Raw genomic sequence first — 60,948 nt, forward strand, 5'->3', positions numbered from 1 at the left:
ACTTCTCTTATAGTCATGCTGGGTTTTCTGTATTGCATTTAATTGTTAAATGCGTTTGTGGATGAAGTTGATGAATGTTTACAAGTTAATTGCCTCTGTTTAAAGCTTTCTTTAATTACAAAGTGTTAATTTGTAAGGGCCTCTGTATTTTTTAGCATAATTAACATGCTATCGAGTCTGTAGTTCAAAGTGTTTGAGTTAGTCGAGTCGTTCGTGATGAAGTTTCGAAGCATGAAAATGTGGTTCTCAGCGAAGAAGAAGACCAAGAGTTGGTCATGTCATGTAGCCTCAGGTAAACGATTGTTGGGATTTAACTAAACGATCGTGTAGATTTTTCTATACGATTGTTTAGTATTTACTAAATGATTGTTTATCTAATGCTAAACGATGGGGTAAATCGTTTACTCTATTGCGTAGCATTGGTTGTCCGATCGCGGAGACGCTGGAGGTAGAAAATCGTAGTGGGAGCATTTGATGCTCATCGTTTAGAAGAAGGCGCGCGCTAGACGATCGTGTAGTTAGCATGCCTCATCGCATAGTTACTACCTACACGATCACACGATATACGATACGAAGGCACTCGCTTAGCGATCGTTTAGATGATAGTGCTTCACTATTGTCATTTAGACGATTGTATAAGGCTTACGTTGTGCGCGGCACGCTAGACGATCGCGTACCTCGTGCTTCATCGCATAGTAAAAGGTACACGATCGTTGCCTAAAACGATCGTTTAGCTCTAGAAGCGTAGGTAAATGATTGAGCAAAGCGTTTGTTCTTTCGTGTAGACGATTGCGGGGAAGTTTGATACACGATAAGTGGAGAATGGGTTCAAGACTCGATTCACTTGTTTGGATAAGAGATTCCTTGTTTTTGTAATAGTTAGCTTGTATTTTTGAAGATTTGAGGCAATTTTTCCCGGGTCATCAACATTTGTTTATTTTACATGTGATGTTTGGTGTTTATATGGCAAAGTGTTTGACATATAGATTTAAAACCCATCTTAGGTTGTACAATTATTTATGCATCATATATTATAAGTGTTACAAACTAGCATGAAGAAATTACAAGAAAGCATGCGCATGCATCATGAAATATAAGAGTTATATTTTGCATGCAGAGCATATTCATGTATCTTCTTTATATTATAAGTGTTATGGTATAAGGGTGAATGGAAGCATGTTTGTGCTTGATTTATTGCTTGTTTGCATAAGAGTTATATAAAAAGGTAGCAACGAATGAACAATACATGGAGCATGACACTTAGGTTGTTTATAAGAGTTATGAATGCCTTATATGTGTTTGCTTAGCGTTGTGTTTGTTTTTGGTTGTTTCCGTTATAAGCATTATAAAGGAAATTGAACTAAAATCGATAAAAAAGAGTTGCATGCGAACTTAGGGTAAACTCATGGTTTTAAAAGGATTTTAAAATTGGATTGAGATAGACCTAAGTTCAAAAGGTTCTAACGGGATTAGCAACCTAGTTTTAATCATTTTTAAATTGGTTTAATAGGATTAAATTGATTGGCATAAATTATTAAAATTGTATTAAATCTATCTATAAGGGACCTTTTGTCTAAGGCAGGTTCTGTCTAGGCTGGGGTTCTTAAGCTGACGGAAACGGAACACCCCTACCTGGGAACCTACTTGGAAAGGTGAATTAGATAGATTTTCTGCAAGTATACGATAGTTAGTCAAAGACTCCATTAAAGAGTTTAATGAATGATGATCAAAAGTTGTTTCAACTATCCAAGGTAAATGTTACTCTTGGGCAAACCTAAACAGTGACTTAGTTAAAATTCTTAGTCGTATTTTTCCTAAGTAAACTAAACTCTAGGTTATAAAATGCTCAGTGGGAGGAAGAGATGTATTTGATATGTCAATGATTCCACTCACGTTTCTTCCTGAATGTTCACATCATGAGATTCATGCTTGGCCTCATGGTGCCCTGGGAGCATCCCCTTTCGGATGGTATTTTCATGAGTCAATGTTAAGGTGGATGGAGAGAGTGTTTATAGTAAGTGGGTGAAAGGTGTGTGTCAACACGTCCTACAGTCTCTGTCATTGGTTCACACCGTGAGATTATTCTGTACTCCCTCGTGGCACCTTAAGTGCGTCCCCCTTCGGATGAGTTTTGTGTAGTTGGTCAAGATCAAAGTGAGCTTCAGAAATGGCTAGGGTCGCTTTAGGTTTTTTCCTAATCGAATTTTTTCCCTTCGGATTGGCTGCTTGGGGCGGATATCTAGGGCCTAAAATGGTAGGTCACACTTACGGAAGATTGTTAAGTAAGTTAATGATCTTTTGACCAAATCAATGATGGCTAGTCATTATAGGAGCAAGAGTTGTTCTGGTATTAATGACTGGTGGAGAATTTCTCAATTCAGAGGATAGATAATTGACCTCCCTTTGGAGGCTTTTGTCCTAAACCTTTGAAGTGTCATTGCAAAACTAGATGTCACACGGGGTTCATGTTAGTTTTGCTAAACCTTACTGGATGTTGTATTTGTTTTCCAATAGGTATTTGCTTAAAACCTAACAAAAGTCAATGTGTTTTTGTTTTCAGCAACTTATTAGTATTTTGTTTAATGCATCAAATTTGACAAATTACATATAGTGGAAAGAGTCTTGTAAAACGTATTTCATGGTAAACGACCTCGAATTTGTCATGGTTGAGGAGTGTCCTCAAGTCCCAACCCTTGATGCATCGCGAAGTGTTCGTAATGCATATGAGTTTTGGATGAAGGCTAATTCACTGGCTTGACTTCACATATTGGCTAGCATACCTGATGTTTTAGCCAAAAGGGTTGAGAACATGGTCATTGCACGTGAAATCATGGACTCGTTGCAAGATTTGTTTGAATGTCAATTCTTACTTTTCGAGCACAAAGAGATGGATGACGAAACCAGTAATGTCAGTTTCAAAGTTAAACTCCAGGAAAATGAGGTAATTGTTGCTAACTTTGTTGAGGTTCATGGAAGAGAAGTGTTCTCTGAAATGGAACTTAGAGCTTCTTTGGGTTCTAATACTGATCCCACTACTCTCCAAAAAAGGAGGATGTCTAAAGACAGTAAATCTGATTTATTGGTCTTGGAGACATCTTTGGTAGAGAATGATGATTTTGCATGGATCCTTGATTCGGGCGCTACTAACCGTGTCAGTTTTGATGATCGCTTACCTTTTCCTACACGATTGTTTAGACGATCGCTTACCTTTTTCCTATACGAACGCACGATTGTGTACTTTACCTAAACGATCAAGCATTTTTTCTATACGATAGATGAACTCATCTCGCACTTGTTTGATTGTTGTACACGATCTCTCTTCCTCTTTCCCTCTACCAAATCCGAACAAAGCCCGCCCTTTGGATTCTCACTCCAAGAATACTGAAAGCTCTGAGTGGTGGTGCCATCTCCTTTCCTTTTGTTTGTGTGGAGACTGTTCGAGGTAGATGATTGGGTTTTAGATTTGTTGTGATGAAGAAGTATTCAACTGGTATGATCTTTCGATCTCTTTAGCATTATGAATGCATTTTAGTATGTTTGAATGTATATATGGTAATTCTGTCACAATGAATTGGAAAGATCCGCTTTCGCTCATCGGTACTCTTGAATAAGAGTTCCTTCAATAAGCGATCTGTGAAGGGTTATCGCATTGTTGATTGGTTAAGATGGACACATAATATATATGCAGCTTGGAGAGTTCAGTTGTTGGTCTTTAGTGAAGTGTCTGGCAGTTAACGAATGATGGATCCCCTAACTAAAGAGTTTAGTCAGTTATTCACGTACTGTTGGAGCTTCGAGCTACAGGTCCATAAGGTCCCCTTGGCAGCTCAATGGATTCAAGTTGAAAATTAGTTCTTGGTGTTGATTTGAAATGTTCAAATTGACAAGAGGTAATTCGATTATATATGATATGATCGATATGGTGCATGAGATATATCTAGTGGAGGATTAATGTAAATGAGATTTACATTAAGTACCATGGAATAGAAAAAGAGCTATGGTTTATATGTTTCATGAGATGAAATATTAAAACTATAGGTTATAAATATAGTATGGTAAGTTGGTTATCATTTATATTTATAATAATATTAATTATTGGATAATAATCTCTTTTTCTCTAATAACCAATTGAGCGGGAGGTTATTGGTGGTTTCATGGTAATCATGAGATAAAAAGGAAAAATATTTTCCTAATTTTAGAGTTGTTGATTTGAGATTTCCATTATCGGAAAGTTCTCACGGAAAGGTTGTCAAGTAAATACGATTTACTAAACGACAGCTTGAAGAGACTAGACAATCGTGGAATGGTTCTATACAATAGATACTCAGCTGACCGATGAGCTAAACGATCGCATAGATTTTGTTAAATGATTGAGCATCATCCTATATGATAGGCTTTGACATCTCCCACTTGCTCAATCGTTTACACGATTGTTCTCCTCCAGTCTCTACCTCTAACCAAGCCCACACATAGCCCATACTTCTGGATTCTCACACCGAGAATACCAAGGTAACCTTTATGGTAGTTTCATACTCAACTCGACATAGTCGAGGTTATTCGGAGGCTGTTCGTTGAGTTCGCGATGTTCGAGTGGTGGTTGCCGATTGTTCGTGATCTTGGAGATTGCGGTGTTTGAGTTCTTTGTTGATCATGTTGTGTTGCGGTTGCGGTGTACAAGTGTTCGTGTGCTGTCATGTTGCTGTGAACGAGCGTTCGTGATCACGGGTGGTGAAGATGAGTCTTCAAAGGTATGTTAATTTCTATCCCTTGATCTGTAGAAAAGCATACTGTAATTTCATTGTACGCATAGCCTGTAGCTTCCGTTTGTGTACTGTAATTGTTAATGTTCATATACGATTGAAATTTGGAACGATCCTTTCGCTGCTCATGGAAATCCTCATGTCCGATTTCCTTTAATCTCAAGGAGTGTTTGGCTCACCAACATAAGTTGAGTTGAGTTGGTATAATATATCAACTCATTGTTTGGCCTACCAATTTTAAATATTGGTGGAGTTGAGTTGGTATATTTTACCAGCTCACCCCCAACTCTCCCTTCTTTCAATGTTTTCAATTGCTCCACCCGTCGGCCATAGCCACACTCTGGGAACTAACTCCGTGCTCCGACAACTTCTTCGATGAAAACTCCGACGACCAACTCTGGGCTTCGACAACTACCTCCGATGATAGCTCTAACAACTGATGCGTTATTTTATTAAGTGGAAATATGGATGATATGTGTTGATAGAATTGCGTTATGCACTCAAGTTTCCCCAGCGGAATTTAAGTGTAAATTCCTCTGAGTTTCCTGGTAAGTCTAGGGTCGAACACAAGGACTTGTGAAAATAGATTGCATTGATAATTTTTTATGAAAAATTTGCGGTAACCGGGAAAATAAATAAAGTGTTTGATTTCCGATTGTGTTGATTAAAAAGAAATAAATAAATGCGGCAGATTTGAGAAACAAAAGTTGCGTTGATAGATGCAATAAGTATGCAATGAACGGGTTAAGAAGATCTTTAGCTAGCGTTACTTGGGAATGCGTCAGACCATGTGATCATGTTACTACCATGCACAGTAAGTCATTTTCCAATGTAAATGCGATGCTTCTAAATCTAGGACGCATGTGTTGCATGCAAAATGTCCATAGAACTTATCCCTAAGTCTCTACTTTTATCCTATACGATGATGCAAAATACATGAAAGCAAGGTGACCACATACAATCATATCCTATCTTTAGGATGCATGCGATGCGTTGATAACAAATAGTGCTCATTCCTAAGCGCCTATCTCTTGTATTATGCGTTCTAATCTGACTCTCCCGAGCCTAGATTCTAACCTGACCTTCCCAAGTCTAGATCATGTCCTTAAACTACCCTCCCGAGTATCCCTAATGGATGAATGAAGCATACATAAATAAGATAATCGCAAAGAATGAAGATTCCCTAGTTATGCTAACTAAATGCTTCTCAACCCATTCAACTAATTTAGCTACTCATGCATGAATCACAGAGAGTGAACAGATATAGAGAAAGAAATTCCATTCTTATAAAGAAGTTAAGTACAAAATGCCAATGGAGGTTTAAGGTAGAGAGCCTTGTAGCAATTCCTTGCTGACTGAGGCTTTTTACACTGGAATCTCTATTCTGATCTAAAGATATTCCCACTTCTGCAGGCGTCGGCCCTCTCCCTATCTTTGAAGCTTTTGGCGCTCTCCCAAGCTTACCGGAATGATCTACCGGCACAACTTCTCCCTTGCATCTGCCTTAAAATGAAAGAAAACTAAAAACGAAGACGTGCAAACTAGAACAAAAGATTGTAAAAGTTGTGAACCCCTTTTCTGAAGAATGCACTTGGTATTTATAGAGCATCCATGGTGAAAGGCGGCTTCTCTCTCCCGGTTGTACAGATGGGACAACTTTAATTCTTGATTGACGCGTCGAATGATTGTTACCGATAAAGCTGAATGTACTTTGTGACTGTTATCGGCTGTCAACTTAATTTGGATTCGACTGTCATCAGCTTTCTGTCCCATTGCTCTTAATTGACCTTTCACCCAGATGCGCCCACCATGTTGTGTTGACCAAGTTGCGGCGATCCTTCTCGGGCGAATTTTTGCAAGTACGATCAACGCAAAGTCTTACGGTGAAGTTGCGTTCGACCGATAATTTCCTATGATTGCAATCTTGCATTGTATTAATGCCTATTCTACACAAAAAATACAAAAATCAATAGTTCTAATGCGCTGAACGCATGCGACCGCAATATTATAGAATTTATGCTTAATGGACGCAATTTAACATATTTTATCAACTCAATCCAATATTGTTTAATAACTTAGCACTATGATAACGTGCATTTCTGCCCGTAATCAATGACCAACTCGGGATCTGACAATTTTCATGCGACCAATTTTGACAACCAAATCTAGCCTCTGGCAGCCACCTCCGGTGACTTAACTCCAAGACCACCTTCGCGTTACCAACCCTAACGATCAATTGACTTCGACAACAAACTCCAATGACCAACTCTGACAACCACTTCCAACTACAAACTCCAACGAAAATCACATTCGATGACCACCTTTAAGCGAGCAACTCCGATGGCCAACTTGGGGCTTCAACAACCAACTCTAATACCATCTCCATGCGACTAACCTCGGGCTCCGACAACCACTTCCGACTACAATCTCCGACGAAAATCATCTTTGATGATCAACTTCGACAACTACTTTCGTCCGACCAACTTTGGGGTTCGAAAACCACCTCCGATGACAAACTTTGACAACCAACTCCAATACCACCTTCATGCGACCAAGTTCAAACCACGAAAACTACCTTCGACTACAAACTGCAATGAAAATCATCTTCGATAATCAACTTTGACAACCACTTTCGATTACTATAAGACCGATGACTTTTAAAATATATTGTAGGGTTGTTGATTATATAAAAAATATTATTTTATCTACATTAAGTACAATATTTATATGTACAAATTTTTTTATTTAATTGAATTCACATATCAATGAGTGTTAAGAATACTTAGACGAAAAGTATTTATGTAGTTGAAAAGTATGTAACATAAAACAAAAAAAAAACCATAAAATGAAAATTTTAAAATAGAGATCTATTCTTTGATGATCCTCTAAATGTAGAGGAACTGAAAGTGAAATTGATGAAGAAAATGTGGTGACATTCCATTGGTAGTTAACATGATGTGGGAGATTTAACTTGAAAAAAATCATGACATAGTAAAATTAGAGAGCAACAAGAAGAAGAAGAAAAAGAAGAAGATGATAATGAAATTAATGGAGAAAAATTAGTTGGAATAAAAAATTTTGATTTCTCTTTGGTTTCTCATTTTATTTAACCATATTTTTACAATAAATGTAATTGGTTAATTGTTGTTCATTGTCCAAAAAAGAAAGAAAGAAAGAAAGAAAGAAAGAAAGAAAAATTTTAAAAATCAAAAGAAAAAAATTGCAATCCACATTTTATTCAACACAAAGATAAGTGGAATTATTGAATTAAAAAGTTTCAAAATAAAAATAGTAATCATAAAAGTAAATTATCTAAAGTTAAAAAAACTGCATCAGATACTCATACATATGAACTCAACTCTGCACTCCAAACACAGACATATAAAATCAGACCAAATAATTCTACACACCAAATACAGACATATGAACTCTATAGATATATGAACTCCAGACATCCTATCTCAACTTAGTACTCAAAACAATCTCAAATCGTTGTTATAGATGAGTGGAAGAGAAGTTTTAAACTGCTCAAACGTTTTCTCAATTTAATCCAAATTTATAACTCCCCAAATTTAATTTAATCCGCGAAGTAATTGTAAGCATTACATAATTAAGGTGATTTCAATTTCAATTTTAAACCGTTCCTTTATTAAGGATAAATAATTAAGATGATTTGACAAAATAATAATAATAATAATTAAGGTGCTTTAATTGTAATGTGAAACGATTGCTTTGAAATGGGAAAAAAATACAAAAAGTAAAGTTTCACTTTAAATTACGAATAGGGCATGGATGTAATTTATTAAAATTTGAAAGGCCAATGTCCAAAAATATTTTTTTTAGAACCCACGACTTTTTATAGATTATAGACGATAGTTAAGGCAATCCTTTTGGATTAACCTACGAAATTACAGTTGAAGTTGAAAATTCATGTTAAGAGTTTACGAGACTCAATTAATATTTCTTTTCACTCGTAAAGATTCGTAAAGATTCAAGGTTTGATTCAATTGGTACGTATTTTGATTATTCTTACAAGATAATCACTTGATTTTATTATTTAAAAAAATCCTTAAATAATAAATTTTAACAATTTATCATCTTAGATTCACTTAGAAGAGGTTTCAAGATGGCAGTCTTATTTATTTATTTATTTTGAAAGAGTATAGTCTTACTCTATTATAGATGAATCAAACACAAAAAATGATGAAAACCACAATTTAATATTTTTTTAGAAAATTCTTTTAAATGAGGAAAAATAAAATTTTAAATTGGAATGACCAATAGTAAAAAGAGTATTAATATTATATGATGAGTTATTTTAAGATAATTTCTACCCTAAAACTTCTTTTGTCGTTAAGAATATGTTGATTTCATGAATGGAAGAAAAAAAACCATTTTTAATAATAATAATTGATCAAATGATTCGTTATATATAAATACAAAAAAAAAAAAAAAAAAAATCTACAATGATATTATTGGGTCACTCATTTTCGATGTAATTTAGTTCAACTGTCATTTTCTATATAAATAATGTACAAAATGTATTAAATCATCGATCATAAGTAGTACGTCATAATTTCATTAATTATAGCACAAGTCTAAAAAAGAATTCGGTTAAATACATGATGGAAGAACCTCAATGTCAAACGCTTTAATTGTTACATTTTTTTCCAACATTTTTTTTTTTTTTAATATTACAAAGGTACCAATTATCCAAGTAAAAAAACTGTACTAAAAGTCAAAAGTTTAAAGCTTGAATTTGTGTTGAACAAAAATTAAAAAAAGAAAAAAAAAAAAAAAACATTGAAAGAAAGATTTAAATAAGAAAATGAATGAAACTCTCAAGTGAATAATTTGCCTTAGCCTAGCAATGGTCCTAGATTGACATTGAATCATTGATATTGATGTTACAAAAGCTAAGAAAATGAAGGAAATAAAAATGAAAAGGAAAAATTGAAGAGATTTGAATATAAAAAGTTTTCCTTTTCAACGATTTCAAATCAAACGGCTGACGCTGAATTGAAAAAGTTCCTAAGAAGTCCAAAATTCCAGTTGTCGTTCATGTAGAAGAACAATTTCTGTAGGTTTCTGACACAATTCGAAGCGTGAAAAGGTCAAAAGAAGAAGGAATCTCTGAATTTTCTTATGATTATTTTGAATTTACCCAATTCGTTGTTGTCATTATCTTCTCTTTCAATTGTTGTTTTTAGCAATGGGAGACGAAATTGATGATGATTCACAGGAAACTGAAATTCAACATCGCATGGGGAATCAACCTAAGTTTCTTCCGTCTTCTTCCTCTAAACCCATTGGCTACATTTCTGCATTTGGTACTTTCTCTCTCTGGAATTCAATTTCTCCTTTTTTTCGCTGATTTTTGGATGTTTTCTTCTGTCGATTGAACAAGTGGACTTCATCGGTTACACTTTCCTTGCTGAAATCTGCAAGAACTTTGAAGAGAGAGAGTTGCACGTACCAATTAACCCCCACAAAAAAAATACCAAATCCAATACCCAACTCAGGGATATCTCTCCATTTATTGCGTTTGTTTTTGTGTTGATTTGGTATCCTTATTTGGAAATTGGACTCGACCCTCTCTGGATGCTATGTATTCTATTTATCCCATCTGTGATTTTCAATGTGTTGTACAAACGAGTACAGGCTGCGGGAATAAAAGTTCTAGCGGCTCCCGTTTTTGGGAATTTCAAGGGAAGAATAGAGAAGTTGTAGTTCTTTCATTCAGTGGGTATCTTAGTGGTTGGTCGGGATGGATTTTGTGACGGATGGTCGTGGGGGTTATGGGGGTGGGTCTGCTGATGATCAAGAAGGTTCTAATGATCGTAAGGGGAAAAAGACTTACCATCGTCATAATCCTTACCAGATTCAGCAGCTTGAGTCGTAAGAAACTATAGAGTTTTCTCACCTTTCTTTGCATGTTGTTTATCTGTGTACGTTCGTTTGTGTTTGTGATTCCTTTGTCGTTTGTCTGCTCATTTCACTGATAGGTATGGACTTTGTTGCCTCCCTTTTTGTGTATGTGTTATTGTGGGCCTTTCCCTGTATCTTGTTGGTGTTTTCAGAAGTTGCATGTTGAATCTGTTTCATTCTTTTAGTCTTACCAATGAAGGCTGCAGGGATCTCGGTTTTAACAATCTGATGTCTCCTTTTCTGCCTGTGCATGTGTGTCGTTCTAAAACAATTGCATTGTTTCTATCTGCTTCCCAGATTTTTCAGGGCATGCCCACACCCTGATGAAAATCAGCGGCGCCAGCTGAGTCGAGAGCTTGGTCTTGAGACCAAACAGATCAAATTTTGGTTTCAAAACAAGAGGACTCAAACAAAGGTAGAATGAATTTTCTCATGTCTGTAAAGAAGTTTATTTTTATTTACCCTTCAATTGAAACCCGTTCTTCCCCTCTTACAGGCTCAGAATGAGCGAGCAGACAACTCTTCACTTCGGACAGAGAACGAAAAGATTCAATGCGAAAATCTTGCAATTAGAGAAGCGTTGAGGAATGTGATCTGTCCATCCTGTGGAGGTCCACCTTTTGGAGAAGAAGAACGGCAGCGCAATCTCCAAAAACTACGTCTTGAAAATTCTCACTTAAAAGAAGAGGTACTTTTCATGTTTGGAAGTTGAAATTGTGTTTATGTTTTCTCATAACAATATTGAATTTTCAATGATTGATTATCTCTTCATAATATGGATGCATCAACTTCAACGGTCTTAATTATGATCGTTTTGCAGCATGAAAAAGTGTCTAACCTTCTTGCGAAGTACATTGGTAAACCAATATCACAACTTGAATCGCTATTGCCTGTTCTTGGATCTTCACTTGATTTGTCACCAAGAAGTTCCCTTACCCAAATAGGTGCAAGTCCTGCAGTCGATCTTATTTCTGATCCTATAATATTAGATGGAGCAGCAACACCCTACCAATCAAGAGGTATTAATGATTTGGAAAATGCTCTTATGTTGGAAACTGCTGCAACTGCCTTGGAAGAGTTAATCAGACTTTTGAGGATCGACGAGCCTTTGTGGATGAAGACCCTGAATGATGGGAGGTATGTTCTCCATCGTGACAGCTACGGAAAAATATTTCCTAGACCCAATCACTTCAAATCTTCTAGTGCTCGTACTGAATCATCAAAAGCTTCAGGAGTGGTGATAATGAGTGCAATTCAATTGGTTGATTTTTTTTTAGATGCGGTCAGTGTTGATAGCTATTAATTCCTGCCTATTAAAAGTTAACTGTTGATTCCATTCTTGGAGAGATATTTACTTAGACAATTGATTCAATTACACAGGATAAATGGACAGATCTTTTTCCAACCATCATTATAAATGCAGAGACATTTCATATTATTGACCCCGGGATGCCTGGAAATCGCAGTGGCGCTTTGCAGTTGGTATGAAATCATGCTTCCATTTTTTTTTCTTTGTTGATGTTCGGCCTTATTTATTTCTACACAACATGGTAGATAATGATAGTTAATTAGTGCAGATGTATCAACAAATGCACATCTTTTCACCCCTCGTATCTCCTCGAGACTTCTATTTCCTTCGACATTGTCAGCAGATTGAGCTTGGTGTCTGGGTAATAGTGGATGTTTCATATGAAATCTTAAAGGATTGTGTCACCTCTGCCCGCTGCTGGAGGCTTCCATCTGGGTGCTTGATTCAAGAAATGCCCAATGGTTGCTCTAAGGTTTTTAATTCCATTCATTAATTATTGATCTCTTTCCTTCTCTCATGGGTCTTATGTTTTTAATTTTGATGCCATTGTCAGCATTAATATCCATAAATCACTGCCTTGGCATTAATTTCTTTGTATCCCTTTTGTTTACGCTAATTATTTTCCTCGGAAGGTACTCTATTGAATGAGGCATATATACGTGCCATGTCAGCATCCTTCTAATATGACATAATTGCTATCCCATAGATGAACATCCATGCATTTGATGTGTTTTGGAGACAGTTACAAATCATTTATGATCTACTTTACCCATCTGAAGTCACTTATGTTGGCCGTTTTATAAATATTAAATTTCATTTATAGCAGTAGCAGCCATTTTTTCCCTTAAACAATCTACTTGTATTGTGTAATCATAAATCTTCCTTGACAGATCACCTGGGTCGAGCATGTGGAAGTGGATGACAAAGCACAAACCCACCGTCTCTATCGAGATCTTGTGTTCAATACTATGGCATATGGAGCCGATCGATGGCTTTTCACTCTTCAAAGGATGTGTGAGAGATTGGCTTACACTTTCAGGGATTGTGCACCTAGCCATGAACTTGGAGGAGGTAGAAGTCTACCCTTTATTTATGATTTGTTTTTTTCGGTGATAAAGAAAAAGGCATTCCCTTATTTTCATCAAGCTCAAGTTCTAACAAAAACTTTTGTTTGTTTCAGTGTTAACTTCTCCTGAAGGTAGGAGGAGCGTCATGAAGCTGTCATATAGAATGGTAAAAAATTTCTGTGGCATACTGAGGATGTCAGGTAAATTAGATTTCCCACAGTTATCCGAAGTGAACAACAGCGGTGTTCGAGTATCTGTTCGGATTAGCTCAGAACTGGGGCAGCCCAGTGGGACAGTCGTTAGTGCGGCAACATCTCTTTGGCTTCCCCTACCACCTGAAACCATCTTTAATTTCTTCCGGGATGAAAAGGCCAGAGTTCAGGTTTGTAATACCACACTTCCTTTTCTTGATTGGTACTTGTTCCCTTGCTAAAGTGAAGAATCAACATTCTTTTTCCAGTGGGATGTTCTCTCTTATGGAAACCCTGTACATGAAATTGCACACATCTTAACAGGAGTTCATCCAGGAAACTCGATATCTATAATTCAGGTACTTTCCTTTCTGTAACTTCTGCCATTTGTAAATCAAAGACAAACTAATTCAAATGCTCTAGAGTTTCACTTTCATACTACTTGAAATAGTGAGTTTTTCAGGGGTAAATGTCGATGAAATTAACTAGAAATATTTGGATTATCTTAGCCATCTATTGCATTCTTGGGTCGCAGCACCAACCATCTATTTCATTCATTATCATTAGATTTAAATTTTAAAGTTATTGAAGTTTGATGGTTGTTCATGTGAATGATTTACGAAGCAGCCGTTCATCCCAACTGAGAACAACATGCTGATTCTTCAAGAAAGCTGTATAGATTCACTAGGATCCTTGGTGATATATGCGCCCATTGACGTGCCTGCTATGAACATTGCAACAAGTGGTCAGGACCCATCAGAGATACCAATACTGCCATCAGGGTTCGTGATCACAGGGGATGGCCGTACTCATTCAGGAACCGAAGCTTCGACGAGTGCTACCTCGGGGAGGCCGAGCGGGTCTCTGTTAACCATAGCTTTCCAGATATTGGTGTCCAGTGTATCATCTTCAAAACAGCTGAATGTGGAGTCTGTGGCAACGGTGAATACTCTTATCAGTGCCACAGTTCAGAGGATAAAGGCTGCATTGAATTGTTCTGGCTTGGATTGATTTTTGTGGTGTGATGTGTGTGTTTGATTGCTGTAGGGCTCAAAACGAAATAGTTGGAACTTATTGGGTCATTATAAGCTTCTTTCAAAAGTTGGAACTTTGCTGTTTCATTAGATGATTTTTTTTCTTGAAATTTGAGTATGTAACAAATATTATAATCATTTTATAACATTGTGATTTGATTTTTTTTTTCCTTTTTTTGCGAGTTAATCAAAGGTTATCCACTTATTTCGACCAATCTGATAATGTTGGATTTTAATCATGAGGTGTTTAAAGTTTAATAGTGTATCTGGTTTTAATTTTTTTAAATATTGAATTTTGGAAATAAGTTATTTTTTTTAAAAAAAAAGTTGAAGTTTTTTACTATCTCTCAAAATAACTTTTAAAATACTCTCAAATTGTATCTTAAAAAGTTTTTATCCTTAATCCAAACAGACCCTAAATTTAATTTTTAGTTTTTATATTTCTAAATCTGATTATCTTTGTCTTCGTAAATGAATTTTTTTTTATACGAAATTATTGACTATATTTAGTGAGTATAATATTTATGTAAAATTGTGATAAAAGAGAAACAATGGAGGAAATCAAATTATCACTTCTAAGAAATAGAGTAAAAGTGAAAAGTGAAGTTAAAGTACAAAGTGTATGAAAATGTCATTTAAACCTAAAAAACTGGTAATGCTTTTGGTTTGGGAAGGTAAAGTTGAAAAATGGTTGTTCCTTCCCTTATTATGGAAAACATTTGATTAGGGCTTCATGTTATTGTTTCGCTCTCATCTTTTATTTTTGGGAAAATTAATAATATTGTTTCTTTAATAATGAAATAAACAAAATAGACACCCAAGGCTTTGTTTGGTGACGTGTTTAAAATATTTTGCCTTTTGACTCAAAGAAATTGACTCCTTTTTTGGAATATACTAATTTTTTTATCTATATATTTTATGAGAAGAAAAAAAAAAAATCTAACTTGGTAGGTTAAAAAAAAACAATGCTTCATCACCTTCTACAGATAAAGTTTCTCCAAGTCTTATTTAAGTCCAATTCCAAGTTCAAGTCCAAATTCAACTCCAAATTCATCCCCGAATTTAACTCCATGCTCCTCAAATGATGATAATTTGAATGTTCATGATTGTGTTATTCTTGGTGAGGAGGACATTGAGAAGGGGTCTTTAAAAAGGAGATTAACATTGGTTGTTTGTAATCATTTTAAGAAGCAAAAAATAAATGGAGTATACAAGATGTAATTATTGCAAACAAAAACTAGGGTTAAAAATAAAAATGGAACCAAACATTTGCATGACAATATCAAGATATGCACTATAAAGGACAAAATGACATACGACAATTCCTATTAAATCCTAACAGAGAGAAGAATAATATATTGAGTTTGTCTTTATATAACTTCGATCAAGAAGCTACAAAAAAAAGCATTAACTAGGATGATAATCAAAGGTGAATATCCTCTCTCAATAGTTGAGCATGAAGGTTTTAGAAAATTTTGTAATGTCATCCAACTATTATTTAAAATGGTGTTAAGAAACACAATAAAGAATGAGATCTTGAAAATTTACGAGATTGAGAAGTTGAAAACCATGACATCTTTTAATGAGATCAAAGGAAAAATTGCCCTTACAATGGACATGTGGACTTCAAACCACCAAACAAAAGAATATATGACTGTCATTGCACATTTTTTTATGATAGGTTTTGCGAAACAAAATAATCAGGTTTATGTATGTCCCTTTTCCACACACTTCTAAGATGCTTCATGAAGAAATAACGGAATGTCTGTTAGACTGGAATATTGATAAAAAAAAATTGTCATCTGAAACTGTAGATAATTGTAGTATAAATGACTCCATGGTTAATATGTTTGTTGATAGTCTGTGTGAAAACTTAATATTGTATGGGAGTTTATTTCATATGTGATGTTGTGCTCATATTCTGAATTTAATTGTAAAGATGGGTTGGCAGTGATAGGAGATGGGATTGAAAGAGTTCGTCGTAGTGTGTGTTTTTTGGTGCATACACACACAAAAAAAGAGAAATTTGAGGAACTTGCTCGTCAATTGAATGTTTATGATGGTCGAATGTTGAGTCTTGATTGTTGTACTAGGTGGAAATTCTACCTATTTTATGTTAGCTACTGCATTAAAGTACAAGATTGTTTTTTATCAATTAAAATGACGAGAACCATAGAACAAGTGTGCCTTTGGATCAAGATTGGGTATTAGCAAAAGAGATATGTGAGAAACTGAAAATATTTCATCATGTGACTAAAATATTTTTTGGATCCAATATCCTACTACTAATCTTTTTTTTCTAAAAATTTGTAAACTGAAATTGGCTATTTTTGACCGGACGAATTCTGGCTTTCAAGAGATGACATGACGTCAAATATGATTTCAAAGTTTGATAAGTATTGGAAAAAAATTCATGGGGTAATGGTCATAGCTGTAGTTTTAGATCTACGTTACAAATTGAAGTTGATTGAGTTTTACTTCCCTAGAATTTAGGAGATACTTTTTTTCTTGAGGTGGAAAGGATTAAAAAAAGTTGTTCAGATTTGGAAAAAGAATATCAGCTGAGGTAGAAATGTGAAGGTGATGATAGTTGCTTTGAAAATTTAGATGGAACATCACATAATATAGAATTTGATTATTTTAATGATTATGATTTGTTTGTATCAAATTCCAATAATATGAATCAGAAATATTTGGATGAATCTATCTTACCCTGATCATTTGATTTTGACATTTTGAATTGGTGAAAATTGTATCCCATTTTACAAGAAATTGCAATAGACATATTAGTCATCCCCTTATCTAGTTTGTATCAGAGTCTACTTTTATACCTATGGTAGGATTATAAGTCCACATCGTAACAAACTTTATCTGAAGACAACAGAGGCTTTCATGTGCGCACAAAATTAGATTGCAACTGAAGTTTTGAAGTATGTTAATTTGTTTATTTTGTTTTATCTCTCCAGCATTTAATATATTAATAAATATTTTCTTTTATTATAAATATGTGACAATATAAGATACTGGTACGGGAAAAGAAATGGATAAATATTTAGCAACTACTATTTTATAATATGTAGACAATTCTGATGAAGATGGAATGATGATTGAGGTATGCTCAAGGATTAATATTATTTTTTTATGACACTTTTTTAACTTGTTGTCTAGTTTTTTTTGTGATATTATTTGTTAATTATATTTTAAATGAAGGAATAATACTCACAACTAAGGATTAAGGATGGAAAAATGTAAAGGAAAAAAATTTGAATGTAAAGTCATGAGACAAATATGAGCCATTTATGATTGTGGTTGTTGTATTTGTAATTGTATAAGACATTTGCTTTAATTGACTTCCAACTTTTATTCGAACTTTATTTAACTTAAGTTGCTTATTTAATGGATTTGTGAGGTTCTAAGTTGTCTTTATTTCATAGATTAGTCTACTAAATTTTGTTTATTTTTTGTGGACTAGTACAATTCTAAATAAAGTGACTCGAATTAAATAAAATGTCAATAGAGGAATCCTCATGGGGAATTAACAAAGGAATCCTCGCGAAGAATTAACAGGGGAATCCCGCTCGAAAACAGGGAATGGGTCTTCGTGGGGACCCTGTTTCCCCGACGGGGGAATCCCCGCCCTTGTCCCCGTCTTCAAATGGTAGGGGCGGGGATGAGGATGGGGTGAATTCCTCCCACGGGGTCGGGGACGGAGGACCCCCAGCCCACCCGGCCCGACCCTATTGTCAACCCTAGTTTCATTAGATGATTTTTTTCTTGAAATTTGAGTATATAACAAATATTATAATCATTTTATAACATTGTGATTTGATTTTTTCATCTTTTTTCACTAAGATAATAAAAGATTATCTACTTATTTCAACCGATCTGATAATGTTGGATTTTAATCATATGGTGTTTAAAGTTTAATAGAGTATTTGGTTTAACTTTTTAAATATTGAATTTTGAAATCCAGCAATAATACTCACAACTAAGGATGGTATGATGTCAAGACAGCAGAAACATTTGAATGTAAAGTCATCGCTGAAGAGACAAAGACGGGTCATTTATGATTGTGGTTGTTGTATTTGTAGTTGTATAAGACATTTGCCTTTAATTGACTTCCAACTTTTATTCGAACTTTATTTAATTTAAGTTGTAAAATTTGTGAGGTTCTAAGTTTTCATGGATTAGTTTACTAAATTTTGTTTATTTTTTGTGGACTAATACAATTCTAAATAAAGTTACTCGAATTAAATAAAATTTCAATAGAGGAATCCTTGCGGCGAATTAACAAAGGAATCCTCATGGGGAATTAATAGGGGAATCCCACCCGGAAATAGGGAATGGGTCCCCGCGGGACCCCGTTTCCCCAACGGGGAATCCCCGCCCTTGTCCCCGTCTTCAAATGGTAGGGGCGGGGATAGGGATGGAGTGAATTCCTCCCACGGGGTCTGGGACGAGGGACCCCCGGCCCAACCCTATTGTCAACCCTAGTTTCATTAGATGGATTTTTTCTTGAAATTTGAGTATATAACAAATATTATAATCATTTTATAACATTTTGATTTGATTTTTTCATCTTTTTTCACTAAGATAATAAAAAGATTATCTACTTATTTCAACCGATCTGATAATATTGGATTTTAATCATAGGGTGTTTAAAGTTTAATAGTGTATTTGGTTTAACTTTTCAAATATTGAATTTTGAGATGCAGAAATAATACTCACAACTAAGGATGAGATGATGTCAAGATAGGAGAAAATTTTGAATGTAAAGTAATCTGTGAAGTGACAAAGACAAGTCATTTATGATTGTGGTTGTTGTATTTGTAATTGTATAAGACATTTGCCTTTAATTGACTTCCAACTTTTATTCAAACTTTATTTAATTTAAGTTGTAAACTTATTTAATGGATTTGTGAGGTTCTAAGTTGTCTTTATTTCATGGATTAGTCTACTAGTTTATTTTTTTGTGGACCAGTGCAATTCTAAATAAAATGGGGAAGGGGTCCCTGCGGGACCCCGTTTCCCCTAAGGGGCGGGGATGGGGTGAATTTCTCCCACGTGGTCGAGGACGGGGACCCCCGACTTGGCCCAGTCTGGCCCAATTGCCAACCCTAGTTTCATTAGATGAATTTTTTTTCTTGAAATTTGAGTATATAACAAATATTATAATTATTTTATAACATTGTGATTTGATTTTTTTTTTTCTTTTTTTGCAAAGTTAATCGAAGATTATCCATTTATTTCGACCGGTCTGATGATGTTGGATTTTAATCATAAGATGTTTAAAGTTTAATAGTGTATTTGGTTTAACTTTTCAAATATTGAATTTCATATAAAAGAATTTTCATTTATGAAGACAAAATAATCATATTTGAAAGTATAAGAACTAAACTTAAATTTAGGGTCCACTTGGATTAATTAGAGGAAAAATATTTTCAAAAAAATCATTTTATTTAAATTTTTTTTTGGATAAAATATACTTTGAGAGTATTTCAAAAGTTATTTTGAATATAATATTTACGTAAAATTGTGATAAAAGAGAAACATGAAAGAATTCAAATAAACACTTTTAAGAAATAGAGTAAAAATGAAAATGAAGTTAGAGTTATGAAAATGTCATTTAAACCTAAAAAAATGGTAATGTTTTTTGTTTGGGAAGGTGAAGTGGAAAAATGGGTGTCCCTTCCCTTAATATGGAAAACATTTGGAAGCCTTATTTGCCGAGGCTTCATGTTATTGTTTCGCTCTCATTTTTTTTATTTTTGGGAAATTAATAATATATATATATTTTTTTTTTTTATAATGAAATAAACAAAACAAGACACCTAAGGTTTTGTTTGGTAATGTGTTTAAAATAGAACCTGACTCCCTTTTTTGGAATATACTATTTATTTTATCTATATATTTTATGAGAAGGGAAAAAAAACAAAATGAGAGGTACTAACATCTGGACCCTATAAAATCCAAAACGTACCCACCTCATAATCTTACACATAATTAACTCAAATGACTTTGTTGCCAATGAAAGATAGACCCATTAAAAATGCTACTAAACTAACAATTAACACCCTCACAAAAAGAATCATCACCTCATTAATAATTTATTGATTAAGGCATTTTTATGCTTATGCCTATGTGAGACTGATAGTGATTGTTAGAATTTTTATCAGACTATGCACATCGCATGTTGTGAGCCTTCGAGTTCACACCTTATGTTTATATTATGGTGTTTCCTTGGGATCACCATTTATGCTTATGACTGTGTCCCTCTAGGGTCACTACCTATGAAAGCATGCCTTCGGGTTCGCCCCTTATACTTATGCCTATGCCTATGCTTACGATGCATATTGTGCACTTGAGTCCCGATATGAAGACAAACAGTTTACCTAAGGGACCAGTAGTGGGTTGCTTATTGGGTATATTTTATACTCATTCTCTTCTTTCCATGTTCAGGTAAGAGAAGGGATCAGATGGCAAATGACAGGAAGAATCCATAACTCAGCGGTTGGGACATGAAGTCACTTCTGCATTTGTTCATTTCTTTTGTTTGACATGATTTGGTTTAGTAGTTTAGTTCTTTAAAACCCTTGGTTATTTCATTTATTCATTGATTAATTCATTTATTGGCTCAATCTATTCTAAAACAAAATCAGGAGTAACCCGGTGTTTTAAGGATTTTATTATTTGAGCTTTATTTAATGAAATAAAAGTGTTATTTCATTTATTTAATTTTTTTTTCTCAAGAAATTTAGTGTCAATCCTGTGCATACATATACTAGCATGCTAGAAGTATAATGGAAAGTTGGGTCGTTACCGTTGGTATCAGAGCCTAAGTTTTTAGGTTCCGTAGATTGGCTTATCATGTAAGTTGAGATTGTCCCATTGGCCATTAACATATTCTTCATCATCATCGGGTATGTCTTATCCATTAAAAGTTTTATGAAATTTTGTGCATTGAAATATTTGTTTAGCTTAATGCATCGATTATGTTCTAATGCTAGATAAGTGCCCCGGTACAAGTTATTATGATATGATTTTTCAATTATGACACTATGAAAAAGAAAAAGAAAATTTTATGAGGTCACTTGGCGCTAGTTTATCTCATGGATGAAAGGTTAGAAATGAGCATATATTTTAGTTAAAAGATCTTGAACCCTAATGAAACTATGTAGTGTTATGATATGATAATGAAGTTGGTAAATGATGTATCTGTTTAAGCTAGAAGTAGTCTGGTATGAGAGAAAGTACATGTTTAAGCTATTGAATAAGTTGTCTTATGAAATGGTTATAAGGAACAATGTTATGTTTTGCAATGGTAAAGAGTGGTGGTATCACAACAAATTCTTTCACAAGATACGTATATGATACGAGGTGCAAGCATACGCAATCGAAGTAATAAATCCCAAATAGGGTATCGTCCTCAGGGACTGGCGTGAGCGAAATTTTCCTAAACTTATTTATCACAATTCTTTGTTAATTTTATTCAGGCAATCCAAAAGATGAGTTTTATCTATAACTATGACTAATGAATACTCAATCACACATGCAAGAACAAATTCAGAGCAAAAAGATTCCAGGGTGTTGTTTCATTTAGAGAATATAGTGAATATGACATGCAATTGATTGAAATCAATAGATTGAGGCTAGAAGTTATAAAATAAGGAAATCCTCTCTCGAGCTCAAACCCTCCTAATAACTACCATCGACCCGAATCTCTTCTATCGCTTGAATAATTACAACATTGAGATCCTTCAATCGTATCCCTTATTATTCTAAATTCATTCCCATGCAATTTCGAATGACAATCTCAATTATTGGGTCCAACGAATTAAACTCTCTCTCGATACATCTAATTAACTTAGGTTCATTCAATTAACGACCAGTTAATCAAAAGCATTAAATACAAATAATTTAGAAATTCATGCAAAATCAATCAACTGTAAATTCAGTATTCAAAGTAACATTCCTTAAAATCCACAAACACCCTAGAATAATAGAGTTTAGCCACACATGATCCGATAAAAAAATCCACAAATAATCAATCATCAAAGCAAAAAATAAATTAACGTAGAGGAATGATCTCCTTTCAATAGGTCTGAATCCCAATCACGATCTTCTTGATTCTTTCCGCGAATCTCGTGTTGTTCTTCAACAAAACAACACAATCACGATCAATCTTCCTGCCACGAACATCCCAAAGACGATCTTGGATCAACTATTAACCGAAATCTCGAGTCTTCCACCGAAAACGATCAGAACTGCTGTAATTCAGCTCTTGTACGGACTAAATTCGCTCAAAATCGGCTCTGCCTCCTTCCTTTTTTCATGCCAACCGATCGTAGAAGTCATAGCGTTGCAACGCTGCCCTGTTCCAAATTGCTCCTGGGTCTACAGCGTCAAGGAGCAGCGTTGCAACGTTCGGCCGACACTGGCTCCTCCGAATTGCTTTCCAAACTTTCCTCTTTTCTTGATCTTGGGTCCTTGATTTCTTCCTAATTCCGTATTCAACCCGTAATTGCTCAAAATGGAGTTTTACCTCGGGTCACTCAATAAACCATATCAAACCAAACAAAAACTAGCAATAGTATCTCTAAATTTGAAGGTAATAAGAGTACCTTTTAGATGCTTTTCAGTACATAGGTACAAAATTAAATTTTCCTGAGAGTTATGAAAGGGAGGAATGGGAGACTATGATTTTATTAAAGGTTGCTACATATTGAAATCATATACCTTAAGAGGAATTTTGAACAGATTAATAAGTCAAAATCAATCTAGGGGTATTAGAGATTGGTGGTTTGAGTAAGGCATGATGTTTTGCTTCTTCATGTAACATGATTAAAAAGGGGAAAAAATCTAGTATGTATAAGTGATTATATGAAAAATTCCTTATAGAACCTTGGTAAGGTGATTTTAGCAAGGAAGCCAAGATGGTTGGAAATAAAGTTGGCTTAAAACAAGGGAAAATAAATTGTTGGATTGAAGTAATGTTCAGTATTTGGATTTTGTTTATGTTCTTGTTGTGGTGAAAAGACTCAAGTTTAATTAATTATGCCAAGAGGAAGGATAAGCATTTAGAGTTTAAAAGCAATGCTAACTTCTGGAGGATACCCCACTAATGTTTGAAGTTTATGGAATCAAATTGTAGAGTATAACAGGGTTATAATTGGTCATATGACTTAGTATAGAGATCAAGTGAAAAGTGCACCTTGAATGTTTGAATTAACAAAGATGGGTGTGAGGAAAATAGAGGTATTTAGAAAGTGCTAAATATTTTAAGGATATAAAAGAGAATTACTGTTTTGAGACTACAAGTTAGTTTGACTTGCAATGGAAAGATTTTGGTGTTTACTAGCCTCGGCATTGGTTTAAGCATACTGAAGTTACATGCAATTTTGAACCTTAATTAGTATTTGTTGGTTGAAAAAATAGTTTGTTTAGGTTGTTGACTGTAAGAACTCATCTTTAGCATGAGAATGTTTTTCCAACATAAGCAGTTGGGCAAAAAGACAACTAGGATATTGGATGGGTTCTTTGACAAGTTTATTCCATAGCTTAGTAGAGCGTTAGACAAAATAACCTTTTAAGGAGAGTTGAATTAACATTAGTTTTCAGGAACTATAGATATGGAACGGTGTGACTTTACCAATGAGAAGGTACATAGTTGAACTTATTAGAGAAGTTTGAAAGATGTTGACTTTGAGTATAAGTTAGAAACTAGAGAAACCATCATGTTGATTGAAAAGAGAAAAGTAATATTGCTTGAAGGAGACAACTGATTGGTGCTAGTAATAGTAAAGTAAGTTAGATCTTTTAAGATTGTCACTAGTATAAGGGCCAACCTGGAGTATAGAGCTTGTGTCGATAGCAAGAGGTTGCTATAGTAGAACTGAAGTAGCTCAAGTCGCATATACATGAATTATTATACAAAGTTTTCTTACGCTTGATATTCGTCTCAAGGTGCTCACATTTTGTTTATTAAGAAGGAAAGATGGAACCATACAATTAGTTATCAACTGTTATGAATTGAATTTGATAGTGTAAATAGGTCACAGGGGAATGTAGAGGCCATCTTGTGTCGAATCCAGATTCCAACTCAAAAGAGTAAGGGTTTTAGAGGCTAGATTTATCAATCAGGAAAGGTCTATACTAAGGACTATCTTCAGTCATTAGATACAGTCATTATAAGGTTATAAGGAACGTGATTCAGATGATTGATGCTCTATAGTATCCAAGGATTTCAGGAACTTCATTTTGAAAGAGATTTCCAGACTCAATTCATAGTAGGAACTAAACAGTGATATACAACTATTTTAAGCTAAGGAGTAACATGAGGATTGGCTCAAATAAGTTTTTAACCCAGGATAGTAAAAAGCCTTATGTCGAGTTTTAGAGAGAGTGAGCCCTAATTGAATAAAGTTATTTCTTAAACATATAGCTACCAAAAAGTGCAAGACAATTGACGCTCCTGGAGTAGAAGAAATTTCCAACTTACGCACATATGGAGATGTCTCTGTATTAGTATGATCAGTTTGGATGCATGCTCTTAATAAATTAGACTTCCTAAGTTCTTGGTAGTTCTCAAAGTGAATTTATTAAAGTACCGTTAGTTTTCATCATCTTAAGTTTCATAGTTATATATGGAAGAGGTTGTCGTATAAGTTTCAATCACACTACTAGAGGACATGTTACGCGTTGTGCATTATATTTTACAGAAAATTAGGACTCTCATTTGTATCTCATAGAGTCTTTAGATCTAAAAAAGAGCTATATTTTCTTGCTTAATTTAGGCTTGTTAAGGGATTTTATATGTTTGTTGTCTTATTTTGTAGGTACGAGTAACCAAGAGGTAAAATTAGTCATTTGATGAGAAACGAGGTTAATTTGAAGTAATTTGGAGATGATTTGAGCATCCGTACTTCAAATGAGAGGAAATTACCAAAATGCCCATGTGACAGAGTTGCAATGCTCGCCCAACGCTATAAGGCAGAATGCGCAATTGCAGGAACAGTCCTACGAATTTTGACGAAAAAGTGTTGAACCTGCACGCGCCTTAAATTTGCATCAGAGTTGCAACGCTGCGTCAACCCTACCCCAACGCTCGAGGGTTGGATCGAAGAGTGTTCTAGTATTGCAACGTTGCGACTGTAATATAAATATGTTCTTTCCGAACTGGGGGGAGAGTTAGACCGTCTTAGGGAGCATGTTACTCGGTTTTGGTCATTCCAGGCCAAAAATCACTAGATTTCCTTTAATTTTGAGTTGTAATTGTAAATCTTGGCATCATGAGTCAGATTCGATGAACGTTTGAAGGCCACGACGTTAGTTTTAGAGGTTTGTATGGATTTTCTTGAATTCTTTGAGATTTTTTATGAATTTTTTATTGGATGTTTCTATTTCTTGGTGATTTCCTTTCTTTGAATTAATTTTTAGCACGCGTCATCGCTTAACTTGCCAATTTGGGTTGAGTTCTTAACATTTTTGTTAAATTTTTGGGTTGGTTCTTGTTTGCCCAACAAGTTCTTTTTTTTTTTTTTTTTTTTTTTTTTTCTTTTTTTTTTTGCTTAAAAACTTTTGATCATGGTTTTTGAAGGTTGAATTGGAGTTTTTGGAAAGTATTGGGATGTTGTCCAGTAAGTTCAAGATTGATTTCAATATGATTTTGGTAAGGATTTGAGGTTTTATGGTCAATTGGAATTTGAAGGATGTAATTTAAGTTCATAATTATTAGTTGTGGCATATGTCTAGGTTGGGTTGCTTGATTGAAGTTTTGAGTGGTTTTGAAACAAACCACGTATTGGGTAAGTGGTTTAAATTTCTGTTAAATAAATTTGTGATTTAGAATATGAAGTTGAATGTTAAAAATTAATTTTTGGTTCATGCTTTAGGATTTGATTCAAATTGTGTGGAAACTAGAAGGGTTGGTTTGCTTGAATAACAACATTTAGGCCTAAATTCAGATAAGTTACCTACTGTCGGTTCGCCCTGAAACCCAAGTATGTGTTAAGAATTGGTTTCTATGTTGGGTTGAAATATTATGTTGTGGTTGTTGGACTGTTGGTGGGAGTATGGAAGCTTATGTTTATGCTATGGAATTTTGATATTTTGTATTGTTGCAGTGTTTGATTGATGGATGAATTGTGAGACTGTTGTGAACCCTAAGGATGATTTAAAACTTTGATTGTATGCTTATGCCTATGTGAGACTAATAGTGACTGTTAACGTTTTTACCAGGCTATGCACATTGCATGTGAGTCTTCGGGTTCACACCTTATGCCTATTCTATGGTGTTTCTTTGGGGTCACCACTTAAGCTTATGACTGTGTCCCTCCAGGGTCACCACCTATGAAAGCGTGTCTTCGGATTCGCCCCTTATGCTTATTCCTTTGTCTATGCCTACGATGTGTATTGTGCACTTGAGCCCCGATAGGAAGGCTAACAATTCACGTAGGAGGGTGGTAGTGGGTTGCTTACTGGGTATATTTTATACTCATTCTCTTCTTTCCATGTTTTTCAGGTAAGGGAAGGGATCAGATGGAAAATGACAGGAAGAATTAGTGACTCGGTCGTTGGGACATGACGTCGCTTCTGCATTTGTTCATTTCTTTTGTTTGACATGATTTGGTTTAGTAGTTTAGTTCTTTAAAACCCTTGGTTATTTTGTTTATTTATTGATTAATTTATTTATTGGCTCAATTTATTCTAAAACAAAGTCAGGGATACCCCGAATGATATTTTCAGGTTTTTATTATTTTAGCTTTATTTAATGAAATAAAAGTATTATTTCTTTTATTTAATTTATTTTTTCTCAAGAAATTTATTGTCAAGTCTATGCATGCATATAGTAGCTTCCTAGAAGTATAATGGAGAGTTGGGTCGTTACACCTATAAACTATTATGAATTTAAAGGACAGTTGCAAATACGGCAACTAGGCCTAAAATATTTGCAGATATAATACAATGCAAAACAATTTGCAAATATAACAAAATTTAGATTCAGCTTTTAGAGTCTATCAACATAGACCATATCACTAATAGGAGTCTACAGGCAATATATCATATCACTAATAAGGAGTGTATCAACGATATAATCTTTCATTGATAGACTTTGCTATATTTGCAATTATTTTACAATGTTGCTATGCACTTAATTATTAGTCCTTAAAGTGCTACCCATTGCAGTTCCCTTAAATTTAAATCCTTCCCTCATTATTTGTAATGTCATATTCTAATTTTTATTTGTTATGGGAAAAAAACTATACACCATCATTGATTTGGTAGCTGGTGATGTAGATTGTGGTGGAGAAAAAATCCTACATAATAAACAAAATTTAAAATTTAAATCATTATAAACAAAATGATACATTTATGTTGATAAAAATAACATATGCTTAGTGGATGCTAGTATTTTGCTAACTATAAAATTTCTAAAGGTGACAAAACATAAACAATTTAATGATGAACATTGCAACCTACTTGAATTAACTTGAGCTATGCTCAAGTGGTAAAGATATATGTCGTCAATTAAGAGGTGAGAGATTTGAATCTCCTACTTTATTCCACATGTCGAATAAAAGAAAACATGACTCATTAAAATATTACTAAAATGGAAATTGCTTTATCCTCAAGTATCCAAACCAAACGACCAATATCTCACATAAATTCAAGCCCATGCATTTCTCATTATTTTAATTTTCCCTAGAATCTAATTTAGCATAAGCTTATAGAAGAGAAATGTGAACAAAAGGGAAATCTGTTGAGGACCTTAGAAGAAACTTCATTGTATGTTTGCATAAACAATCGCCTAAGGACTTTAGGATTGAAAGCATCCACCACTCTGTTTAATAGTGTTTGATGTTTCCTTTATGCTTAGACAGTCACTTAACAATGTTCAATGTTTTTTGCCACTTTAGCGTGGGGAATCATTTGGGGCATAAGGTCTGGAAAGTCATTTGATGTGCTATTATCTATCATATTTGGTGCGTAATCTTTACATCTATAGAGTTACCTTGCATCTTCCTCAATTGTTTAGTTAAGTTATGAGATGACTCAACCAGGCGCATCCCTTAAGATCTTTTTTCTTGAATCATGTCTTTTCTATGTATTTTGTTTGATTTTTTTATCTTGTTCTCCTCTTAGTTTCTTTGATTGTATTTTGCTTTGATAGTACATTGACCTCGAGTTTTGAAGTCCACTTTGTTTTTATTGCAATTCAATACCTTTGGAGAAAAGAAAAAAAAAACCTCAATTTGATGTTGGTTAATACATGGACAATTACTAAGCAAGTTCTCAATCGATGAGCCAATCCAAACTTGATCTCCATTGTTTACAGAAAGTCAATGTAAGATACATGACATCCCATTTTCTTTTGTAGGGAAGGAATTTGCATAATTATTCTCCAATTTTTTTCCTTCATATATGCCTAGAAAACTAGGTTTTGTTAATGGAATATTAGGCGATATTTTGTTCCTTGTATAGTTTAATACTAGCAAACTCATGCCTAAGTCCATTGTTTATTCTTTTATTTTCATATGATTTATATATTGTATAGCAATAAGTCAACACTTTAGAAGGATTTGAACTCATTTAATTTTGGTTAAAGTACCATTTTTGTCTCTATACTTTGAAGTTCATTCAATTTTAGTCCTAATACTTGCAAATATCCAATTTAGTTTGCGTACTTTCAATAAATCTTAAATTTAGTAATAAACTAAGAGTAGAGACTAAATTTAAGATTTCGATAGTATATCACAATCAAATCAAGCAACTCTTAACTATCATAAAATTCAAATCATTTTCCCCCAAATGCACTAATAAATAGATGTCCAAATGCACTAATAAATAGATGTCGAATCCGAGTTGTCAAATTATAACATCTATATTCCTTGTCTTGTTTCAACTTTGGGATGTAAAATTTATAAGACCACAGAATTGTGGGACTGTTACCTGTTAGACATAAGCTAGTTTCATGGACAAATAAGCACAATTTGTGTGAAGTAACATAAACTCTTAACTGACCCAGATTTCAAAATTTATTGGTCAGTTGATCTCATAATCAGACATGAGTGATAAACAAAAATGCAAAGGTGTTGTTACCAAAAGGATTTCTAACTCAATGTATACAATCCTTGTAATGCTAAAAGCAAGGAGGAGAAAATCTCTGCTAGATGTTTGCACCTGAAAATTTCTGCAGTGACTGAGGATGCTATGGAACTTAACCACCAAGAATATTTGAGCAGGAAATGAGTTTTAAGATGCTGAGAAATTGTAGAGCTAGTACCAGCCAGACCTCTGCAATATACAGATCCAATGTTACAAATGTGGCTGACCGAAAAAATAATGACAAGTATCATAAAATGTAAAACATACATCAAGTAGTGATTATTACAATCGTCTTGGTTAATATCTAGGTCATATGTACTTCAAATAATTACTCTTCCTCTCCCTCTAATTACAAATATGGTAAAACGTACACCGTGCATCAACTATCATTATTATGATCATCTTAGATTAGCCCCAAGCTTGAAAATTTTACTCCTAAAAGAACACTGACAAGAAACTTATTAAAAAAGCAAAACAAATAATCTTGAACTTGCAACATTAGAGTATCTTTGACAAGCTTGGTCGGTGAAGTCCGAGAAGTTGGACAATTCAGACTAATGTCTATTCAACCAACAAACTTATCTTCAAAGACGAGGGAAAAAATAAGAGGGAAAAACTTTGTTTGGGACAACTTTGAACAACTTTGAAACTACACTACAACATCCCTGCAAAAGCATTACCTGTATTTATGCAGCTTGAGCCACAGGTTCAGATGAATCCGATGTTTCCAGCCTGCAATTTACAGTGAAAACAATAAAGGTAAGACCCATCAAGTCCTCACACTATCTGAAAAGCATTTCATTAATTCAACATTCATGTAAAAAGAGAAAAGCTGTTTTAACACATCAATGACATGGAAATTCTTTAAGGAATAACGCTTCAGGTATTTGGACAAGGCACAGATCTTTAAACTCGAGTGATGCATCCTCTTAGGGTCATAAAAGACCTATGCCCCCATGATAATGCCAATGCACTGAGGCTTGGAGCCTTTACATCTTGTGTAACACCACAGGCTTAGGATTTGAAATCACTCTAGTACCATCAACAAACACAATCACAAAGGTGACAAGGAACTCTTTACACACTATCCTCATTTCATTAAGTCGATGAAAATTGCAAATGCAATAGTTAGCCCAAAGGACATTTCAATATATCTGTAATGCTCATACCTAGAACTGAAAGTTGTCGTGGAAATATTCTCATCTCTTATCCTCAACTGGTGGTAGCCTAGTTGCTGGTCAGTCTTAAAAAATACAGCTACTCCCTATAATTGATCGAAGAGATCATCAATTCCTGAAAGTGGGTATTGGTTTTGTATTGTTACCTTCGGAGGACCAAAATTCAACACACAACCCTAACATTCCCTGCATCCCCTACAACCTAGCCATGTCACATTAATTGTCACATTAATTGTCCCCATTGATCGATATGGGCCATTTCAACATGTCTTCACTAACATGCTTCCTAGAAAAATTTCTAGGTCACCCAATATAGGATTGCTCCAAGTCAAACAAGCTTAATTTTGGAGTTCCTATGATTAAGACACCAAAAAGAAAGATCAATCTTGTTGATATAGGTAGTAGTAGTTATTAATTATTTTAAATCTTTCTTAACCATACTCAGGATCCCTCTCATTTAGGTGTGGTCTTAATTCATTCATGCATCCCCTCTTACTAGAGTGTTGCATGCCCACCAACTTTTTCCTTGGCTCGTCCCTAAACCACATCCTATTGGAAGAGATTCCACTTTGATAGCATTTGCAACACAGTAGACCTAGGATTCAAAATCTGCACACAACTCTAACATTCCCCTGTATCCCCTATGATTTAGTCACATCACCTTGTCTCAAATGGCTTAAAAGAGTGAAGATTATCCCCCTACAAACCAATATGGGCACTTTCAACATTTTGGTTTTCACTCACATGCTTCCTAAGAAAATTATCAGGTGATCACTCAATATAGTATTTCTTTGGAAGTTGCACCATGTTCAATGCGCAATAGTCTATAATAAGCTGCATGGATCCATCCTTCTTCATAATTAAAACTAGTGCACCTATGGCGAGACAACAGAGCATATAAAACCTTTGTCTAATAGTTCTTCTATCTATGACTTTGGCTCTACTCTGTTGGGCCATTCTATATGGAAGGAGTTGTTCCTGACTCGACCTCTAAGCTTAAATCTACCTTGAGTGCTAATGGTAAACCTGGAAGGTCCCTAAGGAACACATTTGAAAACTCCCTAACAGTTGGTACCAAAGGCACTATATAACTCCAGTACATCTACTGTTAACCACACTAAACCAATAGGCCTCATACCCTTTGGTTGATCAACTTCTTTTCCTTGAAGGCAGAGACCACCTTAAGGACTGTGCTGTGGTCCTTGACCCCTAAACCTTTAAGCTTGTTCTCAATTATGCCCTGAACACGACTTCCTAATGATAACAATCAATCTTGGCATGATTCTTAGCCAATCTTCCATGTTGAGGATAAAATCACAATCATTTGTATCCAAGACTATTAGTGTCACATTCAACAAATGATATGAGACTTCCCAATTTTTTTTGGATAAGAAATAGAGATATATATTCATAAAAAGAGTCAAAAGAACAGCCTAAGGGCAAGGGTAGAGAAACCCCCTCCCACAAAATTAATAAAGAGCCCTCCAATTGTTAATAATCATAAAAAGGCTATAATTACAAAAAAAGTTGTGTAATTTGTGCACCACCGAAAGGTCTTATGCTAAATAAAAGCCTAAAAAGAATCAAAAGAAGCAAACTTATCTTCAAACATTCCAATATTCCTTTCTTCCCAAAGACACCACAAAAGTGCACGAGTAGCACATCTCCAAAGATTTTCCTTTTCCACAAAAACTTCCACCATCAAGTCCACCCATTATCCAATCATCAATCTTCTTAATAAGATAGCTAGCCACCCCAAAAGTACTAAAAGGAAACATCACCCCTTTAAAAGCAAACTCATAATGCAAAAACAAGTGATCCGCCGTTTCCATCTCTCTAAGACAAAGACAGCAAATGGAGGGGGAGAGGGACCAATTCGGGAACTTATTTTGAAGCTTCTCATGAGTATTTAGACCTCTATAAGCAAGGGAACGGAGGAAGATCTTTACTTTCTTGGGAATTTTAAGCTTCCAAATAACCCATAGGGAAGTTATTCTTCATGACCCCCTTAATCAAGTTTAGGAACGTGGATTTGGTAGACAACCTACCTGAGGAGTCACTCTTCCAACATAGACTATCTCTGTTTTTGTCCGCCACCCAAGAATTCAACAACTAAGCAAGAGCAATGGAGACTTTGACACTTGACAAGCTTTAAATTTTTCATTGGGTAACAAGATCACTCTTATTGGTGTAGAAACACATAAGACCTATCCTAATGGTTTCAACTCTAACTTAGCTTGACTCAAACGAGGTAGATTTAAACGAGCGAGTAGAACCCGAGTTGAACAACATCAATGCATAATATTGACCAAGAATAGGTAGCATAACTGTCACCACAAAATTTGAGTTTCTCGTTTCTTGTCAAGTAGTAGCAATTCCCTACTGGTGAGTGTATCTATCGAGCGACACTAGCCCGATTCAAACTCAAGGTTTGGTTCCCAATGCTTGCAATATTCTTCTTGGGGCAACTGATAGGATACCACACATAGAAGGCATCATTGGGGTGTCAACAACGAGATCTATTGATGTTAGTAGGGGCCCAGTTACCTCTTTGCAATTTAAAGAGGCTTTCTCCCGACAATATTACCCAACGATAACTCAATTCAAGAAACAAGTAGAATTCATGTACCTCAAACAAGACAACTGTGACAAAGGGATTTGAGGGAATTTACAAAATTCTCCATTTTTTCTCTGAGCTTGTAGACACGAAGGCCAAGAAGACTGGGCATTTTACAACGAGTTTGAGGAATGAAATTCAGGCCTATGTGGTTGGACACTTCTGCTACAACACTTCAAGCAGCTACATTAATGGACAATTGTCCGTGTAGTGGATTGCAAGGCGTTTAGACCAGGTTCTTCCTTGGGGAAAAAGAGGAAATTTTACCACGCATTTTTTAACTCTTAACGATCTCAACGTATCTCTGGAAAGCCACACCAAGCTCAAGTTCAAAAACAACAATCTGATCAACACGAAGACACTAGTAATGATAAACCAATGTGCATCTGCAACACACGTGGAAGGCATCACTGGGGGCATTGTTTTTACGGAACTAGTCCATGCTTTAAATGTGCTAGGAAAGGCATATACTAGTAAGTTGCCTCAAGAAGAATATTGCAGGAGGTGGGAACCAACCCATGAATTTAAACCTGACTGGTGCGGTGCCACAAGACTAACTCACTAGCACAAAAAGGTATTTGTTGCTGGAAACTCAAATGTTGTAACTTAGGATTTGAGTGAAAGGGATTATGAGGATATGCAAGTATGATTAAGAAAGAACTAAAAGAATTGATAGCTACTACCTATACTAGTAAGATAGGCTTTCCTTTTTTGTGACTCAATGATAAGAAAGAACATTCCTATGCCCGACTTCTTAAGAATTTTCCTAGAAACATGTAAGTGAGGACAAAACATGTTGAAAGGACCCACGTTAACCTATGGGGACAGTTTTCACTCTATGAGTCGTTAGAGACAAGTAAGATGATGTGGCCAAGTCACAAAGGATTGCCAGGGTTGTATGCCAAATTCGAATTTTGAACCTTGAGCTTAGGGCATTACATCTTAAAATCACGCGAAGAATTGTATTAAATTTTTATATCCATGTGTGTCCGGGCTAGCTTATTCTTTGGGTGTGAAGGAAACTCATAGGATTTATACCTACATACCAAGTACACCTCAACTAATCTCACGCGATAAGCCATCTGACACTACAACATTTGGGTGTGAAGGAAACTCGTAGGATATTAGAAGTTCTTTTTTCGTTTCATTTGTGTGTTTTATACCTACGTACCAAGAGTTGGACAACTTATTCTTTGAGTAGTGAGGTTTAAGAAAACAACATTGAAGACAAAATTTAAAGACGTTGATTTTGTTAGTGATAATAATGATGAAATTTGACAACATTTTCTTCCTTTTCATTTATCAATGAAAATTTTGTTTTTTGCTCAAAATATTAACGAAGTTTTAACAGTTCTTTTATTCTTTTATACTTCTGTATATTAAATTTTATAATACATAATTTTACATGAATTTTTACTTTTATTGAAATTGAGGCTTCATGCTACCTTTCTCCTTAAAAAGGAAATAGAGCCTCCAGCCCACATATTCCAAAACATTGCTTGAAACTCTACATTAAATAAAAACTTTAAAGAATGCTGAAGAGCGCCTTTTGTACTTTAATTTTGGTGCTCTATAGGTAAGGCCAACAATCATAGTCTCTTCTGCCATAGCTAACTGGCAAGCGTTCTTGATACCTAAATAATTTTGGGTTTGGATTTTTTTGTCAGAGAAGTTACCGTAGACCTTGGATGCTACCAATACAAATGACGAGTGTGGCACATTAAACTGAACTGGACATCTTCAGTAAATGAAGAGGAGCGTAGCTAATTAGTGAAACCTTTCCATTCAGAAAGAAAAATATGACATATGAGTAGAGTATACCTATCAATCCCTTCCCCGACACCCACTCTTAGAAAGTTTCCAATCTTCACTGGCGAACCCACTTCCTTGGACAGGTTATCCAGCAAAGTCTGAAAAATAGTTCCAATGTATCACAATTAAACTGGAGATCTAAGAAACATGGAGTTCCATGACAAATATATACCATGCTTGTACATAATAATCCATTGGGGAAGAAATAGGCAATATACAATTAAAAATTTACTAATAAAATGTTCGTACTCGTTTACTATGAAGTTGCAGCTTCAGAGATCTTTGTTCAAAGTGGAGTCCTTGCCAGTATTATTCAACAATTAATCATTTAAACTTTCCATTTTGATCTTTCCTGTTTTGAATTCTACCTTATGTGTTCATCTTTAATCTGATATAATTTTCATAAGAAGGAAATTGTAATGCTTTTATCAAGAATAATGGGCATGCGTGTGTGTGCATAAAATGAAAAGGACAAACATGTCTACACAGACCTATAGGACCTTTCCTAATATGAATCATTTCCTTGTCAACTACCTTGAAAAACCGCATGACTTTCAAAGTTGGAATCTTGAAGTCTTTATCAAGAATGGGGATCGTGGAGACAGAATCTTGAAATCTTTATGAAGAATAATGATTGTGAAAAGTTGTTTATAAAAAAAATGTTATTTTTCATTATCTAAATGTTCGTGTTCATTAGTGGTCCCGCAAACAACATTTTTGGATATCGTGAGTCATTCCTAGTAAAGAAAAGCAAAGCCAACAGACGAGTGAATTTGAGCTCAAACAGAAGATAATGACCAAATGCTGAGATTGACATGTATTTTTTCTGATGGAAATCGTTTTTCTCTCAAACATTAATTTGAAAAAAAATCCAAACATCTTTTCTGGAAACACACACTACAATGAGTTTTAAGCTAGCATCCACTAGTACTTGAACCTATAATTTCCACAAAAAAAAGGTCCAATTTACAGTTACCCTTTTATTAATCTATGGTGGTTGCAGCACAAAGTAAAATGTTGAATAACTCAAAAACCATAACTAAACTAATATGCCATTATGCTCAAACATTAAATGTACTAATACATTGAATATTTAAAAGCAATTCATAAAAATACAAACTTGTAACCTTAAACAAAAGCATCAGAATTTAATATAGTAAACCAAAGGCACTTTTAACCATTTATTAGCAATATTCAACTCTATCAGTGTACTCGATTGATTCTTGAGAAGATATAAATTGAGAATATGATTGACACCTCACCTTTACATTTATACTATCATTAACAATAAACTTCTGCTCCATCAGGACAACTTCTTCCATGTACTTCCGCAAACGACCTTCAACCATCTTTTCTATGGCCATTTGAGATTTGCCAGTTGTTTCGGCCTGACATATGAAAGTTCACAGAAATATCATAAATAAATGATATTCTAAAATAAGATATTAAATACCACAAAGTAATTGACATCACAATTGATCACTGGAAAATAATAATTACAATAATTATAATAATAAATCACATTCACGACAACAAAATTGAAAGTCTAGGTGCATATTAGAATATTTTGAAGTACAGAGACTAAATAGATAAAAATCTAAATGTTCAAGGACCTATTAAAACTTTTTTAAATACAATGACTAAATATATACAACCTTGAAAATACAAAAGCCAAATTCATAATTTAATATTTTCTTTAAAATATGTCATTTTGTATGAAAGTTGTTTTAATTAATATGTGTGTGTGTGTGTAATTTTGTCTTCCAAGGATGGTTATATATATCTTTGGAAGTAATTACATGTGTTTTCAAATTTAAGGATGAACGGTGGACAGAACATCATATACCTTATTACTGTTTAACTACATTTGTGCAAAAATAGTCAATTGAGTTCGAGGGGCAGAGTGACCAAGATAACCTTAATAACTCACGAACGGCCCAGATAATCATATCGTTTATAACAGCCCCATGGAGAAGTTTAGGGTTCTATTTCCGTTTTAGGCTTGTAGTTGCATAGCCACATTCTACAATTTCTATCACTTTCTTCCCAAATAATCACGTCCCCCATATTTTGCATCGCCACTGTACCAACCTATCTAGGGTTAGGTTTCTTCTAATCAGATCCCCCACCCCTTCCCATGCACATAGACACAATATAAATGAAAAAGTCTTCTGCCCCTTTCATCTACAGGGATGAATTCATTTTAAGTTCTCACCTTGTCTGAATTTATAAATAAATAAATAAACATGGCAAATAGACACACGCAAGTTTGGCGTGTCTTCTTGAGTTTAATGCCAAACTCTCTGTCCCCAAGAGATGAATTTCAAGACCCTTTTGTGTGTGCACACTCGTGTGTCATCTAGCTCCATTCTTATCAAAATTCAATGCAAATGACAGACAATCTATACGTAAGGCAATATTGAAATTGAAAAGGGTGGGGAGAAGAAAATAATAGAGAGAAAAAGAAAAGATCTTGAACAATAATACCCAGTAATAAACCTAAGACTCGTAAAATTGTACATATTAAACAGACCTGAGACTTTAGAATTTCACGTTCATTCTCTAATGTGTCAGAAGCAACAAGTTCTTTCGTTAAGAACAATGGCTTTGCAGCCACTATATGCATTGCTAATTCTGACCCAACACGTTGAAGAGCATCTGACTGTGAATTACCACCCTCAACTTCAAGAGACAAAATTCCAGCAATACGACCCAAACCTAAGAAACAGAAACACAAAATGAAGGTTAAGATTAAAACAAGTATAGTCAACTCTAATTTTGCCAACTGTGGAATGTCATTTAATTGACATCAAGAGAATTTTTTGGTCTTCTGTCCTAATTGTCAATACGCACAAAATTCATAGACATTCAAGTAAGTTATATAAGGAAAGTAAGGTAGGAGCCACTCCAAGCATCCATGAAATCGCCACCATGGAAATTTAATGGAAAAGAATGAACCGTTAAGGATAAGTTGAATGCTCCTCAAAGTTCAAAACCCATATATCAGAATGTCAACCACCCAAGGAAAAATGTATCCCATCCCTAAAACAAGACAAGGCAGTTCAAATCAGAGTACCTGGCTGAGGACTTGTGTGGAGGTATGATGAAATAACACCACTTGAAGAAGCAGACATCAAAAAACCTCGTCTTAGCTTAATATTCTCCCCCATTATGGCTGCCACTTCAGTAACTGCATTAAGAGCTGTTGTTTCTCCATTAATTTTTGGATGTTCAAGATTTAATTTCATTCCCTGACAAGTGGCAAGAATTCCATTATATTCAAATATGGATTAGATATGCTAAATAAGATCCGTTAAAATATAATTTCAATTAGAAATGATGAATAATAACAGAAGACTATTATTTGCATCTGATTTTAATCAAAAGTATGAGAACATTATCCAAGATTTTCAATGAAACACGGTCCAAATTATGAGAATATCCATTAACACCTATTTTTTAAGCAATCAAGGGGGAAGTGATTATTCATGAAGACAACAAAAGGTTTGAAACACTGTTTGAGTAATGTTATCAGCCCACCATACCACATCTACATAAGGTATTACCAGTGAAATTGAAGCAGGCACAGCACAGCCATCAAGAGCACTCTCGCCACAAGGATTTGAGAATCAATGATCAAGTGACACTACATGCAGGATTTCAAATTTTTATGTTCAATAAAAAATAAAAAAATAAAAAGGATTTTTCAAGTGGTCAAACTGCTTGTCAATGCCATTACTTGTAATATATTAAAATAAAATAAGAAATAAAAATCTATAAAGAAGAATGGGAAGGCAGAGAAAACATAGCCCCACACAGAAACCTTCTTGTAATGTCACTTGATCATGTCTGTGTGGGATATCCTCCCCAGAATCGTCTTATATTTATTAACTTTTCATTTCACATGGAAAAAATGATCCTCCTAGAATTAAATGTGAACCATTCTTTACTGAGAAACTTTGAAATTTGAGAAAATTACAAAGACAATGGAAAATATCTTTCCAATGGCTCCTAAACTGTCAATAACCAACAGATGCCACCCATATCTGCTAATTCCACCCATCACTACTCGCATCCATACAATATGAGAACAAATAGCAAAATTAAGCAATCATTTTTTACAAAACTCAACCTCCAATTGCTCTGGTCCAACAGGAAAGGTCCCGGAATCATTATGAGACAAACTCTCAGACAACAATGCTTGCCTTGCTAAAGATAGAGCCTGGAATAAAATAAAACGATACCTTATGAGCAAAAGAACAAGGTTTCCTGAAGAAGAAAACTATAGCAGTTCGTACAATCTACAAATGATCATTTACATGTAAAGTAATTCACATGTATTAAAATGGAAATGTTGCATACAAATGAAAAAGGCAATAAAAAAACTTACCAAGTATTGAAAAATCTCATTCCTAGCAACAAAGTCAGTCTCGCAATTAAGTTCAATAACAACAGCTTTGGTTTCATTTTGGGCCAAGGCAAGAAGGCCCTCAGCAGCAGTTCGAGAAGACTTTTTCAGGGCTAACACCTTTCCTCTTTTTCGCAGTTCTGTCTGTGCTGCTTCTGTACTTCCAACATTAGATATCATCAGCAAATGAAACCAAAAACAAGAGAAAGTTTCAGAAACTATCGCGATGTCTTACCAATATCCCAATTGCAATCAATGAGAGCAGCCTTGACATCTTTGATGGGTGCACTAGTTCTTTCTCTCAGCTGCTTTATGAGACTCATCTGCTCCGACCCGGCAGGGGTTTCGACACTAAATCTTCTCAACAGACTAAGCCTCGAATAAATAGCGGAATTGCCATCGTGAACGTAAGGAACTGAACTACCAAATTGAACGTCTTTAACAATAAATGTTCTATTGGTAGCGCAACTGGAAAATCCACGCCGACCAGCGTCATTCAGCAGCCTGTTAGAAATCACAAATCCAATGGAACGTTTTGCAGCTCTACAAAACGCCATGCTAGCATTCAACAGGTTTATCTGTAAGCAGCAAAAAGAAAACAATTACAGAGGAGAAAAACTTAGCATCAAGATATCGGAATAATGGAAAAAAGAACTTCGAAATGGCTTCCAATGTGCAAAATCAAAGAAAAAACTAATAAGGGGTTGGTGACAGAGAGGTTTAAGGTTTGAAATTGAATATGAATGTCTAATGGATGAAGAACCATACCTGACCGTTTCACAGGACGGGAAGACGAATGAAGATGGTGAATGAGTGGTTAATTCAACATACAATGATAATACAAACTGAACTTTTCCAGTTTTCTGGTTGTTTGGAGCGATGAACAGAAGCTTGAAGGAGTGATTTTCTTCGAGCAAATTGACATGGAATTCATGGTATTGGACTATGGGTAACTAGGGGAACAGCTGATTGGGCTTTGAAATTGATGAAACCCTAACGTTTTGGGCCTCCAACATTTCAATTGAAAAGTTTAGGGTAATAGCAACCCATTTCCAACCATTTAGGTTTTTCTTTTTCGTTTTTAAAAATTAAATCTATAGATACTACATTTACCTCCCAATTTTCCTTTTTACCATCTACTTTTCACTAATAGTATATAGTAATATTGTAAAATAATCGTATCTATTAGTAATAGTTTCTATTACTCATAGACTCCTATTGATGATAGACTTTATCGTTATTTGCAAATGCTTTTGCATTATGCAATATTTGCAAATACTTTTGCCTCATTATTATTTTTGCAAAAACAATATGCATTTTGTTTGAGGTGTTTGGCCCAAGAAGTTGGAATTGTGAATTCTACTTCTTCTTTGTCTAAGGAGTGTGTAGATTTCATACTAAAAAGATATTAATTTTATAATTTATTAACTCATCTTGACCATTGCAGCTCTACAACTCCTCCTATTAAAAAATTCCAGTAGTTGCCCTAAATAACTCTTTATTAAATGTTGTAGTTGAGCCCATCCGGACGAATGGTGGCAACAATACACATGCGGAGAAAAAGTTTAATACCACTCTAAACACTTTTTACAAACACGATGTAAAAAAGTTACTTTAGATTAGTCATAACCAAAATAGACTTTTAACTTAATTGTCTGCAAGTCCAATGGTTAAAGAATGGTGGGGATAAATAGAGGGAGGGAGGAAAAAAAGGGATGATTTTGTCATTTATTGAACGTTAGTTTGGTTTCATTTTTATAAAACCTATTAGTATGATTTGGTTCTTGGTTGACTCCAAAATCAAAAGAATTGAATTAACTATCACTCTTAGTGTGTTAGTACATATACTCAAACATGTGTTATTAATTTGTTAAAAAAAAATAATAAAATAAGGACAAAAATAATTTGTTTTAAAGATTACATGCCAAAATAGATCTTTAAAATTTTAATGACTAAAATGAAATAAAATTAAAAATCTAAAGACTAAAATAGAATTTAAATCAAATTTTGTAATTGCATAAATTCTCTTTACTTAGTTGAAAGCAAGATAGATATATAGTATATATATATATAATATATATATAATATATATATATATATATTATTTAATATTTTTAAATGAACAAGATATGATTTTGTCTTCGTGCAATATGATATTTAAGTAAACTTAGGTTAAGGTTAACTAGGCCCAAGGCCACCGGTGAAAGTGCATAAAAATTAGTTGAAGCAATTCCTTTGCTCCACAAAGGGGCAAAGGATGCATGTTGGTTGTGGACATTAGTTGACGATTGCTCGATCATGTAAACTTGCTCGCGACTAGCCAAGTCTAAAATAAATTAGATTAAAAAAAAAAACTCTCAATATGAATATTACTTGATTAGTTAAGACATCTATTCGAATATGTTTCAATATGTATTTTAAAATTTTAGATATTTATATATGATGTTGATGGCAAAATCTAGAAAGTGGAAATAGTCTGACTTGCACGTGACAATAATGGTAACTTTTTTTATAAGAAGAAGAACGTGAGGTCCAAAATAAAGGAAAACATTTATGGTGCTTGACTACTCTGACATATACTTGGATGCTTAATGATGAGATTGAATCCCCAATGAAAGCATTTTATCACTTTTGTTTTTATTTTGGGAAGATGAAAAATACATAACTATAAGAAAACTACAAACATCACATGCTATAAACAATTTTAGGCTATGCATAAATTTAAAAGTAGAAGAGAAATATCTTTGAAGACTCTTTCTCACTTCACCAAAAGTTCTCCAAATTGTTGATTTTCTCCTCTTTGTTTAGAACGTCTCCATTGTTATATCTATTAGCAAGAACCCACTTGTAGGAGTGCCTTCTTAATAAACCACTTCAAAAAAAAAAAAAAAAAAAAAAAATCCCATGTTGGTGATGCATGTGCGAGAGGGTTTGAAAAAAATAAAAGATTACATCTTCAAACATAAACATTAATTTAAAAAGAAAAAAGTTAATTAAGTAGATCACATCTTCAACATGAGATCTTTTAGATTTTACAGAGAACATTTTTTCTGTAGATTATCTTGAGAAAGTAATGACAAAAAGCAAGAGAAAGTTTTTGTAATTGCTTCCAAAAATACAGTGACCCTGCACTTAACATAAAAGGGGAACTCTCCATTCACCCACTCTCCTGCATAACATGGAGTTAATTTTACTTAAAATTAATTAATAATACATTAATTACTTAGCCATTTGATCAGTACTATTTCATGACCCTCCCTACACATGCCTTCACATCCTTTTGAAATACTTGCCTAGGCAACTTGACTGCTCGCACACTACCTACATTGATTATCACCAATCTCATATAGGATTACTCGTATACGCCTCTTTACCTGCCTCGACCCACTCTTTCTCACACGAGAGCCAACTTACCCTCTCCTATGGCTTTTACCATACCTTATGAACTTTTATTTAGTTATGATGTCCCCTTCTTGGACTTTTGGCCGCATAGCTTGAACGACTTCGTCGCATCGAGCTCTCTGTTAATTCCTCTTCATCTCACCTGAGAGCCTTATTCTCAAACATTTGGAATATTTTTTTTTCCTCATTTAAACCTTACATATCTACACAGTAAGCCTTTCCTACATTGCTACTAATATAACATCAATGGTACATACTTACAATAGCTTAAATACATAATTAAGAGGACTTAAACATAATTAACTAGTAAAACAAGTTTAAGTGTTTACAATTTACCTTCCCCTTAGAGAAATTTTATCCTTTAAATTTGTCTCGAGCTCAGTTAACTAAATAAATGGGGATACTTATTTTTCATTTGTTCTTTAGCTTCCCATGTAGCCTCTTCTATTCCATGGTTTCTCCACAGTACTTTAACGAATGGAATAGTTTTGTTTCTTAATACCTGCTCTTTTCTGTCTAGTATCTGTACCGGTTCTTCTTCATAGGAAAAATTTTTCTTCAACTGTCCTGACTGTTCTTGTAGAATATGAGTATGGTCTAGAACATACTTCCTTAACATAGAAACATATGTATCTTAGATAACTCTGCAGGTAAGGTTAATCTGTAAGCTGTTGGCCCGACTTGTTCAACTATCTCATAGGGTCCTATATATCTTGGACTCAACTTGCCTTTCCTGTCAAACCAGAGTATTCATTTCCATGGTGATAATTTAAAAAATACTAGGTCTCCAATCACAAACTCGAGCTCTATTCTTCGCTTATTTGCATAACTTTTTTGTCTGTCTCGAGCTGTTTTCAAATTTTCTCTTATCAACTTAACACTATCTAAAGTCATTTGTACTGACTCTGGCTTGATTAACTGTCTTTCACCACCTTCATTCCAACAAATCGGAGTTCTCTTCCATCAGGGCTTCATACAGAGCTATACTAATGTTGGAATAATAACTACTATTATAAGCAAACTCTGCTAAAGGCAAGTGTGTATCCCAGCTACCTTTAAATCGTAACACACAAGCCCTCAACATATCTTCTAATGTCTAGATCGTCTACTCTGACTATCCATCTATATGAGGATGAAATGTTGTACTAAAATGCAACTTAGTACCAAGTGCTTTCTACAAACTAGGCCATAACTTCAAGGAAAACCTCATATCTCTATCTAATATAATCGATATTGGTGCCCAAACTAGCTTACCACTCTGTCCACATACATCCTGACCAACTAATCAAGGGTATAAGTGGTTCTAACTGACAAAAACTTTGTCGTCTTAGTCATCCTGTCTAGAATTATCCAAATGCCATCATAACCATTGGGTGTCCTAGGTAAGCCAAACAAAAAATCTATAGTCACATATTCACATTTCCATTTAGGTATTGAAAGTGGGTTCAAAAAACCTGTAGGCCTCTGACGTTTTAGCTTAACCTACTGACAGATCAAGCATCTGTCTACATAACTTGCCATATATTTCTTCATTCCAGGCCACCAATAAGATTTCTTCAAGGTTTTGTACATATTGGTACTACCTGGGTGCATAGCATATGTTGAACCTATGCACCTCCTCTAGGACTGCATTCTCCAATGCCTCATTACTGGCAACACATAACAATCTGATGTTTTGAGTTTTAGGGTTTTCTTTGAATGAAAAATTTTTAGTAGATGACAGAGTTTCATCACCACTTTTGCGATTCTTGAATCGTGGTTGCATGCTAAGAACATTCAAGTAAGTTTGGTCATTTTGTTTATGGAGTGTTCGAACTTGGAGTAAGGAACTAGTTCTCCTTATCTCTTGGTCTTCGATTAAATATTAATCAAAACCTAATTCTTCCCTTTAGGATTATTATCAAGTTGATTGGGGCTAGAATTCAATATTAGAGGTTCAACATTTGGGTTTCTAATTTTCAAATCTTAGAGTTTTCATATCACTCTTTAATTAAATCAACATTCATTAACTGTGGTCATTCCACTAAAGACCCACAGTTGCACTCTTTGCACTGTAGATATATTTGTATGTCCATGGTTATAACCACTACTGGTAAGTCAATCCTTCACGAGTCATTCATAATTACAATTGGGTCAATTATCGTTTCTAGTTTCTTAAGTTCCACTGATTCTCTAATGAACAACCTGTTTATGGTCTTATCATAAAAAAAATCTCTCTCGAGCCAATGAGAGGGAAGGGGCCCCACTATTCAAGAAACAGAGTCAATACTTAAAGGAACAACTTCTCTACTTTTCCTAAAGACGGAAAGGAGTAAATTTCATCTCGTATAGTCATATTCCCAACTCTCTACTCAGTCTTGTCCCTAAAATGGTAGACATATTGAGTTAGCGACTTAGGCCACTCTCACGCATACAAATCAAAGGACAGTCCCTCAAAGGCAGGAGTCCATAACTCACTCAATATTGAAATTGAGTTACCTACGGTCATCTTATAAAATATTAATCTTTTCAACCAACGGTGTTATAGTGATAGATTAATTATTGCGGTTTGAACTTATACAAATTTTTTGTATAGGATACCCCCACTCGCATGTCTATTACATGAACGACGTGAATCAAATTGTTTGTAACACTTACAATACTTGTAGTATTTACAAAGTGGGTCGTATCCATAGTGTTATAAGGATAATATACCCAAGTTTATATACTATAGATCTTTTAGGTTCAACAAACAAGATCCAACTATACGTCTACAACGTATTGTTTAAGTTACATTAAAAACAATGGATCTTAGTTTATTGGATTAAGTTATACAAGACTAATGAATAAAATACCCCTATATTTTATTGATAAATAATAATGTTTACAATATTACAAACTACGAGATTTAGGACATAAGTCCCAACTATCCGCCACTTGTCCTAAAACTCTAGTGAGGTGTATAATAAAGTAACTATTACAATACAATACACTATATGATAACGGGCAAAAATGCACATTATCATAGTGCTAAGTTATTAAACAATGTTGGATTGCGTTGACAAAATATGTTAAATTGCATCCATTAAGCATAAGTTCTATAATATTGCGGTCGCATACGTTCAGCGCATTAGAACTTTTGATTTTTATATTTTTGTACAGAATATGCGTTAACACAATGCAAGATTGCGATCATACGAAATTATCGGTCGATCGCAACTTCACCACAAGACTTTGCATTGATCGCGCTCGCAAACATTCACCCGAGAAAGATCGCCGCAACTTGGTCAGCGCATCCAGGTGAAGGATAATTAAGAGCGATGAGACAGAAAGCTGATAACAGTCTGATCCAAATTAAGTTGACAGCCGATAACGGTCACGAAGTACATTCAGCTTTATCGGTGATAATTATTCGGCGCGTCAATCAGGAATTAAAGCTGTCTCATCTGTACAACAGGGAGAGAGAAGCCGCCTTTCACCATTGATGCCCTATAAATACCAAGTGCATTCTTCAGAAAAGGGGTTATTTGTTGATCGGTTGATCGGTTGACGAGTTAACCAATTGCTTCTATTCCAAGTTTTTTTTTTCCATTTTACAGCGGAGCAAGAGAAGAGTGGTGGCACCAGAGATCGCCCAAGGCAACTCGATAGAAAACCTTGGGGCGTAAGAGTAGAGAAAGGGCCGACTCTCGCGAGAGCGAGAATATCTTTAGAGCACGAGTAGAAATAGTGTAAACGCCTGGTAGCCATAAATTGCTACCATGCTCTTTACTATACTTGCATTGTTATTTTGTACTTCATCTTCATATCTATTCAATGGAAGTTCTATTTTTACATCTGCTCACTCTCTTAATATGCATGAGTAGCTAAATTAGTTAAATGGGTTGAGAAGAACTAAGTTAACATGACCTAGAAAGTTCATTGCTTACGATTGTCTTGTTTTATATTGTGTAAACTACCCTTTAGAGCTACTCGAGAGAGAGTCTAAAGAAAGAACCTAATGTCTCGAGAGAGCTAGGTTAGAATCTGGATCGAAAGAGCAAGATTAGGCTTGCATAAACAAGAGATAAGGACTTAGAGATAAACTTTGTTTGTCAACTTGCATCGCATGCATCCTAGGAATAGGAATGATATTATGTGGTCGCATATTTGTGTGGATGTCTTCTTGTCATCGCATAAATAGGAATAGAGGTTTATGTGTAAACCCTGTAGACTTATCGCATATTTATCACATGCGTTCTAGCCTTAGAAGTCGTGGTATTCGCACCGAGAGGTGGCTTACTGTTGTATGCATGTTGCGTGATCGCAAGTATGAACGCATTCTAGGGAGTGTTAGCCGAAATCTTTCTCAACCCGTTCACTGCATATTCATTGCATTTCCCGTTTACCAACTCTTTTCAAACTCTGCCACATTTGTTATTTATTATTAATCAACGTAATCAACAACCAAACACTTTATTTATTTTCCCCGTTACTGCAAAGTTTTCGTAAAAAAGTATCAATGCAATCTATTTTCACAAGTCCCTGTGTTCGACCCTGGACTTACCAGAAAACTCAGAGGAATTTACACTTGAATTCCACTGGGGAAACTTGAGTACACAACGTAATTCCATCAATGCATATCATCCATATTTTCACTTAATAAAATAACGCATCAAGTTTTTGGCGCTGTTGCCAGGGACTTTGGCAAAATAGTTTGTTAACGGTAATTTTTAAATTTTTTTTTTTTTTTTACAGGACTCTCAATCTCTGGCGAATTACGACCTGGAAATTGAGAGGAATTTTGGATGAAGATTAAGAAACCGCCAACAACAACAAGAAGAAACACCAAGAATGGCGGAGCAACTGGACACAAGGGCCGCTAACGCGAATAATATAATGGCCAACCCCATCCTTCTGGCGAATGATTGCAATAGACCCATTGGGGAATATGTGTCACCTAACCTCTACGATTTCTCTCCAGGAATCATAAGGCTGGCATTAGATGGATCGAGGTTTGAAATGAAGCCGGTAATGTTGCAGATGATCCAGGCTGTTGGGCAGTTTGGAGGAAGGCGTGGCGAAGACCCGCACGCATCACTCTTCGGAGCTTCATAGAAATCTTGCAACACATTTTGTGTTCCCCAAAATTATCTCGAAACGAGGAAATTCGACTTAACTCTGTTTTCCTCTTTCTTGTGTTAAAATCATGCGATAAAATTTGTATACTCTCTCGAATCGGGAGAAGACAACTTCCGTTGGTCAACAGTGGTGAAAAGTTTATGAAGAAGTATTTCCAACCAAAATGAAAACCGCTAGGAGAAAGAAATTATACAAATTTTGAACAGGAGATTGACTGAATCGCGTGCAGCAATGCCTGGGTGAGGTTCAAACGATTGGTAAGAGACTGTCCACACAATGGCTTATCAGATTGCCTATAAATGGAGATTTTCTACCAAGGATTGAATCCCTTTTCGCAAACTGCTGCCAATGCTGTAGCCGTTGGTGATCTACTCGACAAAACATATGAGAAGGCTAAGAGTATACTTGATCGCATTTCCAAAAATCATGAGGATTGGAGGGAAAGCGATCAGAGATTAAGAGTCAAAGAAAACGACACAAATAATGGGGTCATCGCATCCCTGCAAAATCAAATGATTGCGATGATGAGTTTAATACAAGGCATCGCAATTAATAATACGAGAGCAAAGAAAGGGCAGGTCAGTGCAATTACACAAACGAATGCAAATTGTGTCCTTTGCGGTGATGCTCACCCGATGGAGGAAGGCCCAACAAACCCGCAGTCGATATGCTTCATGAGAGATAATCCCTTTTCCAATACATACAACCCCGGGTGGAGAAACCACCCCAATTTTGCTTGGAGTAACCAATTTTCAACCTATGGCACAAAAAGAGGGGCCACCAGGATTCTTTCAACGCAACAACGGTCAACCGAGCAATCAAGCAAGCAGCTCACATAACCACCTCAATCCTCTTCTTTGGAGAGCCTATTGAAGCAATATATAGAGAAAAATGAGACGGTGCTTCAAAGTCAGGCCACGTCCATCCACAATCTTGAATTACAGATGGGCCAGATTCCGAGTGAGCTGGAAAATAGACCGTAAGGAGTGTTACCGAGCTCAACTGAGCTCCCTCGCAATGCTGGGGGTAATGGGAAGGAAAAATGCTTAGTAGTCTCCTTGCTAAGTGACGACACGACTGCGGAAGTAGTGAAGAAGCGCATTGTGACCAACTTGAATGCGTGATAACCGAAGACCTGCTGACCTATAGTTTGGAGAAGCCCGAGAAAATAAACCCTGAAGATGCGTCCACCCTTAAGCCTCTAGATCTTGAGACAGAAAAAGTACAACCACCAGTAACTCCGCAAAGATTGAAAGAGGAACAAATTGAGGAAGAAAATATCGCAATAGTGGCTGCGGCGCAAAATGTTATGATCCCACCTAAAATAGGCGACCCGGGAATCTTCACAATCCCATGCTCTATCGGAGGGACCTTCAATGGCCAGTCACTATACGATCTTGGGGCAAGTATAAAAATAATGCTACTATCAATCTTCAAACAATTGAATGTCGGTACACTTATGCCCACAAAGGAAACTCTCCTGCTTGCGGACAGATCTCGAATATATCCTTAAGAAGAGTTGAAAAATGCCGCAATTTCAATCGATAAATTCATCTTGCCGACATACTTCCTCATTTTGGATTATAAAGCGGATGAAGATGCGCCCATCATATTGGGATGACCATTCCTTTCAACCGGTCGTGCTCAAATTGATGTGCGAAAAGGGGAAATTGTAATGAGAATTCATAGGGAAAAGCTCCGGATTAAGGCAATAAAGACCCTAGAAGACAAAGAAAAGCAAGAAAAGCAACCTTGGACGTGAGCAAACCAGCTGAAAATTAGTGGTCCCTGCGTTATCAAATGATCGCAACTTATTAGGGACGCAAGTTTTAGGAAACCTCAAGTCTTCAACTCTTTTCTCCACTACTTGAAATTTTTACTATCTTTTCAAATTCTGATATATCCTTATTTCACTATCACTTTCTTTATTTCTAAAAAAAAAAAATTACGATAATGATTTTTATTTTGTTTAAAATAATTTGACCCTTTCTTTGTTTTTCTTACAACGATCGAGGTGCTGGATTGCGGAGATGTTACGCGAAGAAGCACTTATCTTATTCCATCACTGCAACCTAAAAAAGAGAGATCACCGCAAAGATGGATGCGTCAATACAATGCGGGCAAAAACGCAAAATTTGGGGGTGTATTCTTCCTTATCTTTCTTTCCAATTTTGCTCTATCACATTGCATTTTAGTCTTCAAAGTTTTATCACTGTATCCTCTTTAATCATCGCAATCATTTGACATAGATAAATTTAGCGAGTCACCGCATTCTGTTTCTTTGCCAAGTATGATTTCAACTTAATCTTAAGATAGTCACCTCATGAAATATTTCTCGAAATTAGGGGTTTGCTAGCTTTCTTCAAACTTTCTTTACAACGCATTCTATGACCATCACATGACTTATTTTAATCTTTTGGCAATGAGGACATTGCCGCATTTTAAATTTGGGGATGAGGTATTCAAAAAAAAAAAAAAAAGAAAGAAAGAAAGAAAAAAAAGATTTTTTTTTTAGAATAACAACTCCACTGTCAACGCAATGGGAAACCCATGTTGATAAGAGTTAAGTTGTGAAAGGCACTTACCCATAGTTGGATGTCTGCATGACACACGTGGGGGTAAGCCAAACGAAAGTAAGTTACCAGGATCAACGCATAAATAAATGACCGCAACTCCACTACCAAATAGGTATGAGTTTAGTCTGAGATCTGTCTCTTATACACATCTAGATGTGTATAAGAGACAGCCCTAGGTCTTAGAAATATTTTAAGAAGAGAGACTTGAATAAGACTTAAGAAAATTCTGGTATATAGGACTTGAATGAAGTATCCTTGAGAAATCTAGGAAAAGAACTTTGCGGTGGACTTGTAAAGAAAATATCCTTGGTATATAGGAATCTTTAGCTTATGCTTGAGGACAAGCATTGTTTAAATTTGGGGGTGTGATAACAGGCAGAAATGCACGTTATCATAGTGCTAAGTTATTAAACAATGTTGGATTGCATTGATAAAATATGTTAAATTGCATCCATTAAGCATAAATTCTATAATATTGCGGTCGCATGCGTTCAGCGCATTAGAACTATTGATTTTTGTATTTTTGTGCAGAATATGCGTTAACACAATGCAAGATTGCGATCATACGAAATTTTTGGTCGAGGCAACATCACCGCAAGACCTTGCATTGATCGTGCTCGCAAACATTCACTCGAGAAGAATCGCCGCAACTTGGTCAGTGCAACATGGTAAGGCATCCGGGTGAAAGGATAATTAAAAGTGATGGGATAGAAAGCTGATGATAGTCAGATCTAAATTAGATTGACAGCCGATAACGGTCATGAAGTACATTCAGATTTATCGATGACAATTATTCGGCGCATCAATCATGAATTAAAGTTGTCCCATCTATACAATCGGGAGAGAGAAGCCGCCTTTCACCATTGATGCCCTATAAATACCAAGTGCATTCTTCAGAAAAGGAGTTGTTTGGTTGATCGGTTGACGAGTTAACCAGTTGCTTCTATTCATAGTTTTCTTTCCCATTTTACGGCGGAGCAAGAGAAGAATGATGGTGCTGGAGATCGCCCAGGGCAACTCGAGAGAGAACCTTGGGGCGTAAGAGCAGAGAGCGGGCCGACTCTCGCGAGAGCAAGAATATCTTTAGAGCACGAGTAGAAACAGTGTAAACGCCTGGCAGCCATAAATTGCTACCAGGCTCTTTACTATACTTGCATTGTTATTTTGTACTTCATCTTCATATCTATTCAATGGAAGTTCTATTTCTACATCTGCTCACTCTCGTAATACGCATGAGTAGCTAAATTAGTTCAATGGATTGAGAAGAACTAAGCTAACATGACCTAGAAGTTCATTGCTTGCGATTGTCTTGTTTTATGTTGTGCAAATTACCCTTTAGAGCTACTCGAGAGAGAGTCTAAAGAAAGAACCTAATGTCTCGAGAGAGCTAGGTTAGAATCTAGACTCAAAAGAGCAAGATTAGGCTTGCATAAACAAGAGACAGAGACTTAGAGATAAGCTCTGTTTGTCAACTTGCATCGCATGCATCCTAGGAATAAGAATGATATTATGTGGTCGCATATTTGTGTGGATGTCATCTTATCATCGCATAAATAGGAATAGAGGTTTGTGTGTAAATCCTGTAGACTTATCGCATATTTATCACATGCGTTCTAACCTTAGAAGTTATGGTATTCGCACCGAGAGGTGGTTTACTGTTGTATGCATGTTGCGTGATCGCAAGTATGAATGCATTCTAAGGAGTGTTAGCCGAAATCTTTCTCAACCTGTTCACCGCATATTCATCTCATTTCCCGTTTTCTAATTCTTTTCAAACTCTACCGCATTTTTTATTTATTTTTAATCAACGCAATCAACAACCAAACACTTTATTTATTTTCCCGGTTACTACAAAGTTTTCGTAAAAAATTATCAACGCAATCTCTTTTCACAAGTCCCTGTGTTCGACCCTGGATTTACCAGGAAACTCAGAGGAATTTACACTTGAATTCCGCTGGGGAAACTTGAGTGCACAATGCAATTCCATCAACGCATATCATCTATATTTCCACTTAATAAAATAACGCATCACTATACAATACAATAAATTAGGGCATACACTATACCTAATACATATCTTCCACTTACCCTAGACCAAGTGACACATATCTCATAAACCTAGACTCTCCAGGTGACCCTAAAAAATCTTAACCGTGAGAGCCTTTATAAATGGATCAACAATGTTGTGCTCCAAAGCAATCTCTGCGACAATCACGTCTCCTCATTGCACAATCTTCCATATTAGATGGTATTTGCACTCTATATGTTTTCTTCTATTGTGACTCCTGGGTTCCTTAGAATTCGCCACAACACAACTATTATCACAGTAAAGGGTGATGAACATTGACATGTTTGGAATGACTTTCAAATTAGTCAAAAACTCCCCAAGCCAGATTGCTTCCTTAACAACCTCACAAGCAGCTATGTACTCAACCTCAATGGTGGAGTCAACAATACAACCTTACTTGACACTACACCATAATATAGCTCCTCCATTTAGAATGAACACTGATTCTGATGTGGATTCCCTAGAATCCTTATCAAAGTTTGAAAATCAGAGTCAGTGTATCTTATAAGGATCAAATCCTTAACACGATACACAAGCATATAGTCCCTTGTTCTCCTAAGATACTTGAAGATTGTCTTAACTACAATCTAATGATTTGAATCCTGGATTGGATTGATATCTACTGGCAATCCAACTGCATAGTAAATGTATGGCCTAGTACACGACATAGCATACATTAGGCTACCCAATACCGATGCATAGAGAGTCCGTCTAATTTCCTCAACTTCTTGAGGTGTCTTAAGACACTATTCCTTAGACAAGATAATTACATGTTTGAAAGGTTATAAACTCTTTTTGGAATTCTGATCGAATATCTGACAAGCATCTTGTCGATATATGATGCTTGAGACAAGGCCAAAGTTTTGTTCTTATGGTCTTGATAATTTGGAACCCAAAAATAAACTATGCTTCTCCAAAATCTTTCATTTGGAATTGAGCAGCCAACAATTTCTTAACGTTAGAAAGACAACCTAATTCATTCCCAATGAGTAGGATATCATCCATATATAAAACTAGGAAAGTTATTGAACTATTGATGTCTTGTAGACACAAGTTTCGGCAATGTTATTATCAAAGCCATAAGATTGGATCGTAGTATCAAATCTTATATTCCAAGATCTAGATGTTTATTTCAGTCCATAAATGGACCAATTAAGCTTGCAAAATTTTACTATTGATCTTGGTCAATGAATACCCCTAGTTGGACCATATGGATAGTCTCATCAAGATTACTATTAAAAAATGCAGTCTTGACATCTATTTGTCATATTTCATAGTCATAATATGTGGTAATGGATAAAATAATGTGAATAGACTTAAGCATGACAACAGGTGAGAAAGTGTTTTCATAGGTAACTCCCTCAACCTAGGTATAATCCTTTGCCACTAGTCTAGCCTTAAAGATTTGCACCTTCCCATCTACACCTCTTTTCCTCTTGTATATTCATTTACAATCTACAGGTTTTTATTTTCCTCTTGTATATTCATTTACAACCTACAGGTTTTACTCCCATTAGTTTGATCTATAAGATCCCAAACAGTATTGAAGTACATAGACTCCATTTTCAAATTCATGGCTTTAATCCATTCATCTTTGTCCACATCATGCATTGTTTATATTATAAGACAATGGATCCTCGACACTATCATTTGCTATGATAGCTTAAGCTTCTGTTAAGCCCATATACGTGCAGTATAACCCTCCCACTACGTCGAGGCACTCTCAACTCCTGAAAAGGATGTGCTTGACTAGATGTGCTAGCTTTAACAAATCTTGTTGAAGTATCAGCCTCTTCAACAACTTCTGTTAAAGTATTTGTAGCTTCGTTGGAAAGCTCATTCAATATGATCTTACTGTTGGAGTTGATGCCCTAAATCTTGTGGGTCATGTAGTTTATCATTGTAATGTACGAAATTTTATTTATTTAATAAAACATGAGATGTTTTATTCGACATTTAGTAGCATTAACCCACAAACCAATAAATTAACATCCAAGGTTATCATCTGTAGCTTAAACATGTATGTAGAGATATACATGTGGATCATGTTAAAGTGATAACCTAAATAGTCTGTAGTAAATGGATAACATTGGGTACCTTATCCTGGTGACACTATGAATATAACCTACTTTGTAGATGTTACAATTGTTGTATAGTGCTACAAATGATCTAATCCTAATTATTCATGTAGTGACATGTGAGCAGGGATGTTCTATACAAAGGAGTTTGTATAAGATCGAACCACGAAATGACTAGTTTCATTATATAACACTATTCATAATAGATACTTACATTTCACCAAAATGATTATAAGTGAAATGACTTAAATCCTTAGTGAGTTGTGAACTTCTACCTATGAAGGTGGTCATTTGATTTGTATGGATGAGATTGGCCAGATCGCCGACTTGATAAGCCTACCATTTTGGGGATTCATTTGATTGAAGAGTTGGGAACATAGTTATAAAAAACAGAATTCACTCATTCCCTAACGTCTGGGTAAGTAGATAAGTTGCTCCCTTAAAGATTGATTTTGGGGCTTGAACAATGTGGCGCCACACCCAATAGAGGTTTGGTCATAGTTGGACTATGACTTATTATTCATTTGAGGGACTAGTGGTACTTAAGGAGTTAGATGTAACTACAGGGACAAAATAGTAACTTTTGGCCTACTTGTACTTATGAGTGATTTGTAAAGGGTCATTGCACTATTGACTGATTATATCCAGTGGACATAATGAAGGAAATCGGATTCAAGATTTCCATGAGCAACGGAACAAGACTATTCCAAATCACAATCATGAATGAACATAACATTTACAGTCGACTTCAAACAAGCGATTATACAATTCATACAGAAATTATAGCATGAATAACTAAATATGCACAAAGGGAAAAAATGTATGAACAATGGCAGATGTGTCTCCACGCTCCTTTGTGCACGACTGCTCAAACAACAGCAACTTCGAATGCTCGATTTACACGACCGCAACACAACAATAAACACCACGATCGCCTTGGTCACGAACTCCTCAGCAATAGCACGAACGACCTCCAAAAAACCTCGACAGTTTCGAGTTGAGTATGACACAACCAATAAGGCTACCTTGGTATTCTGGTGTGAGAATCCAGAAGGTGGGCTCTGTTCGGACTTGGTATGAGGTAGATGAAGAGGAAACACCGATTGCGTACACGACTGGGCAAGTAGAAGATGGCAGAAACCTATCGTATAGGTCGATGCCCAATCATTTAGATAAAACTAAGCGATCGTCTAGCAAAAGCTATGCGATTGTTTAGCTCATCGTTTAGCTCGGTCTGTCGTCTACAGACACTACACGATCGTTCACTTTGGGCAAGTGATCGTCTAGTTATATGATCGTTTGATAAATACTTTACGATCGTTTAGCTCGCCACTGCACGATCGTTTAGCTCGCCCTAGTCATCGTTTAGTAAATTCGTATTTACTTGACGACTACGTGTGTTTCTTTTGCGCGAGAGAGAAAACTCAAAAAACTTTTTACGAAAACTTTTCAACGTTTGTAAATCATCTTTTTAAAAATAGAAAACCATTTTCCTTTTAAACTCACAGTTACCATGAATCCAATAATTAATATTATTATAAATATAAATGATAACCAACTTATCATACTATATTTATAACCTATAGTTTTAATATTTCATCTCATGAAACATATAGACCATAGTTCTTTTTCTATTCCATGGTACTATATGTAAATCTCATTTACATCAATTCTCCACTAGACATATCTCATACATTATACCGATTATATCATATATAATCAAAATAACTCTTGTCAATTTGAACATTTCAAATCAACACCAAGAACTAATCCTCAACTAAATCCATTGAGCTACCAAGGGAACCTTATGGACCTGTAGCTCGAAGCTCCAATGATACGTGAATAACTGACTAAACTCTTTAGTCACGGGATCCACCATTCATTAACTACCAGACACTCCACTATAGACCGATAGCTGAACTTTTCATACCACAGATATTTTATGTGTCCATCTTAACCAATTGGCAGTGTAATAACCTTTCACAGATCGCTCGTAAGTACAGTTGAGCCAATAACCGTTATGCCCTGTAATTACATCTGTCTCCTTAAGTACCACTGATTCCTCTAATGAACATAAGTCATAGTCCTACTATGACTGAGTCTTCTCTTCAAAAGAGAAGCAGTGGCTACTATGTTCATGCCCCGGAATCAGCCCTTAAGGGAGACTTATCCCTGCTTCAAGAAAGAAGTGAATTCCATCTTGTGGATTGAGTTCCCAGCTCCCATATCAGACAAGTCCCCAAAAAGGTAGGCATGTTGAGTTGGCAATCTGGTCACTCTCATCCATACTAATCAAAGGACCGCCCTTAAAGGCAGGAGTTCCCAAAACACTCAGGATTAAGGTCGTGTCATCTATGGTCATTTAGGTAAGATGTAAGTCTCTAGTATCAATGACGTTATATATAGAGTCTAGTCATCTCGTAGTCAAGGTCTTATACAAACTCTTTGTATAGGACACCCTTGCTCGCACGTCTCCACATGAATGGTCAGGATCTACCATCTGTAGTAGTTTACAACACTTGCAAACCTTTACAAAGCGGGCGTATCCGTAGTGTCACCAGGATAAGGTATCACACCTTAATCCTTATACTACAGACCTATTTAGGTTATCACTTAAGGTATGATCCACTTGTATATCACATATACATGCTTAAGTTCAGATAAGATAACCAATGACCTTTGTTTATTGGATATAAGTAAATGCCAGAATTAAATAACACATATTTTATTCATTGAATAATGTGTATCTTTACAAAACAACGAGACCTCGGGAGAACTACGACACCAATCCCAACAATCTCCCACTTGTCCTAATGACTCAAGAGACTAATGTACAATACAATAAAAAAATGTACAATATACAATAAACTAGGGCATACCCCAGTATCATCTCCCACTTGCCCTAGACAAGATGCCGCATGTCCCGTAGACCCAGACTCTCCAGGTGACCTTCGAACACTTAGGCCGTGAGGGCCTTTGTAAAGGGATCAACAATGTTGTGCTTCGATGCGATATTCGTGACTATCACATCACCGCGATGCACAATCTCCCTGATCAGGTGATATTTCCGTTTGATGTGCTTACCCCGAAGATGACTCCGAGGCTCCTTCGAATTTGCCACAGCCCCGCTATTATTACAATACAGTGTGATAGGCAAATCCATATTTGGATCAACTTCCAAATCTGAAAGAAACTTCCTCAGCCAAACAACCTCTTTAGCTGCTTCACAAGCCAGCTATCTATTTGGCTTCCATAGTGGAGTCCGCGATGCATCCTTGCTTGATGTTTCGCCAAACTATAGCCCCTTCAATCAGAGTAAACACTGACCCCGATGTCGATTTGCGAGAATCTCTATCGGTCTAAAAGTCAGAGTCTGTGTATCCTGTAGGGATTAAATCCTTATCTCCATACATAAGCATGTAGTCCTTCGTTCTCTAAAGATACTTGAGGATCGTCTTGATCGCCGTGTAGTGATCAAATCCTGGATTGGACTAATACCGAATGACAATCCCTACTGTATAGCAAATGTCGGATCTAGTACACAACATTGCATACATCAAGCTTCTTATAGCAGAAGCATAGGGAATCCATCTCATTTCCTCAATTTCTCGAGGTGTCTTAGGACATTGATCCTTAGACAGAATAATTCCATGCCTGAAGGGTAACAAACCCCTCTTGGAATCTTGCATCCTATACCTAATCAACATTTGATTAATGTACGATGCCTGAGACAGGGCTAACCGTTTGTTCTTGCAATCCTGGAAGATCTGGATCCCTATAACATATCGTGCCTCACCCAAATCTTTCATTTGGATCTGGGAAGCTAGCTAATGTTTAATGTCAGTCAGATACCCTACATCATTCCCAATGAGTAGGATATCATCCAATACAGTACCAGGAAAGCTAATGAGCTGTTGATGATCTTTTTGTAAACACTCTCATCAACGTTCTGATCAAAGCCAAATGACTTGACAGCAGTGTCAAATTTGATGTTCTAAGATCTAGATGCTTGTTTCAGCCGATAAATGGACCTATTAAGCTTGCAAACTCTTTGCTCTTGATCTGGAACTATGAACCCTTCTGTTTGAGTCATATAGATGGTCTTCTCAAGATTACCATTAAGAAAGGCAGTCTTGACATCGATTTGCCATATTTCATAATCATAAAATGTGGCTATGGACAGAAGAGTCCTAATAGACTTCAGCATGACAACAAGTGAGAAAGTTTCCTCATAGTCAACTCCCTCAACCTAGGTATAACCCTTTGCTACGAGCCTAGCCTTAAAGGTTTGCACCTTTCCATCCACACCTCTCTTGCGCGTATAGATCCACTTACACCTAATAGGTCTTATCCCATCAGATGGATCAACAAGCTCTCATATATTATTGAAGTACATAGACTCCATTTCCTGGTTCATGGCCTTAACCCAATCATCTTTGTCAACATCCTCTATTGCTTTCTTAAAAGACAACGGATCCTCGACCCCATTATTCGTAATGACGTTTTGGGCTTCAATCAAACCCATGTAGTGATCTGATGGGTTCATAACCCTTCCACTACGTCGAGGCAGTCTCAACTCTTGAGCTGGTTGACTAGACGTTTCGACCTCAACAACTCTTGTGGATCTGTCGGCCTGTTCAACAACTCTTGTTGAACCCTCAGCAGTTTCAGTCTCACTTGAGATCTCACGTAAAACGAACTTACTTCGTGGCTTATGATCCCTCATGTGATCTTCTTCCAAGAAGATAGCATTTGTGGAAACAAACACTTTGTTCTCACTCAGATTATAGAAGTATCCTCCTCTCGTTTCTTTGGGGTAGCCTACAAAGAGGCAAACCTTCGAACACGGTTCTAACTTCTTTGGGTTAGTCGCTAGCACATGTCAGACAACCCCAAATCTTGAAGTGGCGTAAACTACCTTTACAGCCTCTCCATAACTCAAAATGTGTTTCAGAAAACTTTTCGAGGGAACGTTGTTCAGGATATAACATGTAGTCTGCAGTATAACCCCAAAACGAGTCTGAAAGATGAGCATAACTCATTATAGACCGAATCATGTCCAACAAGGTTCTGTTTCTCCTTTCTAATACACCATTCTGCTGAGATGTACCAGGAGCCGAGAGTTGGGATGCAATCCCATGTTCTATCATATAGCTCTGAAATTGCAGGTCCATATACTCTCCATCACGATCAGATCGTAGTGTTTTTATCTTCTTATCTAACAAGTTTTCAACTTTAGCCTTATACTCCTTGAACTTGTCAGGGGCTTCAGACTTACGATACATTAGGAAGAGATACCCAAACCCTGAATAATCATCTATGAAAGAAATGAAATGTTTATACCTGCCTCGAGCTCTAACATTCATCAAACCATAGAGGTCTGAATGTACAAGCTCCAAGGCTTCCTTGGCTCTGTAAACTTTTCCAGTAAAAGGTCGTTTGGTCATCTTGCCTTCGAGGCATGATTCACATATCGACAAGGAGTTTTCTTCTAAACTCTTTAGAAGTCCACTTTGCACCAACTTCTCAATCCTATTGAGGTTGATGTGACATAACCTAAGATGCCAAATATGGGCGTTTTCCTTAGGAGAAACTTTTGATCTTTTTGTTGTTATTACCGTACTGAACATTTCAGTGTTAAATAAGGCTTTTATGACTAACGATCTGAGTACATATAAGTTATTTTCCATTGAACCATAACCAATCTCCATTCCATTCTTGAAAATAAACACTTTATTCTCAGAAAAGGAGACAGTGTGGCCTTATTCAATGAGACAAGAAACTGAGATTAAGTTCCTCTTAATATGAAGAACTGCAAAAACATTATCCAATAATAGATAATATTTCTTGTCAACAAATAACTTCAGCCTGCCTACAGCAACAGTTGAAACAACCTCACTGGTACCAACTCGAAGAGTCATCTCTCCCCGTGGCAACATTTGCCAGGAACTGAATCCTTGGTAAGATGAACTGACATGATTGGTAGCACCTGAATCGAGGATCCAGGCAGAATCATCATTCTCTACCAGACATGTCTCCAAGACCAATAAATCATATTTACTATCTTATCTCCTCTTTTGGAGAGTAGTGGGATGGAGGCCATTGCCACGAAATTCGTTTCACACGATTCTTTCCACTGTAAATAATCGGCCATTTTAAAAGCTTTAAACGGAAATACTAACGAGTTGCTGAAAAGAAAAACACATTGACCTACGTTAGGTTTTAAGCAAATACCCGTTGTAAAAACAAAACAACATCCAATAAGGTTTTAGCAAAACTAACATGAATCCCTTATGACATCTAGTTAAGCAATGA

General features: G+C 35.6%; 2 protein-coding genes across 6 annotated transcripts; one reads left to right on the forward strand and one right to left on the reverse strand.

The window, feature by feature from the left end:
* The first annotated feature begins 10,096 nt into the window (after nucleotides 1-10,096).
* Nucleotides 10,097-14,459, forward strand: LOC120072012 (homeobox-leucine zipper protein HDG11-like). 4 transcript variants are annotated; one of them, XM_039024528.1, is made up of 11 exons: nucleotides 10,097-10,658; nucleotides 10,986-11,103; nucleotides 11,185-11,376; nucleotides 11,509-11,545; nucleotides 11,633-11,970; nucleotides 12,069-12,170; nucleotides 12,266-12,469; nucleotides 12,888-13,068; nucleotides 13,178-13,446; nucleotides 13,525-13,614; nucleotides 13,880-14,459. In XM_039024528.1, the coding sequence occupies exons 1-11, from the start codon at nucleotides 10,528-10,530 to the stop codon at nucleotides 14,264-14,266; spliced, it is 2,049 nt and encodes a 682-aa protein (XP_038880456.1). In that variant the 5' UTR covers nucleotides 10,097-10,527; the 3' UTR covers nucleotides 14,267-14,459. The 4 variants fall into 4 exon arrangements, with proteins under 4 accessions (XP_038880456.1, XP_038880380.1, XP_038880417.1 ...); XM_039024452.1 differs by having other exon boundaries at nucleotides 11,509-11,970; XM_039024489.1 differs by having other exon boundaries at nucleotides 11,509-11,970; nucleotides 13,883-14,459.
* A 14,692-nt stretch (nucleotides 14,460-29,151) lies between these two features.
* Nucleotides 29,152-40,337, reverse strand: LOC120085904 (elongation factor Ts, mitochondrial). Of its 2 annotated transcripts, XM_039042196.1 has the most exons (10): nucleotides 40,178-40,337; nucleotides 39,645-39,987; nucleotides 39,392-39,564; nucleotides 39,134-39,223; nucleotides 38,078-38,252; nucleotides 37,535-37,719; nucleotides 36,264-36,389; nucleotides 35,011-35,099; nucleotides 30,075-30,126; nucleotides 29,152-29,583 (listed from the first exon to the last, which is right to left on the reverse strand). In XM_039042196.1, exons 2-9 carry the CDS (start codon nucleotides 39,964-39,966, stop codon nucleotides 30,081-30,083), a joined length of 1,206 nt encoding a protein of 401 aa, XP_038898124.1. In that variant the 5' UTR covers nucleotides 39,967-39,987; nucleotides 40,178-40,337; the 3' UTR covers nucleotides 29,152-29,583; nucleotides 30,075-30,080. The 2 variants fall into 2 exon arrangements, with proteins under 2 accessions (XP_038898124.1, XP_038898134.1); XM_039042206.1 differs by lacking the exon at nucleotides 35,011-35,099.
* Nucleotides 40,338-60,948: the final 20,611 nt, after the last annotated feature.

Source organism: Benincasa hispida, chromosome 1 (genome assembly GCF_009727055.1).
Source record: "Benincasa hispida cultivar B227 chromosome 1, ASM972705v1, whole genome shotgun sequence".
NCBI lineage: Eukaryota > Viridiplantae > Streptophyta > Magnoliopsida > Cucurbitales > Cucurbitaceae > Benincasa > Benincasa hispida.

Coding starts and splice junctions, on each gene's coding strand:
- LOC120085904 (XM_039042196.1), bottom strand. CDS start 39,966: ATGGCGTTTTGTAGAGCTGCAAAACGTTCCATTGGATTTGTGATTTCT. Junction 39,565..39,644: donor TGATTGCAATTGGGATATTG/GTAAGACATCGC, acceptor TTGGAAGTACAG/AAGCAGCACAGACAGAACTG. Junction 38,253..39,133: donor TTGGACCAGAGCAATTGGAG/GTTGAGTTTTGT, acceptor GCCACTTGTCAG/GGAATGAAATTAAATCTTGA.
- LOC120072012 (XM_039024452.1), top strand. CDS start 10,528: ATGGATTTTGTGACGGATGGTCGTGGGGGTTATGGGGGTGGGTCTGCT. Junction 11,377..11,508: donor ATTCTCACTTAAAAGAAGAG/GTACTTTTCATG, acceptor ATCGTTTTGCAG/CATGAAAAAGTGTCTAACCT. Junction 13,447..13,524: donor ATGAAAAGGCCAGAGTTCAG/GTTTGTAATACC, acceptor TTCTTTTTCCAG/TGGGATGTTCTCTCTTATGG.